General features: G+C 39.7%; 2 protein-coding genes and 1 long non-coding RNA gene across 3 annotated transcripts; all 3 read right to left on the reverse strand.

Annotated features, from left to right (window-relative positions):
- Positions 1-3,318: 3,318 nt before the first annotated feature.
- IFNAR2 (interferon alpha and beta receptor subunit 2) lies at positions 3,319-24,676 on the reverse strand. Its single transcript, XM_053454539.1, has 15 exons — positions 24,634-24,676; positions 23,930-24,033; positions 21,330-21,459; positions 20,684-20,856; positions 20,017-20,192; positions 18,607-18,790; positions 17,788-17,918; positions 16,818-17,450; positions 10,911-10,947; positions 7,753-7,876; positions 6,876-7,036; positions 6,491-6,657; positions 5,562-5,733; positions 4,898-5,028; positions 3,319-4,073 (listed from the first exon to the last, which is right to left on the reverse strand). Exons 2-15 carry the CDS (start codon positions 23,976-23,978, stop codon positions 3,420-3,422), a joined length of 2,922 nt encoding a protein of 973 aa, XP_053310514.1. The 5' UTR covers positions 23,979-24,033; positions 24,634-24,676; the 3' UTR covers positions 3,319-3,419.
- Positions 24,677-24,680: 4 nt separating this feature from the next.
- Positions 24,681-29,330, reverse strand: LOC128474327 (uncharacterized). The gene is made up of 3 exons (XR_008346340.1): positions 29,277-29,330; positions 24,800-25,018; positions 24,681-24,750 (listed from the first exon to the last, which is right to left on the reverse strand). It is a non-coding gene; the product is annotated as an uncharacterized LOC128474327 (long non-coding RNA).
- A 34,106-nt stretch (positions 29,331-63,436) lies between these two features.
- On the reverse strand, positions 63,437-64,729 carry OLIG1 (oligodendrocyte transcription factor 1). The gene has a single exon (XM_053456682.1). The coding sequence runs from the start codon at positions 64,698-64,700 to the stop codon at positions 64,005-64,007; it is 696 nt and encodes a 231-aa protein (XP_053312657.1). The 5' UTR covers positions 64,701-64,729; the 3' UTR covers positions 63,437-64,004.
- Between the last annotated feature and the right edge of the window lie 7,360 nt (positions 64,730-72,089).

Below are 72,089 nucleotides of genomic sequence, written 5' to 3' on the forward strand. Positions count from 1 at the left end.
GGCTAAAGGGAGGAGGACTGGTCAGGGAAGCAAGTAAGGCCGAGTGACCCATTGCCCACTCCCAATAACCTACATAGTATCACACAACTCACACTCACATTATCACCCCCTCACCTCAACACACCCTTACTTACTTACCTTATCAGAATTACTTTTACGATGCCTCGCGAGGAAGCCACATACGGCGAAACGCAGAGAGGAATTTATGGACTTTTTAAATACCATTTAATGTTATATTTTGTACCTATTAATATTGTGTGTGTATATATGTGTATACACACATATATATATATATATATATATATATAAAGATTTTTAGGGCTAGTCCCATAATAAATATATTGTCATAATATTGGCAACTTACTGAAGGCTGGTCCCTTATAAAGGGAATGTGGGCACTTCTGGTGGGGATATATACCCCCGGGAACTACTCTCCCTCTTTACTTCGTGGTACGAGTTCATCCGGACCCTTGAAGGAAGAAAAAGATAGACCTTCAAGAGGAACTGCAGGTCCCCTTACTCAGGCACATTTTGGGTGTGCATCTAATTACTTACTGTACATCACTGGAATATACTATACTATTTGGGTTTTTTCCTTTGTCTCTAGTCCATCTGGATTCACAAAGAAATTGAAAATAAGCTTGAAAAATCATGGTTTTATTGTGAGTGCAATGATTTATACTATTGTTGAGAAATATTGCAACAGTCTACACTATCATTATTTTTCTTTCACTTGATCTTATATGAGCGCCCCCAAGTGGTAGTATTCTGATATTGTTCAGCATTTGGAAAGTGAAGTATACTTTATTATTATTTGTCACTATCTTTTTTCGGAAGTATTTTTGTTTTTTCACATCTTATATCATTCCACGTATATGTCCCATCACTAACATTTGGCATTTGAATATCACTTTGATTTCCTGGGGTTCTCATTACACATACAGTTACTTACCTTATGGCAGTTTAAATACTACGCGAGCAGCCATGCTTTTAAAATGAGGTCATGTAACGTTGTGACCACACTGTGACCAGAATGTAGGCCAGTCCAAGTTGCATCATCCCTGAAGAATTTGGAGCAGCTTAGGAGGCAAATTCCTCCTTACACAGGTTTGGGGACTTTTGTCCCCACCATCCATAAAGTATCCAAACAATCCCAAGTAATGCAGTGAACAGGAGAAAGATGTGACTATGAAAACAGAACATACAAGAGAAGACATATCGTGATACTGCAAAAGATTCCTACTTTATTGACCCTAATAGTTGAACTTACTTAGACATATAAAGTGTAAGCATAACACTAAGTGGTAATTGTGATGCACAAACGTTATATTAATTGGTAAGAAAACTTAAATAGGGGGGAAAAAAAAAAATTTGATACTGAAAAGAATCAGGGGAAGGTAAAACATTAGGGTAAAGTGCAGAAGCTTCTCTCTCCAGATCAAAAAAACAAATTACCCTACCTACCACCCGTTTGGTTCTTGTGGGACTCTCGATGGGAATGCAGCCCCCTGTAGCAAGAACGGTGGGATTGCACCACGCGTTAAAGTGTGACGCAGTGTTTTCTATAGGGTATCCAGGTACGTTTTAAGAAGCATCTTGGCGTGCCTTTTATTAATGCTCCAGTATGTCTATATGGTTGATCAAAGACCGTTTTGATTGGATGTATTGTTCCATGTGTACCGTATGCCATATGCTACTTCTCCCAAATGTAGGAATTGCAGCACTGAGGATAAAAAGGTCTTCTCAAATACTGTTCTTTTATGGATATGATTTATGCATTTTGGATTAAGCTTCGCAAGTTTGGTTTTACTTTTAATGTTGATCTGGGCCCAAAGAAAAACTCGCATATAGTGGCTTTAGGATGCCCATCAAAATACAACACCTACAGTTATTACAGTTTTATTTGTATAAAATAAACATTTAATACGGTTATAAAAACATTTCACACGAACAAAAAAAGTAATAATGAAAAGTTTAGATCAAACAATGACCAAAAGTTAGCACGGTAAGGTTCATCATGGGATTTTGTGGCTTCAGGTCCTCCCATTTTTTGAAATATCACAATCAGAAAATATAATCGCTATGCCGGTTAAATTCAATGTTTCTAGATATTGCTTGTTAAATAAAGCAAGAGACTATGGTTTGCAGAAATTTTCCATAGGAAAAAAAAAAATTAAAAATAACAAAAAAGTCAAGTGGTCTTTGTAGAGCATTGTGATCGATTTTTACAAGGCTTTACTTTTCAAAGGAAAAGTAATTCGGTAAGTTCCACATATATAAACGAACAGAACTTTTTTTTGCAATTCTTTTGGACATGCACATTAAAATTCTGGATTGTTAGACCTTTGTGGTTTCTCACAGTAAAAAATGTAATTGCTTTTAACACCCTAATGACAAGACTGTTTCTTACTCGTAGTACACTTTGGGACAAAGGCTCTTTATCATTTTTCAATGTTGCTGTTTCGCTGCAATTTTCTTCTCATTTCGTGTGCACACACACACACACATTTACTGTATTTTAATCATATTATCTAATATGATAATATGGTGACTCACTTTTAATGGAGAAATATTTTACTCATCTGCAAAAACCAGTGAAAAAACCTGCTAAATACATTCTACCATTTGTCCTGAGTTTAGAAATACCCAAGTAGCGTATTGTTATTTCAAAACCATTTTTTCCCGAAATCTGGTCATTCTGCCTCATGTGGTATTTCGGGTATCTTTGAAACCGGCCAATGCAATTTACTCCCTCAAACCATATAATTTTTGAAAACTAGATAGCCCAGGGTATTCCAAATGCTGGTATTTTAACCCTTTCCAAGCACTAATTCTACCATCAGCCTTTGTCAAACTTCATGGTAGTAATTTTTTTTGTGTTTTTATTTCACACACACACACACATTGTACTTCAGGTGTGAATTTACCGCTCCTGGTATATGTCACACAACACCCCTATATGTGTTCAGTAACATCTCCTGAGTACAGTGATACCCCCCCATGCATGGGTTTGCAAGGTAAAAGACCTCGTTTGTGAGGTGCTCATTTTTGGCATTTAGACATCTGGTCAGTCTGTGCCCAAATATATGTATATATATATTATATATATACACACACACATACATACATCTCACACATATACATATTACCACTTAAAAAAAAATAAAAAAATATATATTTTACTAATTACATTGTGTTTAGTGAGCTGGGCCTACATTGACCTACATGGTTGTATACAGTACCTCCATTCAACCTGCAGGGGGAGCTCGATAGACCCTCTGAACACATTGATCTGACATATATATTTTTTTTCCCGGGGAGGGCTTTCCTCCCATGATCCACGGTCAGCCTCACTCGGGAGGCTTTCGTGGATCCTGCAAAGCCGCAGCAATGCAGGTATTAACAGCATTGTGAAGGGGTTAAGTCGTAAAACCGCATCTCCTCATGTAATGAGAAACAAAATGTTCATCTGATTCACCGTTATCGGAATTAACATCTTCCTCTGATGCACAGTAGTCCTCAGATTCAGGTATTGTTTGTGCATCATGCCCATTAGCAAACAACCCGAGCTCAGCCTCTCCCGTACGCACTCCAGCCCCACGAAGGATCAATAAAGGTTCTCTGTCAGTGTCCGGATGTGCTTTTTGCACATCCATCCAGAGACTCTCCGGGTCTCCTACCAAAACAGAATTTAAATTGACGTTAAATGTCTCCCTGTCGCGTGATGGGAGGTTTAAGTTTGCGTCTGTCTCAGCAGCTGGCACATGTATTCTTAAAGGCCAGCTTTCTTCAGCATCCTGGACTGGTGCAAGCTCCTTAAGGATTGCTACTCCCGTTGAAGAGCTGGAGTCTTGGCCACTAGATTCTACTGATAAAGGTTCTTCTGAAGTGAGAGGAGCACTTTGATCACTATCAAGGACCTTTTTCCTATTACAATAACCACGATCACAGTCTTCATAGCCGCTCTCACGGGCCTCCTCGGTTTTCTGCTTTACAACCACAGGCACCACACATGCTTGGTGACAAGCTTCTGTATTTTCGTAAAATATGCTCTCCGACTTTGTTAAATGTTTCTATAATTGAAGAAATAAAAGTTATTGTTAAGAGTCTGCTTCATTTGAAATGATAATTCAAAGCATGGAGGTTCTAGTAGAATGTTACTCTACAGTTTTATATAGTTCACAAAGTTTCTTAAATACCTAAAACATGGGTTGACAGATGGATCTACAGGCAAGACAAAAAAACAAACAAACAAACAAAAAATGTAGGAGCCAGTCAACCCCCCAACATGTTTTTGTTTATAAAATGTTATTTGACAGTTTATAACCCCTTGACAATTATAAAGTTCCGGTCATATCTCCCTTTTCCCTTCTTAGGTGATGTAACACCATCATATGCCACCCTAATATATCATCATTGTTATGCAATAAAAAACATGTTACTAATTTTTAATAAAGTATTGATGAATACCAACACACCCAGACGCTCTAACACAACCACTCAAATATACCAAGACACAAACTAGGCATCTATAAATTGCTTAATGGGTCCTGGAAAAAAAATACTTATTGTGGTGGTTGGTCTAGTTAAAGTGTGAGCCGTTTTTAAAAGGTTGTCACCCAAATGTAGCCAGCTACAGAAATTGTGCTGTATCCTGACCACCGGCAGTTACCAGATATCCCCTCTAAGCAAGAAAGTATATTTAGAGAACTCTGAGAGCATTCTTGAAATTGTCCCCAATGTCTGCTAATTTTGGCTGAAGCTAGACTGTAGAACCACAAAAACGTGGGCCGTGTAGCTATCCTAGGCAATAAAGTGCACATTGACTCCAGCCAATTCGTCTTTTTTTGTTTTTTTAATCACATATTACCAGGATATTTGCTGAACACATACATACCAAAACTTTGGGGGTGAAGTGCTTTCCAAAGAAAAGGTACCCAGCTTTGTCCAGTGCAATTAGCAACAATACTAATCCAATTAAAGTAATTGAAACAAGAGTGCAAACTATAATTAGATCGACATTGACATCTATAGGGAGAAGCAAAATAATATTATTTAAATTGGGAAAAATAACAAGTCTTACTATAGCTTATAGTAAACCTTTATTGTCAGAAAAAAAAAAAAAAACAAAAAAAAAAAACAAACAAAAAAAAAAACAGGCACAGTGAATATGAAGGTGGTAAATAAACCAGAGCGATGCTTGGCTAGTTGCAAAGAATAAAAACCAACCCCCCACCCGTAAAAACTTACAAGATTCTAGAAATTTGGATAAACAAAACAAAAACACGCGTGAGATTTGTGATTGGCCGTCTAGGCCCACTTTGCCAACCATATACTGCTCTAAACTACCTACCCATTGCACAAAAGATGGAAGTGGGTGGCAAATGTATTTTTTTGGTATTTAATCCACTTGGATAATTTCACAAGAATGGATCAAATGTTTATTTTATTTCCATGTAAATAAGACCTTAAAACCACACGAAATGTGCCCAATTAGAAATGAGAAGATGATTACATTGGTCTTGTAAACAGGGTTTGTCATTAATCATTTGTAGTCTTACCTTTATTAGTGGTGGCACACTTTAATTCAGATGCAATAGGTCCGTTTAAATTATTACTTGTGCTGACACTAACAGACACGCAGTAATTGGTGTTCGGGAGCAAATCTTTAATCACATAAACATAGTTTTCATGAACAGCCTCCTTTGAAAGGTTTATAAACGGCCAAGGACTCTGCCATGGAAAAGAATAAAAAGAAAAAAGAACAGGGTTATGCTTTTGTGATCATTCCCGACAATTGCAGCGTTTCCCTCGGAATGCCACTAATGATGAACATTTAAACCCAACCCCTCCAAAAACAATACACTAATATTGTGCGATATACATACATGATATATATACTGTACAGTCCTCCTGAATCTTGTTGAATTCCTTTATTTACATGAATCATAACTCATCTTTGCCCTCCAGCCCATACACAGGCTGAAGAAAACCCCCAAAACAAATAAGAAACCAACCAAAAAGGGACACTCTAAACAATGCATATACTTTAATGAGTACAATATCCAAGTGTATTAACCAAGAAGCATTTACGAAGTTATTTCATATTTATTATACATTGGTGGGACTTTACTGGACACTAGACTCTTCTTTCAATTGCTTATTATAGCTCCTTTGAGCAACATATAGAGAAACTGCATAAATAATCCATGTATCAGGGCACACCGCTAAAAAGATTCAGAATCCAAATTACGTTAAGAAAATCCACGTTAAAGTCCTACAAGGTGCTTCTTGGACTTATCTGGGGTGATCCTCTGGAGCAGCTGCCATTGTTATACATGGATTAATTCTCTACAATTCTGATATTTTGGCCCAGGCTTATGCAGGAATATCTGAAGTACGGCTTTGAATTTATGATTTAAGTCTGAATTGGGCAAACTGACCAGATGTTCCTGAAATACCATCAGCAGATGCACAAGTACCGGCTTACCTTGCCTGGCTGAACCACCATAATCGTGTAAGTCATTACAGGGTAGACTTCATTGCTCAGCATGGAAACGTTTTGCTCTTTGCCGATGCTTGATACGGGAGGGTTTATTTTGACTTTAATAGATTGGTTACCCCCGATAACACCAACGAGCGGTGGACCCAGCATCGCTAACAAAAACGAGACGGATGAAGATTGGTTATTGTTTAGCAGGAGGAAAAATACACATCGGCATATACCGTCACAATAGCCCCTAAGGGACTATGCATCAGATATACACAGTGTTTTCAGACCCCTGGCTCTGATTCAACATGCGACTGGAGCGATGCATAAAAAATAACCTTATATGCGTAGTAACATTATAAGAGACATATCGGACATGACTTACTGTCTTCAATTGGTGTCAGGTACACTGATTTACTTGAAACATTGGAGTCACAGCTTTGCACGCGCACGGTATAATATTCATGAATACGCGTCAAATATTCTGTCAGGACACAAATCTGGCTTGAAATATTGGAGCATTTATCAACAGGAACCCACTGGGAACTGCAAACAGAACGAATAAAATACTAATCATTAAATAGTAGATCCATTAACGATACTAAAGCATACCGGTTTGGAGTAAGACAATTTAAGCTGTAATTAAAAACTATCCACCACAGGGGGTCTCACGATAGTTTATTCACTAAATTGGAAAGCAAGAATCACTTTTCATTATGACGTTTCTCCAGTGTAAATGGCTAGGCAGGCCCTGTATTATGTATAATTCAATATAAGAAAAGAAATCCCACTAACTATAGCTTGCAAACGAAGCTTTTACGCAGGAGAAGCTCACCGAGATTAGCTCTTCGTAATGAAATGCAGCTCTCCCTTTAGTGAATAAAGCCAATATGTAAATAGATTTGTAAAAAGTATACTTAGAACAGAAGACCTTTAAAATTAAGAAGGGTGAAGTAGACAAGACTTTTGGTGTGGTATAGATGTTCTAAAGCTTTATGCCTTAACTTTTAATCCCAAAATATTACACACCATGTAAATGTAAAATACATATTGCTGTTTGACACAGCAGGGTTTTCAATACTGAAAAGAAGCGTACCCTAAGCTTTATAACATGCTTAATATTAAGTAATTTTTTGAATGCATTATTTTATTTTTTCTTAAATAGGATCTCAATATTCAGCTCTACTACTGCACAACGATCCACGACACATAGTTATTGAATCTGACCACTACGTTGATGCAAGTTTGCGTCATAAACATACTTTCCGCAAAAATAGCAGCAGTAGAATACAGAAGCGCAGGTATTGTTGTTCTCCCAGGTGAGGACATGTTGAAAATTTTTAGAGACCAGCTGGACGTTCCATGGAGGTGGTGGAGCGGATGAAGCTGAAAATAAAAAAAAAATATAAAAAAAATTATAAAATTATATATATATATATATATATACATATATACATATATACATACATACACACACACACACACACACACACACACACACACCATTACATAAGTTATGGTGGGTAAAAGGTGATGGAAACCCTTCCATTTAAATTTAAGGGGTAGTAGACGGCTTGTTTTTCCCTCAGAAACCTCATGATGCTGCCACAACCACAAGGAATTCTGGGTAGGCGCATGCAAATAAGGTTAACAATTATCAGCATTGCCTCTATATTCACTTTATATATGCATCCCTTAAAAGTAATTGCCCGCTGTACATGAGTGGTGATCTGGCTATTGCACCTCTTCCTGAGTTTTGAATCATGGAACTAGTGATTTGAAGTCCTTTAATCATAATAAATTATGAATTAAGAATTTATTAAATGCATAATCAAGTTATTTCCTCACTATAGTGTTTAATGTATTCACACCTCCTTACTCAGCCATTTTATCTGTGGTTTGTTCTTTATTAGTGAGCAGCTCTCCCAGATATTTGTTCATTCCAATAGCACCTCAAGAGCTATATATTTAAAAAAAAAAATCAAAAACCATAAAATCAATTCAGCATAAGGAAAGCATGTCTCACGCGTTTTGCCGCAAGGCTTAAAACCATAGACAATGCTAACAGGATTACGTTCAACATTATAAGGTGCGACATATCAACTAGACAAGAAACACCTGTATCAGCTAATAAAACTGCAGCTCTCGTGGGGTCTGCAGTGGTCGGTGACTATTAAAAGTGGTCCAAGGAAGGAAAAGCGGTGAATCGGCGACAGGGTCATGGGTGGCCAAGGCTCATTGATGCAAGTGGGGGACAAAGGCCAGCCCGTGTGGTCAGACAAGCTACTGTAGCTCAAATCGCTGAAGAAGATAATACTGGTTCTGATAGAAAGCTGTCAGAACACACAGCGCAGTTTGTTGCCCACGCTGCCCCATGTCCACTGCCGAAAGCACCTACAATGGGCACGTGGGCGTGAGAACTGGACCAAAGAGCGATGAAAGAAGGCGGCTGGTCTGATTAATCCAGTTTTCTTTTACATCACGCGGATGGCTTACCTGGAGAACACACGGCACCCGAATACATTCATGGGGGCCGCACCTCACAACTTACAAGACTTAAATGATCTGCTGCTAACGACTTGGTGCCGAATACCACAGCACAGCTTCAGAGGTCTAGTGGAGGCCATGCTTTGACGCCTCAGGGCTGTTTTGGGGGCCAAAGGGGGACCTACACTATATTAGGCAGGTGGTCATAATGTTATGGCTGATTGGTATATCTGATATTTTTTTTGCTTGCCAGTGTTATGTAAGCCAGTAAAAATATTACATAACACAATGTGATACAGTCTTGTATTTGAACATACAATTTGCTTAGAACATGTTCCTAATGTATCTGTATATAAAAACACACGATTGATGCATAATTATTAGGATATAAATACATGATTGATACAAATACATGCACATATTCTCTGAAATCAGTCATAAAAATCGTTGGATAACGTCTGCGTCTCCTAACGAGGAGTTAATCATTGTGTTCATTTTGTATTTAAGATGGTCTGAAGCTGATACAGGCGTTACCCGTCTAGCTGGGCATCCTGTTCGGGTTGCCTATGGCTAAGCCTAGAGGTGAAGAGTGTGAGATATGCTTTCCTTTTGGTTTATTGGTTTTTATTGATTTTTGAATAAAGATGGATATTTATTTCTTCCCATCTTCTGTGAATTTGTCATGCCATATAAAAGCCCCCCCATGAGCCATACTCATCAATTAAGGCCGCTGGTAACATACGCGGGTGGAGTAAAAAACATATGGATATACAAATCCTACCTGTTAGAGTCAGATGAAGAACGGGAACAAGCACCAAAATGCCCAACCATGACATGGTGTTTGAAAGTCACACAAAGCAAAGCATCTCCCCTGTAACAGCAACACATAGTTAAATTTACACAATGCATATACTGGCCCAATATATATTGCTATTATCAGGGTTATAAGCTGCAGTCTCACAAGCCTTCATATACAAAATTAAATATATTATTTCCCCATCAGTTATAAATTGGTTCCAATGGCCTTGCAGTGTAGCAACCTGTGGAATTAAGATTTGTAGAATCGATTGAAGCCAATTAGGAAAGACTCGCTGAAACAGCCGTTATCATCAAAGCGTCTTTGTTCTCAATATAGAGAGAAAAAAAAAATTCTTTACATGATTTAAAGCAAACGAGATGGCTCCGACTACACTCGCTTTCCAGCCTAAAATATCTGACAATGCATAAAAACGTATAGAACACAGAAAAATAGAATGCAGCAAACCAGTCACGCCTTAAAACATATATAAATATATAGACAAAGACTAATCTCAGTAAGTCCACTGGCAGCTGAAAAGATTAAAAAACACGGGCAACTTTGGCTGCACAAAAAGGCTAAAAAAAATAAATATTTTTTTATTATTTATAGGTACCCAAGTACATCGCTTTTTTCCAATTGTTTATTTGCATAACTCTAGATCAGGGGTGTCCAACCTACGGCCCTCCAGCTGCTGCAGGACTACATCTCTCATAATGCTCTTTCAGCTTAGGTGCAGGCTGAGGAGTATGGGAGATGTAGTCCTGCAGCAGCTGGAGGGCCGCAGGTTGGACACCCCTGATCTAGAGTTATGCTAATAAACAATTGGAAAAAAGCGATGTACTTGGGTACCTATAAATAAAATAGCTGAAGTGCAAAAGTGACAACAATGATGACCTCGTGACTGGTTAACAAAAGGTGAGCGGAAAAAAAAAAAGTGACAATATGTGAACACACAAGTGGAATCACAATATAATAAAATCTCACACCATAAGTCCAGTAAAATGTCCAAAAAACACCACAACAACCTAGTGCAATATGTCTGTGCAAATAAGAAGTCGTCCCCCCCAATTCTCACAATTGAGGCTCCTAACATAGGAGAATGAAAACATATGAAAATAGCCTAGAGTGACATACTTGCCGCTACAAGCGCGATGCGGTACCAATATTCCCACTGAGGACAGAAGAAAAATAACGTTATTCATCCATCCATAAACAGCAGGGGTAAAACGCAGCACTGAACCTCAAAACCGGAAAATGCCGTTTTCCAGCCTTCGCGTGCACTAAAGCTGGCCTCGAACTACCGCGTACGACCTCTCCCGTTGCTCCGTAAGGTGGCCCAGAAAGTCCAAAAAACCTTTCGTCTCTTAGACTCGATCAGGGGAAACGACAGATGTATACGTTTTATCCACCACGGACAACAGTCAACACGTCTCCAGCTGTAGTCAACTTATCTCCCGTGTGCACATTTGGGTGAGCTGGGTCGTTACGCCTTCACGTAATGTTCTCAAAGGAACATCGTATAGTGGGTCCACCAATAATTTACATTCTGAATACCACGTCTAAAGATGTTTTATTGAGATGTTCCATCTTATTGTTCAGTTGGTGCTAAACGACAGAGACCTCATCGTATGTCACAGGTGAATGCCATCTGCTACTGTTGTGGCGATACCCGTGCTACCCAATTCAGCACAAAATCACAGCAGGACATACTTCTTCATTACCAACGTATTGCATAACAACATGTTCCTCAAACGAGTATCTGTCACGCTGCTTATATCCACCATGTCAACAGGTGCGATGCAAGAAACAAAAATACTTATCACAAGTTGTATCGAACAATTTTTCCCCAGAATATGCTGTCAAGGCCCAGGCAGAGTCCAGACCATGAACCAAATGTTTAAAACATTACTAGAGATATCTGGATGGCCGAGCGCCTCAGAAAATAAACATCAAACTCTGAGATCTTACAAACCCAAAACCCAAAAACGGTAGAACTGAAATTAACAAAAATGCAACTCGAATGATCCATGAACATCCTGAATTGTATTGATTTCATGAATGCTTTTAATTAACACCACCGTTGGTTAACAGCTCTTGAAGAGACAGTGTCACCAAAAACAAAGTATTAAAGCATTCCTTAAAATATTAAATAAAATAATGGAAAGAACTCTAACTGAAATTAACGGAGCCGACTCCATCCATCCATTTGCAAGGCAAACACCACAAAAATATAAAAGGGACCTCCGCAATATCATACGTATTAATGGACTGTCCCTTTATTATTATTATTATTATTATCCTTTATTTATATAGCGCCAACAGTTTACGCAGTGCTTAATACAATCCATAAATTCAAGGGGTATGACAAGACAAGAATTGACAGACTAAGACAAACCGATACATTTGGTGAAGAATTACAAAACGCTGATCTGTTACTTGGTCCTTACACCGTCAGAACATTAAAACCAAGTTACATTTTACATTAATAAGCATCTCCTACGTGTCCATTTTCTCCCGGAATGCTTATTTATTAAAAACAAAACATAAAATGTAGCTGGTTATGTATCTAGTCCACAGCAGACGGGTTCAAAGACGTCAAACCCACATCCGAGAACATTAAACAATACAGGTTTTTACCTATTGTTTCCACATAAATAAATAAATAATAATAAAAAATAAAGAAGAATTTCCGTCTACATCCACATCGGTTTTTGATGCCCGCTGCGTTGGATTCCTGAGCCCCAGGGACAAGAAATCACATCGAGAGAAAGAAAAATAAAAACGTAAAAAAACAAAAAAAAAAAAACCCACACACCAAGAAACCTCAAAAGCCTACACAACCCAAAAATTTCTGAAAAACACGGAGCTAGCTTAACAAACAAACTAATGGTTATTCAGTCACATGAGCTCCTATTCCTAAAAGCAGCTGCAAGTTCCCCATTCTTTACATAGAGCGTAAACTCTACAGGACGAAGCTTTACTGGGGGCGCAGGCCAAAAGTGGGCTAAGCACAAGCAAAATAAGAATCACGATCACATGTTCTAAAAACGGTAAAAATACAAAAACTCAATACAAATAAATAATTCATATGTATGTAGATTGCACCATACATAAGGTAAAGAGTGCTCGGCTCACAAGCTTACAATCTAGAGGTCATCGCACAGCAGGGTAGGCATACCCATAAGAAGGGGGTAAATGCAATAATACAAGTTTACACAAGTAGCCCAGCCTTTCTGCTCCACTGCTTTTGAGGGCTGCAGCTCCCACCATCCTCATATTTTGGCCAAGTAGGATGGGAGTTATGGTCCACAAAAGCCCATGGGTTCATTTTTTGTTTATTTAACAACACAAAAAGATATTGTTTTATCTGGGGATTTCAGAATACAAGGGGGGGGGTGATGACATCACAATCAGGCAATCATAATGTTAGCGGGGATCAGGTTTTTATTAGCATGTCAGCTAATCTCACCACAGATCATAAAACAAATCCAACAGCTGATCACTAAGGGGACCACGCTTCAAAGTACCAACTCATGGTTGGCATCATGGGTCATTTTGCCAACCACATAAGTGTAGCAATTGAATGGCGCGTGTCAGAAACGGTCTTGTCTGGAGACTGGAACAGCATCATTGGATGACCAGGAAGAACCAAACACGACTCGGACCGTACAAATTTATATGGGGGGAACCTGCACCAGTTCTGCCCTACTAGGGCAACCTTTACCGGCTCTACTTGTTGCTCCAGCAATGCGACCGCAAGTCTGACTGATGTCCCTGTAAGTTTTCTAGGAACAAATGTAAAAATAGTAACCGAACGAGGCCGTGCAACAAAGTTTAAGAGCAGGCTTCCCAGACACCAAGGTGAACGTTCCACCAAAGCAAGCTGGGCTGAACTAAAATATTACAAATACTTAAATATATTTCCAGCCATCAGCACCGAATTTAGAGAGGATCGGAACTATTCGCTCATCTAGTCTGCCCACTTCTCCCCATAGACTCAGAATCAGTCGTTGGTCTCGTCTTAGATTCAGAAGCCTTATGCCTGTCCCATGCATACTTAAATTCACTGACTGTGTTAAGCTCTGCCAATGCTGCTGGGTGGCTGCTCCACTCATGCACCACACTCTCACTAAAGCACATACTTTAACTGAATAAAGCAGGAAGCTGATGTCTAAATATTGCTTTATTCTTTAATCACAGTGTAACATATGCCACATAATAAAACATTCATTAAACGCTACAACCGACACATCATTTGTATGAATGACTAGGCAAGGAAGCACGACTTTTCCTGCAGGCTGGCTGGGGATGATGAAAGTGATTGCGCGACAAACACTGCCTACTCCCATGGCTTGTTTTTTTCTCTCTCTCTTCAATAAATAACAGCTTTAAGAAAAAATGCAAATAAAAACAAAACAAAACCGCAGTCGCCATAGAGAGCGCTAGAAAGAACACTTAACGCCACAAGCGCATGCAACCCGCACACCTACCTGGGACAGGGAGACTGCTCCGGCCCGGGCCAGCGAATTGCATGCCACTCCGCAGGCTGATAGACAGTCCCCCGACTCTCATTGGTTAGGCAAACGTGACAGACACTGGGATCTACCAATGGCACTCTCGTGAGAGTCTGTTATTCGGCTATTTAGGTTTCCGAGATATCACGTGTCTGACTGCTTCCGGCGTGACTAATGTTATGAATATGTGAGAACCAGGGCTTTCGGTCTCGCTCTCTTTACCTCACGATGAGGGAGATTCCATAGCGCCAAATCCAGACAAGATGAACTGTAACCCTCGCTGAATATTAGGGAAGATGGAGGGCTTCATTCGCTGAAGTGAAGTATTAGCTGCCTCCTAAATAGGTTAATGCCAGCTATGGGCAATCCCAATGCATATAGAGATAAACTACGTTAAACAAATAGAATTTGACGTTACATAAGAGCCCTTTACATCATCTAGTCTGCCCGTTTTTTCCCTCCTGTAGGCGCTGAAACTTTAACCGGTCCCTGGTATATTCTTCAGCTTTAGATTTGAGTGCAACTCGCCCGAGAGCACCCATTTTGGTGAAAACCTAATAGTTTTATTATTAATGAACTGACATGAAAAAGATATGATTTCTTTGTAGTTTTATTAACCCCCTAGAACATGTGTAATGCTTGATGATGCAAACACGTTAACCCCTTCAGTACTGAGAATGGGTTATAAACTATTTTTGCCATTTTAACCATACTGTTTGTTAAATCAAGATTCTCCTTTCGTGTTTAAACAGAATTTGATGTCAGATACCCATTCTGCTCATCTAGTCTGTCCATTTTTTGTTTCATGTTTTTAATGCCCATTTTAATATCTGATGTACATGTAGCTTGATGAACCCACACGTGTTAGACATAATTAACTATAATTATTAATAATAATATGCAAAAGGTCTGTTACTTTTGCGTAGGATTACTTGTACATAGTAGGTGCCACTGCTGAACAATGATCCAATTGATGTTATGCAGCATCCACTTATTACAGTAATACCCCACAAACATATTTTTTATATTCTGGAGAGCCACATCCATCCCTTAAATATAACTGATAGCCAGTGAAAATATTTTTTTACTTGTACGTGTCCTTAAAAAATGGTCCATATGGCTCTGTAGCGAGGCACAGCAAAGTTAACAAAGCAAAATTCCAAGCCAGTTAATGCATGTAAAAGAAGCACGCTGCTGGATCAGAAAGAAGGTCGTATTAGATCATAACATTTTATGTCAATCGATGCATCTCATGGAAAAAAAAACAGATTTTGTGCAAAAATGGCTACATCGAATATGGTGGTATTGAATCCATAAACGCATCACCAAAGAGGAGGCCTTCAGGGTCCCGACCTGTTTGGCCATGTAGGCTGTCACCACGAAACGGCTGTCCATGAGCGGGGATCTGGCTATTGCACCTCTTACCTTAGTTTTGTCTAAAGGCTGTCTTGTACATCAGGCAATTACTTTCAAGGGATCCATGTATAAAGTGGATATAGAGGGGAAAAGGTGATAATTATTTACCTTATTTGCATGTGTCTACCCAGAATCCCTTGTGGTTGTGGCAGCACCATGAAATTTCTGAGGGAAAAACAAGCCTTCTGGCTTGTCTGGTGTCTGTAGATGAGTGTTTAATAATGCTTCTACTACCCCCTTCATTTTAGTGGAAGGGTTTTCCATCACCTTTACCCACCATAACTTATGTAATGGTGTGTACACACACACACACTCACACTTCAATGAATAGAAATATAGCTAGAAAGTAAGTATCCGGAATAAGCAGAATATGTACATAAATAATATAGTACTGAAAAGAATATAGATAATATTTTGATAATATAGAATACAGTATCTCACAAAAGTGAGTACACCCCTCACATTTTTGTAAATATTTTATTATATCTTTTCATGTGACAACACTGAAGAAATGACACCCTGATACAATTTAAAGTAGTGAGTGTACAGCCTGTATAACGGTGTAAATGTACTGCCCCCTCAAAATAACTCAACACACAGCCATTAATGTCTAAACCTTGGCAACAAAAGTGAGTACACACAGACAAGTGACTTCCAATATCTATTGCAAGATTATTAATAAATACATAAAGAGAACTGGACCCAAGGCACAACCCTGAGGCACCCCACTTACCACTGTTATTCAGTTTGAGAATTTACCATTAAGAACAACTCTTTGCACCCTGTCACTAATTTCCTGCCATTCTGCCAATTTCCTAATCCAAACGCAGGCATTTTCTCCAAGACCAATTTGTCCTAGCTTATACAACTTGTATGGATACACTAACTAGGAGAGGAGAATATTACCCCTAAGCACGAGCACCGCAAAAGGGTTGAAACAGCCTTGGTTACGAAGGGTATTAAAATAAAAAAACAGCCTGGTCCTTAATAATGAAGCAACCACATGACCAGTATGTATATTCTCCACATAAGGGACGACCTTGGTTTCTGCTACCCCCAAAGTTACTTCTGGCTCAAAGTCATGATAATATCATCTCTTCAAATATTCTATAGTGCAAGGGTCCTCTGAGTATCGAGCACCATTATTATCTGAAGGAATCGCCTCCAAGCTGTGTTCCTTCAACACCTGAGTTCTTGGTATCTCCAGTTTTAAAATATTAACAAAGAGCCTAGGTTCATATACGGTAGGTGGATCTTCAGAACCATTTAAAGCTGCATTAGTCTCTCTGGATTTCTCTTGAGATAAATCTTTGGAACCTATCCAGAGGTTTTCAAGATCCCCTACTAATACGGAATGGAGATCAATATTAACCCTTTCTTCCCTGCAACATGAAATATGGGGGTTGATGTTCAACTTAACAGGTGAAAAATGATTCATTTCATCACAGCCTAAGACAGGTAGGGGTTCTCTTGATGCTCCGGTGTTGGATGGAAATCCACAGTTTGGACCACTACTTTCAGCTAATGGAGGTGTTCCAGAAGGATCTGAATCACTGTTTTCTTGGCCACTTCTGTCGCCTTGGTCGTTATCCAGCATCCTTCTTGGACTATAATTTGGGCAACGGTATTCACGTTCTATTCCGTGGTCTTGGTTCTCGGTTAATGATTCCTCAGTTGCTACAGCTGCAGCGTAATGAAGTACAGGGTTTTCATAAAATACACTCTCTGATTTTGGAGTCAATGTCTTTAAATAAAAGGAAAGAAAATGTTTATCAGTAAAATTTTTATTGATAACATCTGAACAATTCTTAAGATGATCTAGATTGTTAAAGTGACAGCGAACGTGTACTCAATATGTATATTTTTTGTATTCATTATTAATTCCACTCTCTGTATGTCATATCTAAATCTAACTCTGATAATCCTAATGGTAAGAAAAAGTCACCATCACTTTCACCAGAAGTGTATGATTTGAACTTGTTTTTCACATCAATGCTACCATTTTTAAAGTCTATTTTTTTGTAAATCAGTTACTGTAAAAATATTATGCAATAATTTGTTAAAACAAACAACGCTCTTACCAGAACACTGGGGAGCATGTTCTTTCTGAAGCAAATGTATCCAGTAATATTCAGTCCAATTAACGATAAAAATCCAATTAAAATAACAAATACACTAATGGCGGAAATAGTGGCATTGGTTACATTCCAACCTGCAGTTATAGACGAGATATTAGTTTACTTCATATAATAACACGATTACGTGGTAGACAGTTTTTAAATCAACACATTTGAAACTGTAGTAGGATTGTTCAAAACAGTGTGTATATATATATATATATATATATATATATATATATATATATATATATATATATTATTTAAATAGCTCTGTAGATCTGTAAATCTACAGTAGAGCAGTTTTTGTCACTCTAACTTTTGGGACCAACTCTCGACAGGGACATATGCCCAGTTCTCGGGACTCAGGGCTGTTGGCAACTATGACTTTCTTGCTGCATTACAAATAGATAAACAGAACACTTACATGTACAAAAAACAAGAACTGTCTGCGCTTCTCACCCTAATAAAGTTGGCAACAAATATATAAACATAATATAAATGAGAGGTTTTGGTTATATAAATTGGCCAAAGCATAATTAAGATCACCCTGTCATCTTGCCCTGCTATCCATTTAAACAGAATGATTATCCTAGGCATAGCCATTCCTGAGAGACTCTGGGTCTCTGCGAGGAAACTCTGCGTTGCAGGAGAGCATTGTTGTTGCATGCCCCCCCCAACTTTCCCTTCATAGAAGAAGTTGCATGTCCTGCAACAACAGCGGGACATCCAAGCTGCATCCTGGAAGGGAGGCCTCCAGGAAACCAGAGAGTTCATTCCTACCTTTTCCGTGATCTGATTTGGTGGTGGCACATTTCCAGGCAGACTGTATCGGCATGTTTAAGTTACTACTCGCACTTACAGTAACAGCTACACAATACTTGGTGCTTGGAAGCAAATGTTTAACCACAGTAGTAAAGTTCTCATGACTTGCCACTTGTGCCAGGTTTGGGTATGGCTGTGTGTCCTGTGAAATACAATCCACTGTAATTAGACAACATTAACAGGGCATTTTCAGGATAAATCTTGTATTATAATGTTGTGCAGCATCTTGGTGTAATATAGTTATGAGAATATATTTTCTATGTTTTATATGTATATATATATATATAATTTCATATTTTACTTAGGTCAAAGGTTTATCCTTAAACCACATGGACTGTACATCTTATGCATGCTAATCTTGTTTTTGTTGACACTTAACAGTATATGACATCCCAGCAAGTTCTGCCCATGTTACATAGGTGTCTGTATGCCCTCATATCATGCCCGGCTTCTGTTCCATTAGCACATGCTCAATACCCTCAGTGCCAATCGTGTATACTGACGATCCAGAGAATCAGGACAAGGGTAGTCAGGATATACACTATACGGACAAAAGTATTGGGACATCTGACCATTAAACCAACAGGGACTTTGGTGACATTACATTCTGCATTGTCCAAAATGTCTTGGTATATCCCTTTCAGCATACAAAGACGTTTTGGACAATGCTTGCAACTTTGTGGGAACAGTTTGGGGAAGGCCCTTTTCTACTCCGTCATGACTGTGCCCTAGTGCACAAAGCAAGGCCCATAAAGACGTGGCTGGATGAATTTGGGGTGGAAGAATGTCCCAGCCCGCACAACCCCATCCAACACCTTTGGGATGAACTGGAATAGAGACTGCGAGCCGGGCGTCTCGTCCAACATCAGTGGCTGACCTCACAAATGCTCTACTGGATGAATGATCAAATATTCCCACAAAAACTCTCCATAATCTTGTGGAAAGCCTTCCCAGTAGAGTGTAAGCTGTTATAGCTGCAAAAGGGGGGGCAAACTTCATATTAATGTCTATGTATTTAGAATGTAATGTCATCAAAGTCCCTGTTGGTGTAATGGTCAGGTGTCCCAATACTTTTGTCCATATAGTGAATGTTCAGCTGTCAGGATTGCTATGAGACTGTTGGAAATTATATATTGCCTAATGAAATAACTGTTTGTCCCTTCTTCATAGGATACACAGAAGCTTTTTAGGCAAAGCCAAGTTTAAAGATGTAAATATTTCCATAATTTTAATATAAAATATGACTAATTTCATACATCAACTCACGCTACAATTTGGTGTTTTATGTATCCACATATAAACAGGGTTTACTTATGCAACAAATAAAATTATCCTGCACAGAATAATTTAATGGAAAACTCAGCTTACCTGATCCGGCTGCATCACTGAAATTGTGTAGATGAGCAGAGGATACACTTCTTCATGCAGAATGGGAATAGTGAGCTTTGTGTCTTTACTCTTAAGGTGTGATTTGGGAGGGTTTATAGTAACACGAACACACTTGTCACATCCAACAAGACTGACTATTGGTGGACCCAGTGATGCTGAGGAAAGATAAACTAAGTTATATTAAATACAAACATTCTATTATTTTGGTCTGTATAGCGTGTTACAACACAGCCCCCTTTATCTTTTGACTCAGTAAATCCAAGTTAATATGTGATGCACTACTTGTTTTGTCCTGTTTACTCATTGAGTAATACCGAGGAATATGATGGCGCTATATCAATCAATAAATAATAATAATAATGTATTAAATCTTTGTTGGTGTGGGAGCTATTGGCAATGCTGGTAGGGGATTAAAGCTAAATTTTGTTATTGATGTAAAATCCCTATATGTCCTACACAGAGTGACTGAAAATTTGAACGCAGACAAGCGTCTGACAGCTAGTGTTGTGTCCGGAGAGGAGAGGTGCTGCCGGATAGTGTTGTGCACAAGGTTACAAAGAAACATAGAATTTCTTCAGTTCATAATCATTGATGCACTGCAATGTCATACGTCATAATCTGCATGCACGTGGTTATCGTTACTTACTGTCACGAATTGGAATCAGCCACTTAGAAGATGACACATTTGATACGTCATTATGTATAAAGCTTTGCACGATGGCTCCATAATACACCTTAGGCTCTGAGAAATAGTCCGAAAGATCACACCACAGGTTGGTAATATTGGAGCATTCATCAACAGGAATCCACCGTACGCTTCTGCAGACAGAGAGCGAGACATTATACTCTTTGGAACTAATATTATAGATATCAAAATTGTGAATGATTGCTGCAACAGTATTATATACCTTGAATGGAATGGCCATCATATATATTCCTTGGCACCTATTTTTCAATTTGAAGACATCCCCGCCCCACCCCCACCTCTGGCCACACCCTCCAGATCTGCACACCTGAAATGTTGGAGCATAGGCTTTTGTTGAATGAGTCTGTTGTATATTTTAGGTCACTATGGCCCATTTATCTTCCCCCTCAAGCCTAATAGTTGCTTACCTGCTGCCGCAGCCAGGCTTCACCCTCTCTTGGTTTCCATGTTGAAAAGAGAGGGAGCCCCAGCTTAGTAGATTTAAGCTGTTACCAGGTGTTTCCCCCACGAAGCAATATGTTTAGTTTATGCATGTGATCATGCTATTTAATTGCTCCAGGCATGTTAAGACCAGGTATATGGTTACCTCTTGAGACGGTAGTATACGTTGTAATATCTGACAGTCTCATTATTAATGCTGTCCTCCCAGGTCAGGATGTGTTGAAAATTTTTCGAAACCAGCTGGACATTCCGTGGAGGCGGAAGAATCGATGAAACTGCACATAATAAAAAAATAAATTTCTCATAAATGCATACATTAAAATAATCAGCAGAGGGTCAGAGGCTTAGATGTAATGTAAGGAAGATTTACTTAACTGAGAGGGTGGTAGAGAAATGGAACAGCTACACAGCAGAGGTGGTAGATGCAAATACCTTATGGGAATTTTAGCCGGATGAACCGAATGATTCATATTTGCAGTCAAATTACTTTTTATATGTAAATCTTAATCAGTGACCCCCTCGCAGGACTGATTTTGACCAGGGTCGCTATTAACTTGACAGCCCTGTTACTTTTAGGGTTCTGTTCTGCAATTCTGCACTTTAAAAGGGCAGTTTAATGTCCCAGGCAGCCTCACCAACAAAAATGAACATTAAGGTACTTTGTAAGTGTGGGTTAAATCTCTTGACGGCAATGCGAGAGAAGGGAAATGAGATAATCAGATATTGAGCTGGTGAGTGTGGGCTCCCCTATAATAGTGGCCACTGGTCAACTGATGTCCCTGGCTGGATTGAGAATTACTCTGTTACTTCATTATTAATCATTGCAAATATTTTGGATCCAATGCAATGCTTGCCGAGAGAAAACAACTTTTTCCTAATATATCCAAATTGTTCTACGGCTCCTTTCTCTCAAGGTTATCCATCAGAGCATAACTGCTACTACATTCCAAGCAAATCTAGAGATAACGTCACACTCTAGAAATGTAAAAGCCCCATTTAGGCAGGAAAACAGGCAGAAATTAAACAGTCATGCAGAAGGTAGCCCCGCATGGACAAATGGTGAAACAGCCACTCATCCCTCTCCATTGCTATATTCATTACATTACATTTATTTATATAGCGCCAGCAGATTCCATAGCGCTGCTACAACAGCAAAGTAAAATAAATTGAAATCATAAACAACCACAAACTGGTACAGAAGGAGAAGAGGGCCCCTTACAATCTAGTCACTGGCCTTTCCTATATAACACTGGGACACTCCAGCATGGGATGTCACGAGTGGCTCCCCATTTAATAAGTGGATGGCATTGTGTCATGCTAAACTCCATGTAATGTATGTGGCAGTGTGACATTACAGAATGCTCAGTATACAGAACGCCCTGCCCCCCTCCCCCCACTTTGCATGCATAATGCTGACTGCCTGCGCATGCAAAGCTTCCAGTAGTCCCCATGAACAGGACACTGGCTGGGATAGTCTATGAGGCTAGTTGTCGGGACTGTTCTGGCAAATGTAGGATATTCCCTTAAAAAAATGTCTAAAAGTATGTGATATTGTATCAGTGGCTCCTAGAATCTTGGAGAGACGCTTAAAACACGTTTTAGATGGGATCACAGAGGTTAATCGCACTTCCCTATTTGCACGCGCATTTTCACTTCCTTTTTTGTGAACATTTTGTTGCATAGAGGAAACACGGTGGGTGTAGAATATAAGCGGAGCCGCAATGCCATATCAGCATGTTAAGCAGCCGTTTAGGGCCCCCGTTGTTCTAATGGGTCCCCCTTTACAAAGGTTCCTCATAACAGAGTCTTCTTTTAATACCTTTTTTTATTTAACCCTTTCAGTCGCAGGGGTTTTTGGCAATTTTGCCATTTTTGCGGTATGCCGGTTCAGTGATAATTCACGCTGCGAATAATGTATTCTTTGTATTACTTGAAATTGTTTTGCCTTTGGCCCAAAGCACCTACAGTGTATCCACCCCTGTATTTTATAAATTTGCAGGAAACTTGTAAACATCTATACATACTTGCCAAGACCTGCCTCCTGCAAGACAGTCCCGACATGGAGGCCATGTTCCACCCACTCATATATTCCTCATGTGTCTCAGATAATCAGGGTAAAAATGTGAGTAGTAGTGGAGAAAGGGGCAAATACATGCGCACTCGCAAGGAGGTCAACATGGAAATTTAAGGGACCACAGAGCTATCATGCATTAAGGTGCATATGATGGCTGGAGTGCCCTGTAAACGATAGCCCAGCTCCACCTATATGCATCTATACATTGCCCCTTCTAGCATATACGCTATATATGTGTGTCTTGGTTCTCACCACTTAAGCTCATGTCTAAGAAATTGTATAAGGCAAAGGAGGAGGACTGGAATAGCTTCTATGTACGCGGAGGGAACCAAGGTTGGAAAGCGATTGGGATAGTGGAAGATGGGGTAGAGAATGAACCCAGTAATGCAGAATCAGTGCACGGGGTGTCCTTGTAAATGAGCTTTTCTCTGTACATCTCCAGCTAACCAAACACCTGTTTGCTGAAAGATTTTACAAAACACATAATAACAAAGTGTTTCTTTGTTATTATGTAAATCATCTATGTCTGCGTTTACCACTAACTAAATGCATAACCATAGAGGGGATTCGTTTGGCTGCCTTAGAATGCTTCCAGTGCATCACACAATTTCTTTAATAAAATGATCTTGGCTTTTTCATGAAAACGGCATTAAAATAAACAAAGAAATTACCTCTCAGTATTAAATGGCAAACTGTAATGAAAGCAATTGACCTTGACATGGTACCTGAAGGTCATCAAGGGCAAAGCACCTTGTCTGTAGTTTCCCGATCAAGCCTGCAGAGAATAAGATGAGCATTACGTTACGACAAACAGGTGCCGCATAACAGTACCCTGCATTACGGATAAGTCTGCAATTCCGAATACAGCCACTGGAGGCAGCCAGACTTTAGCCAGCATCAGACCTTTTCATCATAGATTTTATGCCCATCCCATGCATGTTTCACTTTCCTCCCTACAATTCCGCTGGGAGGGTGTCAAATTTATGTACCACCCTCTCAGTAAAAATATCCCTACGTTATATGTAATCCTCTGATTTAGATTATGACCTCTAGCACTTTTGCACCTGTGCTTTGTTAAATCCATTTAAAGGTTTCTATCACATCCCATCTCTCTTGTTTTCTCCAAGCTATACATATTGAGATCTTCCCTGATAATTTCCATCTTGTAAACCATTCACCAGTTTAGCCCCCCCCCACACACTCCTCTGAACTCTCCAAACTATCAATATCGAGTCTCGGGAACTATAGACAAAACTATAGGTGAGGTCAACCTGACATCAGAACCACCTCCCTCTTTCCGCTATTAATGCCTCTAGCTATACAACCCAGCACCCTGCTTGCTTTTTCAGACAGTTGCCTTTCATTGCCAGCTTACCTTGGAGTCCTCGGTCTTGTCAATGGTGACTTGTTAATTAAGTGTTTAAAGAACACTCCAAAGCTCTTTTAATAACCGGGTGTATCCCTTTGGTTCTCATGGATGCATCCTTCTTTACTTTGGAGAGTTTAAACAGAACTTCTTCCTCTGTAAACACACGTTTGACATGTTACTTTTGTTATGTACCGGACAGAGAGAGCTGTATTTGAAGATCTGTTATTGTCAGCGGCTGGCACGATCCACAGCCGAGGGCTTCGCATGCGGATGAAATTAATGTAAAATAGCTGGTTGGGTTGGAAAAATCGACTGAAGTTTGGTCATCTATGCAACCAAGGGAAGGACACGATTCGGCTGTTCATGGTTTCTCCCTGCTTTCAGACTAGTCCTGTTGAAAGAAACCGTACTTGCTACGTCTAAAAAAAAGATTAAAGGAACGTGGAAATTAAACAAATACGTTTACACAATGATCAGAACTCATGCAAATTTCCTTTCAACTAAGAGGGCTGCACAGAATATTTTATGCGGAAAAAATCAATTTCCTTTATTTAAATATTCAAAGAATAGTCATTTAATTAATGCAATAGACAAAAGGAAGTCACCAAGGGTTCTTTCTGTCTAGCTTTTCATGTAGCTTTCTGCAACCTTTCAAGATAGAAAAGCTTCTGGTATAACACCTTTAGGCTTCCTGCAAACCATAAGCTTGTAGGAATAAAAGCCGGGAACCCAAAAGCTAGGAACCCAAAAGTAGATACAATATCACAAAACATTTTAATATTATTAATGTTTTTTTTTTCGCATATTTTTCACAATTTTAGCCCAGGTTGCTTTTTAATTTACTTATTTCAATAAAGGTTAGCTTTTAACTAGGAGAGATTATTAACATTTTTGTGATTATCTTTGAAAATATAAGAAGAGGAAACGTCATTTTTCTGTTTTTTTTTTAAAAAAAATATTTTTTACATAATTTTAGTCTTTCATAGGGTTTTGGATAATTTATTTGTGTCGAGCCACTGGTGTCTGTAGTCTGGTGATGCTGAGGACCAGGTTTTAAACCCCTGCCCCCCCCACGCAAAGCTACCACCCATAATAGGGAGAGCTTTGGGGAGCCTACCCTGGAAGTTCCCAGGTATGTTAGTAAGGCACCAAATCCTCATGATTGTGGCCTAAATCTGTCTTAATCCTTAAAATTTTAGGAAAGGACACAATTAATACAAAGGCTCAAATAAGCTAAGGCAGCATTTATCAAGAAAAGTATAAACCAGCACGGCACACAAAAAGAAAACAAAGCCGTGCGTTACATTTCACTTACATTAAATATAGCCCTCTTCCAGCATTAGGTGGTAATACTGTAGCTACTCGAATAACAAAACCTCTGTTCTGGGTTTGCAGAATAATGAATCTTAATACAACCGAAAGCAATCTTTTGTTCTGAGAAGTATCGACCACTTCCTGACCACTTTGCTGTCCTGTGCATTCGCAGAATGTCTATGAACAAAAGATAGATGGTACACTGATAGAAAATTATTACATAGATAGCATTTGAACAGAGGGTTTCCAGATTCTAACGAGACGCATGTCTGGTGCCACAGCTTAAGTAACCTAATATATCAAATATATTAGCGTCTCTAATATACACTGGCATTCTAGGTTAGATCTTCAAAGGTCCCAAATTTGTAGAGAGAGTCCCAAAAACCAGGCCTGAGTTTTTGAGTAATAAAAGAGGAATTAGCCTCCCATTAGAGACGTTGAAGGCTAATACAGTACAGGAATTTAAATATGTATAGGATAGGTATATGGCTCCTGAATCTAAGAAAAGGCCAACATTAGGCAGAAATAAGTAGACCAGATGGGCTGAATAGTTGTATTAGTTACTTGTTTTCATGCTGAATTTTACCGTTTCGTCCATTTGTCCAAATAACGAACATTGGACAAACAAAGTTAAAAAAATGCACAATTCGAGAATATTTGTTCATTTGTTCGTCGCCGTGGCCGCCATTTTAACTAAACTAAGAAGAGGCGAATCTTTTAATCGCTATCTTAATTCAACTTCTTCTACGTGTTGATGTCTTGTTTCCATGGCAACCCCGACAGATGAATGGAATTCCGAAATAGAAAATGTTTTTCATCTGAGAAGAAGACGTCACCTAAGTGACGTCAACTGCTGCAAATTCTATATTTCTATATTATGCATTTATAAAATATTCCACAAGGGGGCGCTAAGCCACCATAATAAAATATTTCACTAACGCTGGGTTAATCAGAGAGAAATTCACCAGTCAAGACTTTTAAACTGTCTCACTATCTATCTAACTATATATGTGCGTAAATATTGGGGTTATACGAAGAGTTTCTCTGGATTTAACCTAATATCAGGCATTACAAAATCTAACCAGACCTGCTTACCGAAAATACTTTGTCAATAATCAAAACTATCAAACACTGCTGATAAACTGGTTGGAAGTTCTTAAGATACAGTGAATGGTGTGCAGGATAAAAACTAGAGAAGATTAAGGGATCTTAATATGTATAGATGGAAGGAAAAGTGAGAAAGAGGCAATGTGATATAAACATTTAAATACTTAAAGGGATTAAACAAAGTACAGGGGGCGTTTATCTCAAAGAAAAATGAAACATTAGATTCTAAAATAATCTAAAACCAGAGGGTCAGGATGAAATCCTGGGAGTGGGAAGAGATTATGATGGTAGAAGAGAGGAGCAGGTTAGGCGTTAGGGGTTTATTTGGATAGGAGGGTAGAATTATAAGGGGGTGCAAAGATGTTAAAGGCTCTGTAGGTCAAGGTCAGGAGTTTGAATTTGCTTCTGGAGGATATGGGAAGCCAATGGAATGATTGGAACAGTGGAGCAGCCCATGAGGAACGGTGACAGAGAAAGGTCGGTGGAGCTGCAGTGTTGGAGCAGTGAAAGGCGGGAGAGGGGGAGACCAGTTAATATGGAGTTGCAATAATCCAGGCGGGATATCAGAAGGGGATGTACTCATATTTTGTGGGAAATAAGTTTTTTGTGTGAGAAATTTGGGAGATGTTTTTGAGGTGAAGGCAGCAGGATTTAGTGAGGGACTGGATTTAAGGGATGAAGGAGTGAGTCAAGTGGGACAGCAAGGCAATGAACTTGGTCTTGGGATTACCATAAAATCAGTCTTAAAGATGTTAAGCTTCAGGTAACGCAATGCCATCCATGATACAATTCCAGAAAGACAGTCAGTGAGGTGAGTTTGAAGAGAGGGTGAAGGGTCGAGAGAAAGAGTTATAGATTAGGGTGTCATCTGGATTTAGGTGGTATTGGAAGCAAAAGGAAGATATGAGTTGTCCAAGTGAAGACTTATAGACGGAGAACAGTTAAAGACCTGAGGAAATTTTCTAGTATTTTCGCTTCTTTTACTTTAACCAAACATTTGATATCCCCGCAAGTCCCCACATATGGTAATGAGCCTACATTTGATATTCTACGCTCCATGTAAAAAAAATATATAAAGATTTATCCAATCACCTCGTCTATATATAATCATAGAGAAGTTCTGAGCGCCTTTTTCGTAGCTCCTTACCGTAAAAAAACATTATAAGATTATACAAATGCAAATGCATTTTTATATAATGATATTATCCTACTTAAAATGTATGCTTAACAGAAACATTATTACTGGCGAAAAACTGTAATAGCGTTAAATCTCTGCATTCGCTATTGTGGGTTGAGATGCACTCTCTTATGAGACATATATTTGAAATGTACTCAATAACTGTTATTTAACAGCATAAACAAGCCGCACACAGAGACTGCTAATAGCAAACGTCTTTGCCACTTTTGAAACAGAAGATCGGCTTGTCATAATAAACAGCAATTTCAGCAGTGCGTTCGTCACCTGGGACCTCTGTCTGCCGTCCTTAGCTCTGCCGGGTGCCAACTGGGACCAATCATGTTACCGACAATTATTCTTAGTACACGTAACTTAAATGAACAGGGTGTTTTTCTCTCCAAAACCATGTGCTAATTCACGGCTCCGTATATTCCCCCACGTGTTGAAGGTGCCTTGCTACCCAGAGCCTCATTGGAGTTAAGAACATCATAGAACGTAAATCCAGTACTGATTGTAACAACGAGACGGTAGCAAGGCTGCCCCAAGCATTTGTGGGGCTTAGGAAGATAAATATTTCGGGGTCCCCTGTAAATCTCAGGGTAAACAGTGGTCTCAAGATGAACAAAAGTCTTTAAAGGGACGAAACACCCAACTATTTTTTATATTACATTGGCAGCTGTTTATTAGCCATTTGTATGTGTTTTAGCTCTGTTATCTTAGCCTTATCTACTTGACAAAAACTTCTTATCACACTGCCTGCAGTAAATAATAAAATCTGACCCATTGGACACTCTGAGTAATCAAAGTCATGGAGGAACAGACTTCATTAGCATTGCCATAAAGAAACAGCCTAGTGTGGTGTTTAAGCAGGGAAAGTCAGCCAAAATATCACATGGCTGACAGCAATGGCGGCCTCCAGGTCTGCAAATGATGGGAGTATACTGACCATCTCCCTGCTACCACTGCTTTATTAAGAACACTTTACCTGCCCTCATCCTTATTGCCTTATTAATACAACTACAAAAAACTGATGTAAGGGACTACTACCTACCTACAGACGCTAGCACCCTGTTGGCAGACTAGCTTTCATGTTCCTCTACTTCATGGCGGTTCTTCTGTGTGACACTAAAAAAACTACATAAAGCGGAAACTAGAAGTAAAGATTCTTATCCTGTATGAACATGTTCCTAGTAATGCACACATTGCTGCTGGTATTGACTAGTGGAGACAAAGTTGCCCCTCCTTGAGGAGAAGGAATGTCCTGAAGAATTGTACACCCGCCAACATTGAGTTATGTATAAAGAGTAGCTGTGATGCAAAGTGGGTGCAATCACCTTGACAACCAATAGAATGTACCTAATTGGTCTATTTGTACCCCTTTTATTACATTTATACATAACCCCTGAATGATTCCTTACCTCTTGACTCATTTCCCAAATAACCGCCTACTAGATTGTAAGCTTCCAAGACCAGGGACCCGATAATGTTGTATTCGCCACCTTACTGTAATAGTCGTATGGAATGTGCTTTTTGTTTTGTAATTCAAATGTAGCAATAATAATAATAATAATTCCTACACCGAGCAAGAAATCTCCACGGTTATACATACTTGTGTATTAGGCACCGGCAAAGTAATGCATTACCTTAGGCAATGGCCTCCCATACTGTGCGTAATATTTTATGTATTAATCTGCTGTAAGTAGTTCAGTTATATTTTTGGAGAACTGGGCAGACCTTGCAGTCAGGTATAGCAGAGCTGCACCTCAGTGATGAGGGGGCTTCTATACTGGGGGAGAAGACCGCTGCTGAAGGGGAAATAACCGAGGACTGGATTGTGCCCGAACTTCGGTGACCTGGAGTTTTCCAGTGGCGACCCGGAGAAGTTCCTAGGTATTTTGGTGTCATGGAAATGTTGTCAGACGATTCTCGTGACTTGGCAGTCAATTTAAATGGTTATACACTTTTTAAAGAATGACAGATTGGAAAGGCGGAGGGGCCATGTCCTTAATCTGTTTGAAACTCCTGAGTGTTAAATACATCGTCCTTCTGGTAGTCACTCTGTTGATTTCCATTCTTGCTTTTCTTGTAAAAGGATAAACTCCCCTAAAACAAGGATTTTTATTAATCTTTGATTAAAACCTTCTTTCAATATGACTTCAGAAGACCAGAACTTTTAAGTTCCACTGTCTTTGAAACATTTCTAAAATATATTGAAAAAGTAACATTCAAATCAGCTTCCAAAGTACAGCTTTAGTATTTGGTGAGATAGTTGAGGTCAGCATGGTTTTGTAAAAAGCCCTTTTCTACCTATTATAGGTATTACCGGTATATCATCTCTCACTGAAGTCTGAAATTTTTTCTCCAAGCCCTGGAGAACATTAAAAAGTTAATCACTATGCAACAGGGCATTTCTAATTATAAAGTGACACCTTCATGTGCAGAAACACTTCCATAGTTCATCAATTCAACAAAAAAAACAACTAATAAGATGAATGAGAAAATCTATACTTTATTTCAAAAGTTAAAAAGGAGGTATATTCGTGCTACTGTCTTACTCAACAGAAAAGGATAGAGGTCGTTTGCCATTTGAAACGCCACGCTCATCCCAGCTTCGCCATGATAAATCACCCCCCGAAATTCCACTTTAAAGACAGTAGTTGCCCAGTTACCGGCCTCCTCTACCAGTGCCCTAATCTATGCTGAGCGGTCGGAAGATGACAGAGGTGATCCATTTCTGCCCACCATCCACACCTACGGAGACCATTCATCTCCTGGTGCCAGACAATCTAAACCAACTGGCAACATTCCGTCTGGCAAAATATTGTCTACATGACAAAGGGGACAAGTGTTCCTTAATTGTGAAAAGACACAAGCAAACAAGGATCACGCTGTGCTGTTTCACGGTGAGCGCTACCCAGATGCGTGTAGAGTCTGTGATGGAGGGAGAAGAAGGATTTATTTACAAGTGTTAGGTAGCTGACAGACCACAGGCGGATTGTCACGGTCTGTACCGCTACCTACCGAAAGGATCTGTGTGGGAAGAATTAAACTGTGCATGAATACTGATCCCCCAAGAGCATGCCTGTCAGCTCAATTTCACCAGCACGTAGATACATAAATAAGGGCATACACCTGTATTATCAGTCATATAATGAATATACAGTATTTCCTTTTAGTGCCATCAGTATCCATTGCTAAAAAATAAAAAATGCGGCCGTCTGCTGGATATACACGCCAGCACGCACGCTATAGCCTGTGGCTATACATTAACGGTGAGTAACCTGCCCTGACCCAATACATTTGCCTGGTTTGCCAGATGCCCAGCACAGGCTTGCTGTCAATAATACACGTATGTTTTTTTTACCCTTATCAGGGTTCACCGTATGTTAGTGAACCCAGTCCATGTGACGCTTGAATAATGATGCAAACATCGCTTTTTCACGTAAGATTCTAGAAGACTGTTTGACTCGGACCAAGGACGATGAACGGGGAGCGGACGGTGAGGCCGGTGCATTATAGTACTGGTTTTAGACATGTCTGGGGCTTGAGTGCATTTTATTTTGCTTGCTGTACGATCGTTAAGGTTATAGATCTAGGCCCCTGGGAATCAGCGTAGCTAAATGGACAGGGAGCATGTATGTGTGTGGGTTAGTGCATGCTCAGGGCATGTCCGTGTTTTGATTGGGGTATGTTAATTGAGGGGTGGGAGACCCTAGGTGATATAAGGTGCCCTATGGGTGACCCCGGTCACTGTCCTTTTTATAGACACGGCCAACAGTCTTACCTGCTTCCCACCCTCCCTCCCTATTTTTTGTGTTCTAACTTTCTTTCTTTTGTCACAGCTGGCGGTTTGTGTGTCCTTGCCGGTCTGGTTTTGGTAAGTGATGGAGTTTGGATGCTGGTAATGGAAGGCTCAATCCTCCCCTAACCTCTGGTGTTTTATTGGATGTGCCCACCGAGCTTGTTGGACGGCTGGTGGTTAGCATTGGTGGTGGGACAGCGAAAGGTAGCTGTCAATTTGGTTTGGACGAGGGGGGAGGTGAGTACCTGTGGTCTGGATTGTGCAGTGTGAGAGGCCGGCAAGGACAAGGTTAATTCGGTTCCTGTGTTGGTTATGTTTTGAATATGTTACGGTAATGTGTTATGTATATTTGTATATTTGTATTTATTACCGTATTTGCTCGATTATAAGACGACCCTGATTATAAGACGACCCCCCAAATCTTAATATTAATTTAGGAAAAAAAGAAAAAGCCTGAATATAAGACGACCCTATAGGAAAAAAGTTTTACCAGTAAATGTTAATTCATTTAAACACTTTTTTTAATAAAAGGTATGCTTGAGAAAAATATTTTGGTTTTATTTCCTTCTATTTTCCAACCTGCCCCCCAGTTATGCACATCTGCCCCAGAAGTGCCTTATACCCCCTATATGCCACTGTGCCCCATGATATGCCTTTTAACCCTCTAAATGCCACAGTGCCCCATGATATGCCTTTTAACCCTATATGCCACTGTGCCCCATGATATGCCTTTTAACCCTATATGCCTTTTAACCCTATCTGGCACTTAGAGGATTAAAAGGCATATTATGGGGAAGAGTGGCATATAGGGAGGTTTAAGGCATTTCAGGAGGCAGAGTGGCATTAAAGGGGTTAAAAGGCATTTCAAAGAGCACTCTGCCTCCAGAAATGCCTTACACCCCCCATTTAACACTCCCCCTCCCTCCTCCAAACTTACCGGTGCTTCTGAGTTGGGGGGGGCGCATAACACAGGAGGGTCCAGGTCCCCTGCATCTGAGCCCCAGGTGCTTAGTCCGGACAGCATGTAGAGCTCGACGCGAATCGCGTAGAGCTCTACACTCTGCCCGGACTAAGCACCGGGGACTCAGAAGCACCGGTAAGTTGGAGGGGGCATAACACAGGAGGATGCAGGTCCCCTGCATCCTCCTGTGTTATGCCCCCCCCCTCCAGCTTACCGGTGCTTCTGAGTCCCCAGTGCTTAGTCCGGGCAGCGTGTAGAGCTCTACACGATTGTATCGTGTAGAGCTCTACACGCAGCCCGGACTAAGCACCGGGGACTCAGATGCACCGGTAAGTTGGGTCGGGGGTTAACACAGGAGGATCCAGGTCCCCTGCATCTGGGTCCCCAGTGCTTAGTCCGGGAAGCGTGTAGAGCTCTACGTGATTGTATCGCGTAGAGCTCTACACGCAGCCCGGACTAAGCACCGGGGACTCAGAAGCACCGGTAAGTGGGGGGGAGGGGGTTAACACAGGAGGATCCAGGTCCTCTGCATCGCTGCGGGGGATCTGGATCTTAGTCTCATAATCAGACCTATTTCAGGTCTGATTATAAGACGACCCTGATTATAAGACGAGGGGTATTTTTCAGAGCATTTGCTCTGGAAAAAACCTCGTCTTATAATCGAGCAAATACGGTATTTATCGATTATTGTATATTATTCTTATTGGTTTATGGTGTTTTGGGCCAACACAGTGTTTTATGGTTTTATGATAAAATTGTGCTGTGGCCTGCTTTATCCAATTTCGGTCTCCGTGTCGTTATTTGGTGGGTTACACTGGTATTGGGTTACAATGCACGATACACACTACCTACATACATGTGTGTCCTGCTAATGACTTGGTGAGGGTAGCTCTAAAGAAGTATTTGGCTGCCCGTCACAGCAATCACATTTCCAGAATTTTTAGAAACTAATGTACATACAAACATAACATTCACAATGGCTCCAGGCTGAAAGTTAGGTGGGGAAGAAAGAAAATGAATAATTTAAATAATATACTACACGTTTCTAATGTATATATAAATTTGCTCTGTATAATATATATATATATATATATATATATATATATAAATATATATATATACATAGATTGATTCAGATGGGAATAAGGTTTACATGACAGAGCCTTTCAGCTATTTTACGCTCTCAAATTGGCTATTGCTGCCATATAACTAAATCAGGAATTTAGCCAAAAGTATGTTCGTTGCTAAAATACTCTCAGAAAATTGGCAGCAAGCTGCGGCTAATGCTAAATTCCGGGTTACTTTTTTTTTTTTTTTTTTTTAACTAATTGAAGCAATAGATAATGGTAGCAAAAATCAACCTAGGGTTAAATCAGTTGGGCTAGTTAGTTTTGCTCAGTGGATGATTTCATTTTCATGACTTTTAAATTAATTAATAGCTCCTAAGAGTCCAGGTTTAGGAGAGTCATTGATGTCTTTCCTAAAAGTTCAGGACATTTGGTGTGTATGACTCTAAAAATTGTTAAATCAGTTTGCATTATTAATATTATTATTATTTATTATTATTATTATTTAAAGAGTGGAAGCAAATTACCAAGCACTATTACAATGAAGAAAGAGTACGGCAATTCTTCATTGTAAAATTACAACATATAAAATTAACAAACACGTCAGATATACTGGTACAGAACGCTTTTCTCTTTTTAAACAGTTCTAGTTTTTGCATGATATAATGTTTTCAGGTAGCTGCATATTCATTATTTGTATGTGTTCCAGCAAAGTTTTTTTTTTTGCTTAATCTACTCGACAAACACCCTGACTCCTTATCACACTGCATTTGCAAAACAATTGAATAGCTCAGTCTTAATCACTCAAAACAGCCACTCAACGAAAGTCTGCAGAAGACCAGGCTATGTTAGCATTCCCATAAAGAGTCATCTCAGTGTGGGATCCGAGCCGGGAAAGCCACCCAAAATATCACATGACTGACAGCAATGGCCGCCTCCAGGTCTGGAGGTAGTTTATTGGGAAAAAACTAGAAGTGCAAATTTATTCCATGGGACTTCATCCCTTTAAGTGGATCACCATATTTCCAAAATGTACTCCCATACGTTTTCAAGATCTTAGGAGTCCCTTCTGAGCTTATCGTATGCCTTGTTCCCCCGCCTAGAGGTATCCTAAACTTCTAAAGGCATTAAAAAGTCAACAATGTCGTGTTTTAAGATCGAAATGCAGGTTTTGCACTTATATAATATAATTAGAATTATACTTGCGTTCTTAAATTTTTTCCGCTCCCCCACGCACTACAAGGGGGAAGAATGATTGCGTGTGTTTTCTGTCTAGTAGAATGTTTGGGGTGGGCAATAGAACATTGCATTGGAGGGGCAGATTATGTTTCTATTGTAATGGAGACGTGTCTGTGTTTATCTTGCTGTACAGTGTAGGATGTGGCTGGGGTTTTTTTCCTCGTTCTTTGACGCCTGCTGATTGATTGACTGGCAGACCCCGCTGCTACGTGGGGATGACAGCGACAATCCAGCCAAGGACAAGAGTGGTGGCGGGGAGGACAATCTCCGACTGTCCCCCGCGGTGTTTCAGGGGCAGGGGGCTTGCTGGCTCTGCAATCCACTGGCCCATATCCAGAAGCCCCTTCCTGCCTGGTTTGTGTAGAAATGCTGCCTGTGACACACTGCCCTAAGCTCTGGCATTTGTTAATTAAGGCACGCCGCCTGCATTGGCCCATCTGTTCCAAGTGCTTAAAGTTTAAGCAAATTTTGTTGTATTCAAGATAAGAAAAGTACCCGTCTTAACTAAATTAAGTAAACTGATCAGGTAGGTAAAATAAGATGAAGACCCATTTCTTTAAGGGTTCCTAAGTATCCATAATTTAAAGATACAGTTTTGATATCCGTTTGATGCATACATTAAAATACGTTTATTTGCACAGTCTTTCTTTTAAGACTGTCTGTCGTAGTGGCACGGCTGTCTTTAATACAGGGCAAAAGAGGCAGCCGTCCAGTGGCCAGGCTTAGTTTAGGGGCCCCGCAGCAGAAGTCCCTTGGGCCCTTTCAACAAGGGTCCAGAGGTGAAGGCCTGCGGGGAGTGGGGGGGGGCAATAGAGTTTAGGATATGAGATCATATCACAAAGCCTGGCATCAGGTGGTGCACAGACCTTGAACACTTATGGCTGGGTTGGGTGGCCCGGAATGATTTAATACAGCCCTGCTTAGGCTTGCTAGGCTTGCGTGATGGCAGCGTGGGCAGGAGGACCGCTGGGTTCATTGTTTAATCCACTCACCAAGGGGAATGCAATTATTCTCCAGCATGAACATAGTCATCCAAAGCTCCTGACTGGCCGAGTTTATTCAATTAATCCGTAACCAGTAGCCTCTAGGTGGTAGGAAATAAAAGAGCATTTACCATGGAGACCCATGAGATCTCTGTCAGACCGGGAAGACATTGTTTTCTTCCTTCATCCCCAATTGTTGAATAAGGATGGAGATGGTATGGATAGAAACAACTCCGGAAACCTTCAATATTTGGGTTCAGGGAGGAACCGATGCAGAACCGAGACAGCTTATGAACTAAAGTGATCAATGTATGCCCATAGGAGGTATACCCAGTGTTTGTACTGTATGTACTACTCAACAGGTTAGGGGAAAACTATCAATAATTAGCATATATCAAATTTCTGACTTGAGGGGTTTTACACTACTGGGGATAAAGCAGTCCGACATTTTAAACAGAGTAGCAAATCACGTACAGCTTTTGTGAATAAACCTTTTTTAGTGCTAGATGGATACGCGAACCATGTTCCACAGCTCACCGCTTGGACGGTAAATAATCCTATGTAAAGCAGTATAGGTATTAAAAACTCCTTCCTCGTGCTTCGCGTGATTATTCTTCCCCATAAAGTTATCTCTGCCCTGTTGTTAAGTTGCTGATTGTCGCATATTTCCCAAGTGCCCCGTGACTGCCCCAGTGTCCCTCTTTTGCACGCAGTAAGGATCATGGGCCAGTTAGGGAGATCAGATGAAGCTTTTTAAATTATAGCGATGGTCCAGATTTTAGAACATTCAGCTACAGTAATCATTTTTAAATCAAAAGGACTTTAGTATCTTTTTTGCTGCGTCCTTTTAGAGGAATCTGTATGGAATGTTTGCAATGTGCCCAAATGATTTGTTTTTTATGTTTTTAATACGGCATTTTACCTATTATATTTTTTGTGTATTTTAAGTCTGTTGTAATTTCCATAAAGCTACTTTTGCCTTTGACGTCTACATATCTAATTAACCATTTATATTTAAACCTAATTTAAAATATTTAATCCAGGAATTAGATATGATCTATGCCTTAGCGGGGATTTTTATGATTTTAAAAAATAATCTAAATTAGGTTGTAATATCTAAAGGTCAGTAATAAATATTGCCCTGTAGGGAGAAAAATTTGTATCTTGCAAAATGGATTTTTTGGGGTTTTATTTATTATTATTATTATTTACAGCGCTAGGGAATTTGATGGCGCTATATAAAGCAATAAATAATAATAATTATTAATAATAATATTAATATTTTGAACTCTTACAATGTAATGTAAGTAAGAAAAATAAGAATGTAAAGCTTTCTGCCTCTTTTTTCCCCCCAAAACCTTTCTGTTATAATTCGGTAAAATATTGAAAACCAAGGTCTTATGCAAGGCGCCATATGAAAGCCAGTGATGGAATATTAAGGTTTGGCTTGCTACAGCCTGGCCAGAAGGCTGCTATTGGGCTTAGTATAAACAGAGGCAGCTGGTCACCCAGCATGGAACGGCCGACCTAAGAATCGCGGCAGATGCAGCTTCAGCTGCCATGGGGTACGCAGCATCAGCCTCCAAGCCCTAGGTCACTCACCGACCCATTTCAACTGTGACAGTACAGTGTCAAACTGCCATTCTCCTTCTGAAATCCGCTTCCCAGTTTTGCTGGCCGGAGGGATGCAACAACACAAACCTTACAATTTAGGGATTACAGATGTACTATTGTTTCGGTATAAGGAGGGCATGCTTCCTTGTTTTTAAACCCGGACGGAGTTAATCCTCCCCTCTCCGCCCTTGTGAAGCACCCGCTCTTTTTTAAAAAAAAAAGAATAACCGTAAAAGTCTGTGTTTAAGCAAATTAAAGCCGTGTCTGTGTTGTTCAGAAATAAAACACACCGCTGGCAGCTTTGGTTCTGGCTAAGGCTCAGCGCAGAGATTCTGGCGGGGAGAATGCGTGCAATTAGTTACAAATCATTAGCCGCGTCGGCTCCCGTTTCATTAAGTAGTTAACAACTTGCTGCTTTTGCACAGTGCTAAATAGCTACGGCGATTGCCGACGGTCTGTTATTTGGGTGCGTGTCGCATTTTTCATTTGCCTAAATAGCGGCATCGCCTACAAACGCAGTGGGGTCTGGTGAATGATGTTAATTGGCAGCAAACAATTAAAATGTCCTATTGTGGCTCCTTTGAAAAAATAACATAAATAAAAAAGTGATTTTTTTGGTGGATGTATCATTATATATATATATATATATTACATTTTTACACAGAGACAATAAAAATACTGGAGGCCACATTTACTGACCCCTGTAGGGGTTAAATTCACCTGTTATACGCTGGTCAGAGTGATCACACAGAAAAAAAGGAAGAAATCGGGTAATAGCCTGTCCATAAAAATCACCAGACGATTCATGCAGATTTTGCACAGTCGTCAGCAGCGTAAATGGACCAGTTGGGAGATCTTCCTTGAAACCATCTACGGACCACTAAGCAGAACCCCAGGGAGCTTCATTGCCCAAAAAAATTGCCCCTGGTTTAAAGACTTTTTGTAAAATGTATTTATTTAGTTAAACGTTAGCCTTACGGAAGCTAAGATTTGTGTCAGATTGTGCCAAGAGGTGGACTGGCATTAGACTATCATCCTAAGCCTAGTCGGCCCAGGGCAGAATGCGTCGCTGGGGGTAATTCCATACATGAATACATAGATTGACTGATGAGCCCTGATACAGTCATTTATTTCTGGATACTCGTGTGCGACAGTACACCCAGAGGAGGGCTGACAGCATTCAGCTCGGGGCACGCTCTGCTAAATGGCCCAGTGCTACTTGTATGCTTTATGTTTGTTTGCACATAAACTAACCGGGGTGTCAGGAGTAGTATGCACAGCACTCACACCGTTACTGGATCTTTTTGTGGACATTCTAGATGGGTTTATTCACTAAGGGCAGAGTTTGCTGGAGACTTGTCCTTTTAAGCATCTCACTTCACTACTCATTATGAAGCCAACACTGGCAAGTTCCTCTTGGGTCAAGGGGTATGCTAGCCCTGTATAATGTATAGTTTAATGTCTAAGGAGTGAGAAATCTTACTAATCTAACTATACATTATACAGGGCAGTCCAAGCTCCTCCTGCAGTAGAAGCTCATTGGGGTTGGACCTTCAATGTATAGTGAAGTCAACCGTTCTATGTACTTTCCTGTCAAAAACTCCTTTAGTGAATAAACCCTAAAAAGGCTTTATGTACTGGGTCATAAATAATCGCAGGAGGGAAAAAAAGCCCTCCATGAAATGCATTACATTATAAATAACACACAGTAGCCCCCTACATATAAATTCTTCGGTGTGGAAATGTAAATAATAATCTAAACAATCTATAATAGTGATACAAATTGGATCTATATATTTGTTATCAATTTGGCCAACACACTGTAAAGATCGAATTTCATGCTGTTATTATTTTGGATATAGGAGGCTTGGAACAGCATTGCACAGCAGAACATAGCAGACAAAGCCACACCATAAAGGTGAAATAAGCCCCTGCCTTGGGCAATTAGCTAGTAGCATTTCCAATAATGGCGTATTCTGGCATAGTTGGGCAAGTACAGGGGCGCCATGGCCCCCTGTGACACAAAAGTTGGAGCCAGCGTCCTGGAGCTCTACTGCTCAATGGCCCGGGTAGAACGGAGATCACAAATCTCTCCGACCAGCCCATCAATATTATGGAGGGCATATCCTCCATGGTTTACTTCTGTCCAGTGCAACATGTTCCTAAAAGATGGAGGGCCAGCTTATGAGGTTCACATCACATCCCTGCTCTCAGAAGAAGCATGGCGGTGCAGAGGGGGCGGCTGGTGGCACAGGCCCTGGCTTAGGCCTAGTGCAGCACCAAAGAATAATACCGCACTGCCTGCATTACCCAAAAAAATGTCCAGAGACAGAAACCCTCATGGAGCGAGTTACTAATTTAAAATCAATTACAAGGAAACGGTGGAATGCTCTGATAACTCTTCTACATAGAGTGTCACCAAATACCACAACGTTTCTATAGAGTTGAGCAGCGGACAGCAGCCCTCACTGCAGCGGCATAGGTGCTTCAGCTATAAGCCTACATTAATTGTACGATTCACATTTTTAATTAAACCAATTCAGCAAATCTCCAACGTTCTACGTTAAAACTGCTTCCCGTGGCGTGGCCTTGCTTTGCCGACGCCGCGTTTGAGTGGTGATAATGACTAAGAGGAAACATTGTGTTGGGCTTCTCCAGTAATAGGTGACATTATTGCAAACACCAAGGTATTATCACATAATGTTAGCACAAGGTGCCTTTCCACTCCAAACATCTGGTCCCAGGATGGATTGTTACAGTTGCCATCTCTCCGCACACAGCTGTTCCCTAGGACATTGTGAGCTTTGCACCGCACATGCTGCTCGAGATCTGTTCTCAAGTTGCTCCGGCGAGCCGCTCGTACGATGACAATTAGCAGCAGTTAGTGTGCAGATGAGGCGTGCGGGTGGCAGGTGTTGTGGATGGGACTCAATTAACCGGCATGCACAAAATCCTCCGTTAATGAGGCTGTGCCTTCTTCAGCGAGCGAGGGAGGCAAGTGCCACCGGCACCTAAAGGGGCTTTGAAACCCCGATCATCTCAAATCAGTCAACAGGTAGCTTGATCGCGCATGAGGGCATTACAATGCAAGAAGACAGAAAGCTAATACACCACTTTATTCTCAGCATGCCCTTGATATACACAGACACTAATGAGCTTAGAAACCAGGGTAAATACAATTAATAACACAATAATTCAGCAGTAATAATGTGGGCGCAAACAAAAAAAACCGCACTATTATAAATCCTAAAGTAATCAAATGTATTTATATACCATCATTGCTTTTACACTCGTCTTGGTTTTAAATAATTATGAGTAAAATATAATGAAAACATTAATTAAACAAGAATTATTTGGACAAGAAAAAAAAGGAGAACTTTAATTAATGAATTGCAGAGACCATCTCGGCTTTTATTTTTACCGTCATGATGATTTCGAAATAATTCTAAATTATTTTTTATGAATACGACGTTGTAAAATAAACCGGTGCGAGCGCTCAAAGAGCATAACATTTTTTAGTGGAGAGAATCTTGAAAAATCCACCCCAATATGTATATATATATTGTAATAATAGTATTAATTACATTTTTTTTACATTTAATTATTAAAAATGTTTAAAATTCTCGATACAACCTAAATAATTAGGTTTTTCAGGGTCTGGGGGTGTGAGCGGTGCATTGCTTGCTCTGTTTGGTCCTGAAAGTGTTAAGAAGCTTGTATGTTATTTATACCTCTATAAAGTGAATGCGGATTGTAAAAGTGTTTAATGAGTTGATGGTGCATCGGTACATGTTGTATGTGAGCTGTGACCTTTACAGTATACTGTGTAGTTACCCCCACACGTTATATACATACAACATGGAATTGTATTTAGCGAGGCTCCGTTTCGCTCTGCTAATTAGACACTGAATCAAAGTTAATTTGGTGTGAAACATTTCTTGACTTAATGACATTTATGGGCAATTAAGCATGTTGACGGAAAGAATACACAATTGCGTTTACTCCCAAAGCCTTACACAGCCACCTTCCCTCTTTTTTCCATTGAAGGTGTCGTACCCTCCGGAGGATATGTCTGGCAGTAACACCGAGATATTCTGGGAGAGGGTAACTTGTAAGCACGAGATAAGCAAACACCTGCATAACACATAACCAGCTTCCCTGCCAGCACCCTGCTTCTACGTACATCTAGCTGGGATTCATTGATCAGACTCCTAAAGAATGGGATGTAAAATTACACAGCATTCCTTTAGCTCTGTAAGATGCATAGCTGCCGACAGTCCTGAAGTTGTGCTAATGTCCCTTTTGCTGCTCCTGCTCTTGGCATTAAGTGTGCAACTGTTGGTTAGTACAAAGTTATTGTGAGCAAATGTTGTACCAAATGCCCAACGCCACGGGCGTAGGAACCGGGGGGGACAGATTCCCCCCAGGAAATCATGCGGGGGGGACCGATAATAGAGCAATCCCCCCCAGTGCCCTCGGTGCACAGCTGCCCGATCAGCAGCTGCAGCGTGCAGGACTGGTTGGGGATTTCCCTAACCAGTCCAACACTTACCGGTGTGCTGTCTGTCACTGAGTGCCGGGCGATGGGATATGACGTTTATATCCCAGCCCCGGCGCTCAGCAGAAACAGCTCTGCGCAGCTGCACTGCACTAGAGCGGCAAACCACCAGAAGGGGAGGAGGAAGAGCAAGCAGAAAGCAGAAGAGAAGAAGAGAAAGGTAAGAGATGTGCAAAACGAGGGGGGGGGGGTCTGATGTGCAAAACGAGGGGGGGGGGTCTGATGTGCAAAACGAGGGGGGGGGGTCTGATGTGCAAAACGAGGGGGGGGGGTCTGATGTGCAAAACGAGGGGGGGGGGGTCTGATGTGCAAAACGAGGGGGGGGGGGTCTGATGTGCAAAACGAGGGGGGGGTCTGATGTGCAAAACGAGGGGGGGGGTCTGATGTGCAAAACGAGGGGGGGGGTCTGATGTGCAAAACGAGGGGGGGGGTCTGATGTGCAAAACGAGGGGGGGTCTGATGTGCAAAACGAGGGGGGGTCTGATGTGCAAAACGAGGGGGGGTCTGATGTGCAAAACAGTGTATATGTGTATGGGCAGTGTATATGTGTATGGGCAGTGTATATGTGTATGGGCAGTGTATATGTGTATGGGCAGTGTATATGTGTATGGGCAGTGTATATGTGTACGGGCAGTGTATATGTGTACGTGTGTATGGGCAGTGTATATGTGTATGGGCAGTGTATATGTGTACGTGTGTGTGGGCAGTGTATATGTGTATGGGCAGTGTATATGTGTACGTGTGTACGTGTGTATGGGCAGTGTATATGTGTACGTGTGTGTGGACAGTGTATATGTGTATGGGCAGTGTATATGTGTACGTGTGTATGGGCAGTGTATATGTGTGTGGACAGTGTATATGTGTATGGGCAGTGTATATGTGTACGTGTGTATGGGCAGTGTATATGTGTATGGGCAGTGTATATGTGTACGTGTGTATGGGCAGTGTATATGTGTACGTGTGTGTGGACAGTGTATATGTGTATGGGCAGTGTATATGTGTACGTGTGTGTGGACAGTGTATATGTGTATGGGCAGTGTATATGTGTACGTGTGTGTGGACAGTGTATATGTGTATGGGCAGTGTATATGTGTACGTGTGTATGGGCAGTGTATATGTGTATGGGCAGTGTATATGTGTACGTGTGTGTGGGCAGTGTATATGTGTATGGGCAGTGTACGTGTGTATGGGCAGTGTATATGTGTATGTGTGTGTATGGGCAGTGTATATGTGTATGTGTGTGTATGGGCAGTGTATATGTGTACGTGTGTATGGGCAGTGTATATGTGTATGTGTGTATGGGCAGTGTATGTGTGTATGGGCAGTGTATATGTATACGTGTGTATGGGCAGTGTATATGTGTAAGTCTGTATAGGCAGTGTATATGTGTACGTGTGTATGGGCAGTGTATATGTGTACGTCTGTATGGGCAGTGTATATGTGTATGTGTGTATGGGCAGTGTATATGTGTACGTGTGTATGGGCAGTGTATATGTGTACGTGTGTATGGGCAGTGTATATGTGTACGTCTGTATGGGCAGTGTATATGTGTGTGTATATAAGGAGTGTATTTGTCTTATAGTGTATACGTCTGTGTAAGTATGTGCAAAGGCAGTGTATATTTATGGGGAGGCGTGTGTGTGTGTGAGCAGTTTATGTATGTTTGGGCAGGCGTGTATAAGGGTAGTGCATATGTGTGAGTACTGGCAAGTGTGTATGTGCAGGCAATTGCAGTGTATGTGTGTGTTTTTGTGGGCAGGCATGCGTAAGGGCAGTGCATATGTGTGTATGGATAGTGTATATGTGTGTATGGATAGTGTATATGTGTGTATGGATAGTGTATATGTGTGTATGAGCAGGCATGTCGTACTTAAAGGGAAGATTATGATTCCCTGTAACACATGTTTAACTCAGGGGCACCTAGGGTTAAATCCAGGCCTATTTCTGTTTAAAATGAGTGTGTGTCACTGTATGTAGCATTTGGACACTTGGTCTAGGGCATCACTAATACAAAGCGCCACGTGTTAGTAAGTGAAGGATGTGTTTGAATGCGTGTCTGGGTGTGATAGTGTATGTTTGTGGGTATGTTATTGTGCACATCTGTTTTTATGGGTATGATAGTATGTTTCCAGGTGTGTTATGGTGGGCATGTGTCTAGGTATATTAGGGTGGGAATGTTTTGGGGTGTATTATTGTGTGCGTGTGTATGTTATTCAAGTGTTTAAGTGTATGGATATGTTCCTGTGTGCATGACGTGTTAGGAGTCTTAGATGGATCCTTCAATACATCATAGTAGTCTCTGTGGCCGTGTCCAGTGGGGTCCATCTGTGGTTGTAAGATTTTTCTGTTTCTGTGGGAATTTTCTCCCATTCATCCAGTAGAACGTTTTATGAGCTGTAGGTGATATACCTTTTTGGACAGCACTATGCTTCTAACTTTGTGGGAACGGTTTTGGGGAAGGTCCTTTTCTATTCCATCATGACTGCCCCAGTGTACAAAACAAGGCCCATAAAGGCATGGCTGCAAAAATTCCCCACAGAAACTCTCCAAAATCTTGTGGAAATCGTTCCCAGATGAGTGAAAGCCGTTATAGCTGCAAAGGGGGACCAACTTCATATTAATGTCTATGTATTTATAATGTGATGTCATAAAGTCCCTGTTGGTGAAATGGTCAGGTATACCCTACCAGAAAAAATGCTATCCCCCCCAGATTTTTAGGGGTTCCTACGCCCATGCCCAACGCACATCATACCTAAAGTATGGTATATGGTAAATTATAGAAAGACTCGGCTGGCCAGGCGTAGGCAGACAGTGGGAGAGTATGAGTATGTTTAGCGCATGCTAAAGGGTGCAGCATGCGGAGAAGTAAGGAGAGCTGCCATTACTCCATTTCTCCTCCTGTTGTCCTTTAGGCCACTTTTTTCCCCGATGGATAATCTGACGTTGTAATGATTCTGAGACGAGATAAAACGAAGGACTGCTCATTCTCCTGGCAATGAAGGATTAAATTGACAGTTACCAACAGCCTGACAAAATGCCGTGCCCCCCATAAGCGGGCATTGTTTGCGTCCTATGTCTACACCATGTGGTGGTGTAGTCAGCCAGCCGCCAAACTGCTGGAAGAGACATGAGTCCGTCAGTCGGGACTGTCTCAACCAAACTGAGGCAGTTGGCAGCTGTGTACGTTTAAGTATGCCTCCTTCCATGTTAAAAGGTGCTCAATAATTTAAATTGGGATCTACGCTACACTTGCTTTCTAAAGATAATGTATAATTTTACTATGTGGCAGATTTCTACCGATAAAACATTTTGCAATAAATATGTACTGCCACCTAAACCTAAAGTTGGACTGTAACCCTTGTACCGATGGATAAGAAACTGTATTCTCAGCATGTTTACATTAACACATATGTTCTTAGTTGTGGAAAGATATACACGTAGTTACCTACCGTGATGTAGAGTTTTCTTAAAATACTGACTGCTTTTACAGTTTTGATAACCAAACATAATGATTTAATATGTTGTGGATAAAAAGGTTATTATGCCCCAAAATAAATATTTCACACTTAATTTAATAAACTTTTTTTGTTAATTGCAAGGTGTTTTTAGTAGTCTTTAGAAAACCATGTTCACTTTGTGGCATTTGCAGATATGGCCAGCAGGTGGCGCTGTTTGTTGAGAGAAATCAATCAATGAGCAATTCCATTAATGTCATCTTATTTTACCATTAGATAAATAACAGGACAGGGTCAGATTGAAATGGTTAATGTTAAGGCAGGAATCTTGACATAGACGTATGGCTCCCGAATCTAAGACCAGACTAAAGACTGACGGTTCAAATGGTTCTTATCTGCCGTTAACGTCTATGTTTTTATAATACATAATCCTATTTAGCCTACAGACCTTTACCTGTTTGTATAAACTTGGTTAAACATTAAAACATACTACAGTTAGTAGCCGCAGATAATTTTACTTACCCGTCATTGGTAGACGTTATAATTTAATTAATGTTTTAATAGCTTGTGATATATTATTAATATTTCAAATGCTCACCAAGTGAAAATAGATTATCCGTTATAACAGATATTCAGATATACATCACAGGAAAGCATCTTTTTACATTTTTTTGGAAGAAATGATACGCAGGAACCGGGACAGTTTATTTTCAATACAAAATACTGTTACTTATGTCCAGTAGGGTTGAATAGAACCACACATTATATTAAATGATGGGGTAAACTGCTAGATCAGGCAAGTAAATCCTATTTGGGACAAGAATTATGGACAAGGTCTTCTGAACTTCTATAATCTGATAATTTAGCTTTCAACTGGTTCCACCTTTAGTCCCCATAATGATCTTGAATTCTCAGGTTCTACTGATACCCAACTATGATAACATATATAGCCATGAATGTGCCACTGGGCTGCTGCTGCCTCTTCTTCTTCTTCGAAACCCAGAAACAGATTATTAACATTATATTTTTGGCCAAAGTACTAAAAATAATGGACGGATAAATTCGAACATTTCTACAGGTTCCATTTTATTTTCACTAAATCTAAATTTATTTTAAATGAAATTACAGAGTCATGTGTGTTGGCTAGACGCCGCCAATCAGCTTGCGTGTTTCGGAAGCAAACGTCCAGTTTTTTTTCCCACTTTTGATATTTGTAGTTTGACTTCTTTCACAGGGTTTATCCATTATTATGACTTTTTTAAGAAGAAGCGGACCTTGCCAAGAATAACGCGCCTAACCAAGAAACAATATACAAAGAACGAAACGAATGCGAACATCGGAACTGGCATTGGAGAGAAAGGACTGCTTGTCTTGGACGTATCAGAGTTTAAAAAGCCGGCTGCAGGTGCCGGTCCGTCAGTAAAACTTTGTTTAAAGGGACGCTTGCAGGTGGCGGCTCGGAAAATAAATGCTCATTTCCTGGGATCCAGTTGGAGCCATAGATCACTGCCAATATAACACAGAATGCCACTGTTACTTTCCGAGTAAATAAAAAGATGGTTCAGCACTGCAGTCACATTTTGGACGGTTTGCCGCGTAAGACAAAAAGCCTTGCTATAAAATCTCATTTAAATAGTACTATCTCACTTGTGCGTTCTGCGACCGGATTCAATTGTGCTGGTGATCCCTATGCAGAATGATATCATTGCCTTAAAGGAAAGCTTTTTTTGTAGGGGTCACTTTCATTTGTGCTGCGGGTATAATCATTTTTTTTTCCAGCCCGGACAATGTTTTACTGTGATGCTATGGGCCAGATGGCTGGACCATTTTGCCATCCAGAGGCTAACAGGGCTTTCATTGTGGGCTAATAAACAGATTGCATTGTGTTTCTCCTGAAACTTCAGCCTACATCACTTTGCAAAGATTAAGAATACAATTTTCACAGCTTGGTGAGATATGCAAAGCAATCCCTTTATGAACAATAAATGGTCTTGTGAGGTTTTTTGTACGGGTGGGTTTGAAAGATTTTCTGTTGTTTTTTCTTTATTTATGTATGAACTGAGCCCACTTTATATTTTACAAAAAAAAAAAAAAAAAAAAAAGGTTGCCTATCCCATTGAGCTCACAATCTATTTTCATTCAATAAGAAGGGGTGGTTATCAGGCTTTTTCCCAAGGAATCAAACATTTAAATTAAGGAAGTGGACTATATTCACCCGTCACAAAGACCAGGGACTTTCCTTACAAAGTAAATCACTGAAACATAATAGAAAATCTAGCCATGGCAGCCATTGGGGAATATAATCTGCGTGGATAAATATTACAGAATTTAAACGTACCGTATTTAAAAGTGATATTCAAATAGCAAATATTCAAATTTTTAAGCAATCCTCAGGAACATAAAGAGAAATACTAATTTTATTTATTAATTTCTCATTATTAATTACTAGATGCCTGTTATGACCTAATATATATATATATACCATATATATATTATATATTGTATTTACTGATTCTGTATTGTATTGGGGTTTTTTACTTACTTGGATAATATGACCCTAAAAGAATAATGAATTATTAGCTAAAGCGTGTATTGAGTCAGATAATGTATTTTTCACCTTCCTATACAGTTATGTCATACATTACAGATGAGCCCTTTATTTTCTGGGGCTTTATTGGGATCCCCCCCGGAAAATGTACTCAAGTGAAGGAAGTACCTCTTGAGTTGAACTTCTTAAACAAGTGAAGTAGGGTGTTTCTCTGCATGGAATATCAGAAAAATCAAAGCTACGTCACAAAGTACTCCAACCAGAACAGGTATTGGTATGTAATTCTTCCCTGTGGGGCCTATCCACCAAAATCGTGAGCGTAGGGTTTCTAGCACCCCAGGCTAACTGTTTCTGTCACCAATACTCCTCCATACATTGTTTTCCAAGACAAATCGTCATAGTGGTGCCCCTATCAATTCAAACCCCTATGCAGCCACCTAGTTGCCTATGTAGTATGGATAGCCCAGCGGAAACTCGTCCGTTAAACAAAAGATAAAAGACTTACATTTTTACTCTTCTTGTTGCCCTCAGTTTTGTCGGTGAAGCTGCTCACTAGACAGTGTCACTTAAGATGGTTAATTTGATTTATTGAGAGTTTCATCAGTTGTGGGTCGACTTAAGTCAAGCTGATTTTGTGCAGCTGAAGCAAACGTTCAACTCTAGCAACTGTCTCAAATTACTTTTGTCCCCATTGAAACGTAAAGGAAGTTAAGAGTCGGATCTGTTTGAAATACAACCGATTAGCAATTGAGTTGACTCTAATGGATCCATTTAAAACAAACTCTGACATGATGGCCATCAACCTGACAGCTCAGTCTAACCTTACTGTTGGAGAAGAAGTCCAACAGAGACTCTGAGTGCCTAATTTTGCCAAGCTTTGAATTTTGTGAATATGACCCATAATGGTCTGAGTAAAATAATTAAAAGTCAGTACAAGTTTGTAAAATGTTATTATAACCAATATAGGAGAATTATCTATACGGAATGTGTGTGAAACTATAACACCCTTTTCTGTTGTGTTTGTGAACTGATACAGGGATTTCAGGCTTTCCAGAAGATTCAACCACAGCTTTTACTCAGAATTCCAAAGGTCAGCTCAGCCTCCCAAAAAACAAAAACCCAGCGTCAAATACAATGTATTGCCTTTCAGTATACAATGTATTACGCTACTACTTCACTATTATCATACACTTTACGTTGATGGTGCTTTATGTTGTACTAATCAGAGGACTCTTTAGGACCCCAACATGGACATATTTGTCCAGGAGAGGCCCATGTCACTGAAACAGAACCCCCTGACATCTTATTATCTAATTACTGATGTTCTAGAAAATATTAATAAATGCACATGCACTATTAACAAGATATAAAATAATGTCTATATATATAATATATATAATCATGCAATTTTTAATTTTTTTTCACCCATGTAAACATTTTAAACTTTTATAGGAGGCTAAGGTTTTTTATGCTTATGCTTTTTTGTTTTTGTTTTTTTGTTAAGAGGTATTTTTTTTTCCATAGCTCACACCTCTGGAATGGAAAGGGTTAACCAGGTGTACTTCTTTCAGATGCTCATATAGATTTGTATTATATATCCTTAAATGAGAAATATCTTTCTTTTACTGTTATTTCTTCTTACATTCCATGCTTTTCGGAGCCAACCTTGACAGGCAAGGAGAAAGCCGCTGACAGTTTGGTTGTGTTCCAGACCTTCTCAGAGATCCTGCCTGCCAAGCCCTTGACAGTATGCAAATATATGCAAATTTCAGAGCACCTGCCTAAAGTGACCATCCCCAATTGTGTTCTACCTCCGTTGCGATCGTGGCTTTCAAATGATGTGTCTTTCTGTCAGCTTATTATGCATTTGTCAGCAAAATGCTGGACTCTCTAAAAACTGCTCTTTTTGTCCTTATGAGCCACACAAGCTAATGCCAGGGATAGAGAGAATATAGGGATGGCTATGTTCCAGCCCTTGTGAATCCTTCACCGTGCCTTTGGACTTCTGCTCCGGTAGCAGAACTTGTGGGAATGCGTCTGCGTCAAGGAAGACCTTCTATGTCCCCGACTGCAAACACAGAATATCGCTATGGGTCATAACCGATATCGGTCTCATACACATGGAAACACGAAACGCTGGGAATTAAAGGGTTATTTATCTATCAGAAAAGTGTGGAGTTCATAAAACTTCAATATGCTGTTAGGGGGTGACCTGACAGCCGTATGTTTAAATTGTAACCTATGCATTTGCTTGGTGTGCCAGACGGCACACACTCACCTTTATTGGGCGAGCGGTGAGGCTGCCCTGAGTGCACAAAGCAGGGGACGGAGCGCCAGTCTTCAGGGCTGCACCGAGGCCGTCCCCAACCAGCCCTGGCTATCGGTCAGCCTGCTACCCAGACTAGTGTTCATCGTGCTCTCTGGGAGTGAAATTTTATTCTGCCCCTGGCGTCAGTAACTCTGGGAGTGAAATTTTATTCTGCCCCGGGCGACTTACTCTGGTTACATCATCAGGCCAGTGCCAGGGTCCTCCATCGCCAATCCAGCTCTGCCTTCACCACATTTGCTGGGGAGCTGTTCCAGTTCTCTACCACCCTCTCAATAAAGTAAAACTTTCAATTACATCTAACGCATATATGGAACATGATTTTATTCAGTGTTTTTATTCAATGTTTATAGCATCCTTAATTTAAAAATTATGTGCAATAAATAATGATTATGAATAGTGAAGATTATAGTGTGCTCTGGATACTTGTTTTTGTTGTTTTTCTGTGTATTGATTACTCCACAAGGGTTTGTGTGGATAGCACGTTGTACCAGTGTCCTTGTTTTTAAAATGGATTTCTCAGATAGAAGTGTCAGTCTCTTTGAAAACAATGGAATCTGTCTCTTTAGTTCTTCATTTTTCAACCAAATTGGCCTCTGTTTGCCCTCAAACTTTTCCCCTCGGTTGCAGAGCAAAAGGTTTGTCCTCCATGTTTGTCTTTTACCTCCTTAACTCATCCACCCGTACGATTATTCATAGAAGGTTTGATGGGGGTCATTTATCTGAGAAGCAACACAGAAGCTGAACCAGCGATAGTTCAGCCAAAGGACCACCGGTCAGCTATCTGGATGTTGTAGTTCATCCTCCACTAGGTCTTAAAAGGTACGCTTTGGGCAAACGTCCAGTCAACCCCTTTCAGGTTTCTGTACTTTCTGTATATTATTCATTAGAAGCTATTAAAAGTAGAGTCATTGCTTATTGTTTAAAGGAATCTTTGTCTTGCATCTAATGGGTTAACCCTCACACTCTTCATATATTTTCCTAGATTCTATTGCAGTTGCTCTTCCTAATTAAAGCCATAGGCTGCAATAGGTCTGTCGCAACTCCACACATACGTGCCATAGGGGTCCAAATCTCCTGCTCCCCTTCACTAGATCACCACTGATTCCCAACAACCCTCCCACCAGGGCAGGTATAGGAACCAAGGTTGTATGTGTAAGGATAGGCAAAAAAATATTCATACATGTACAGTGGTGTAACAAAAAAACACAAGGGCCCCCCTGTGTGACTTACAGTGGGTGCCACCAAGCCGCCCTCCATGTTTCTCCGTTAAAGTGATGCTTAAGGTTACCTGGCGTCACGTGACCCCACACGCTTACAGTGAACATGTATCTGGCTCTGTATTTTACAGCCCAAAACAATGACATACTACGGTCACCTTCAGTACTGATTTTCAGCAGGCTCACACCAAAAATGTGGTTCCCTTTAGAGATAACCTGGCAAGGGATGGAGTTGAAGAGCATCAGGGCCTTTTCCTGTAAAGTATGGATGAACAGCCCACAGTATATGCAGGTAACTGAAACCAAAACATGTACAGCATCCATTATTCTCTCTAATCCAGTGGTTTTCAACACTAGAACAACAGAACCTAACGGTTAGGTAAGAACCTTTCGGCCCATCTAGTCGGTCTTTGGTCTCGTCTTAGATCGAAGGTAGCCATTTGCCTTTTTTTTTGGTAAGGATACACATAATACTTGGCTTATTTGTATCTCTTGAGACCGGAGTTTAAAAAGCACTGTTCTGAATCGTCCTTAATTGCAATGTCCCTGCTCTTGAAGTGGATTGCACATGTATGAAGAGGATTGTGGATGCAAGTTGCGAGCTACCATGCAGCCATATTTGTACTGTTATCCTCCATGCTGCTGACGGCGGAGATTATGGCTGAAACGTTGACTAAATACATTTTCCAATATACATTTGCTGGAAAACTATGCTAGCTATAGTCTGTAGGATACGTTTCTAGCTCTGTACAGGGGATTGTTGTTTAATTCAGTTTAACACTAATTCTTTTGCTGCAAAAATGTAAGTAAGTACCGCTGCTCGATATCACAAGTAAAATGCTCACAGTACAATAAATCACTGGCATAAAATAAGTTGTCTTTAATTATCTCTATAATCTCCTGGTTCCATCAAGTCAGTGCAGGCATCTTAAAAGAAAGGCATTATTAATGTCTAAGTTTTAAATTCCACCCGGGGTCCAGCTGGCATCACTGTACGGGACCCCCAGCTGCAGCTCTCCCTCTCTCATACATCTGAATGGAGCTCACAATTTGCTTCATAAATTAGTTTGGCTACTTTTTTTTTTCTTTATAGATTTAAGAGCCCAAGGTAGGAGCGTCAAAGCAGCTTTCCCGTCCTTTCTCTGCTGTGTCCAGGGTTGTGGTCACTCAAGCAGCAATAACTTTGAAAAAATGACCCATCTACACCCAAACAATAACAGAATTCCCCTTTTTATGTTTGCTACGCCCACTGCTTTCTCTTCTTTGCAAGACTCCCCACGTAGATGCAACTGTTCGGCCAGCCTCCCTCCGAACAACTTAATTAAGCACAAGAAAAAAAAAGTGTCGGTTTCTGCCATCCTCACAAAAACAGAACCGTGGGGGTAAAAAAAGTGTATCCTTCGTTAACCTACGTTCCTGAACTGGTTATCTGGAGAAGACATTTGCTATCGAGGAATATTATCAGATGGAATTCTCTGTATTCGTGGATCCAGCACACGGTGGTTTGAGACCCTTACAAAACATTGTTACATTTAGTTAAGAAACTCTTAGCTTCCGTGGTCATATGGGTCAACCACCTAGGGCGTAGAGCGTTTGCCAACAGGAATATACCCTTGATGCCATCCTAAACATTCTAAGGTTCTCATGGGTGATTTTTTAAAAGAAGATTTACCAGTTTACCTGATAGTGGGATCGGGATGACACTAAGCTTTTGCTCACGGATGTCCCATACACATGTTGGGGATCACACGCGTATCCTAACAGTGTTGCAGAAAAAGACACCAATAACCTTCATCAAGCCAATGTGTCTCAGACAGTATCCAAGTGCACAAATATGGAATGTTGGAACGTTGTTTTCAAAGCCTTCATCTCTATACATTTGTAGCTACAAGGCATACATGGAAATGCTGCAGTGCAAATAACATATTAGGTAATGAGCAATTAAACGAGACTTTAATTAATGTTTGATCTATTCATTTGCGAGCAATTTGTCAAGGCATGCCAACCATAAACCTAGAGTGATTACGGACATAGTACAATTTAAATATGGATAAATAACATCACGTTTTGTTATGACATCAACACAGCCAGCAGGAAGCTTGATGCTCTAGATTCTCCTAGTAGTATAAAAAGCTGTTGCCTTCTCTAGTTTTCAGGACTTCATAAGTTGCATGCTTTTTGCCATAGACTGCCATAGACAGACCGTATGCGTTCTCTCAGTCACGGGGTGTCTTCCTTCTGCTGTCTCTCAGTCAAAGACTGCATCCTTGCTGTCAGTCTCAAACTGTCTGTCAATCGTAGGCTGTGTTCTGTCACTCACAGGCTCCATGTCTTTAAGGCGATTGCCCAATGTAGTTTTCACCCAAGTTTTTAAACAATACGTAATTCTTTTCACTATTATGGCTGTATACCAGTGCAACCAATGCTCACTTCATGTTCATCTGATAATCGTCTTGCATCTTAGTTGGTTTCATTGAGAGTGGGACAAAGGTCTTGGGGTACCATAAATACACTACCGTTCAAACATTTAGGGTCACTTAGAAATGTCCTTGTTTTTGGAAGAAAAGTACATTTTGTCCATTAAAAATCACTTGAAATGGATCAGGAATCCAGCGCAGACAGTGTTAATGTTGTACATTTTTTTAAAAGGTTGTCTTCATAGGCTTACAGAGGCCCTTTATCACTCCTATGGTCCAATGGCGCTTTGGCAATTATTTTACAGCTAGAAATGTAACAAACTTTTTCATCTTTTACAATCTACTACAGATGTATAATGTATGATACAAAATGAATTGTTAATCAATAAAGTTCTGTGGAAGTTATATATAAATTATAAAAGACATTGATTTGGGGATTCATATTGATTTCCATAGTGTTGGTTTACATAGTATTTTATCCTGGAGAAGACCGTCCACTGTACACCGCTACTGAATTACACATTCTCCAGACTCAGCGTCAAAAGGTGGGAGGCATCTTAACAACAACAGGGCTGATAGATGGTTCTTGTTCCATCAAATTTATGGCCTAGTACATCCTCTGGAAGACTTCCCACGTTGAATTGTTGAACATCACTGACCCTGATACCCAACACAAAGAGGGTGGGAGCTAACACAGATGTCTGTGGTAACTGTGGACGGTGCAGAGCTCCAGAAGAAGAGCTTGTGTCACCTCCATTGGAGGTTGCTAGCGAGCAGGGGTCAGCGTGAGGCCTAGGGCAGTTTGAGGAGCTCCTGTGTTTTTTTTTTTCATGAAGTTTGTTTTTCGATTAGTGCAAGTCGTGACCAGGCCGTCCCACCCGAATAACAATTAGACAGAGTCCCAGAACCAATGTGGAGCGCAGGATGGAGAGGGTCTTCGGCATATGGACCCACGTCTTGGGAAATAAAGAACCTTCTAAAACCCAGGTGGTTCAACTTCAGGCATCTGGGGTCAAAGACGTTTTTGTCAAGGATGTGACAAACGGAGAACAGACGGCAGTATCAAGACGTCATTAACATGCGACATGAAAGCAGTAGCCTGCATATTGTCATGCAAACCTAACAGGCTCAACAGAATAATAGAATTTCTTGTTGTCCTTGATGTGTCCCTTACATCTAAGGCCATTGAAGCTTCTTGCGTTTGGATAACGACTCAAACGCCTGTAAATGTGAAATCTTTCAGTTACGTTCCAATATTTGCATACCAGTACCATCAATTGGGTTATAATAACATCTATTGTTCCGCTGCCGATTTGGTTAATTCCGAGAGCGTGCGCTAAAAGCTCTTTGGAACCGGGGCGAAAGGCGCTATACAAATACTGGCTATTATTACATTATTATTATTTCTGGATCACTTTCATTTTATTTATTATTATTTACTCAAGATTGCAAGCTTGTGAGCCGGGCTCTCTCCACCGAATGTATCGGTTTGTCTTAGTCTGTCAATTCTCGTCTTGTCAGACCCCTTGAATTTATGTATTGTATTAAGCGCTGTGTAAACTGTTGGCGCTATATAAATAAAAGATAATAATAATATTTTTTTCTATAAGACCCAGGTACAAACAACTATATTACACATTTTACAACATGGTTTTATGAAGAACGCCCATCACAAAACCATACCAAGCATAATATAATTGTTTGGCGGCAACATACACTTTGCTTATATTGCATTGCTACATAAAAGTAAAGGACACTGTGTAAGCTAATTCAAGGGGACCATAAAATCCAGTGGCCATGTGTATGACCAGTTGTTCTCAAAGAGTATAAGTTTCAGGAAAAGCAACACCTTCAAGAAACAAAGTACTCTGCTATATAGGTAAACGTTCCCTAGATATTTCTTATTATTCAATACCCAAGTGCAAAAAGTGGGAGTTCATGGAGGTTTTTAACTGCTGATAGGGGCTTTTGTAAATGTCTAAGTCTAAATTCACATCATACTGCCTTATGGCAAACAATAGAATGGCTTGGTCCGTATCACCTAGAGGGACCCTCTCGCTAATGAAAGTCTGTGATGGAAAGGAGTTTGCAGGTCTTGACATTGCCATAAAGAATCAGCTCAGCGTGGTGTTTGGAAATATCAGATAACTTCCTACAAGATGACATCTAGATCCGCAGAGTTTATCAGAAAAAGTTAAAGAAACCTGATTACTGGATACAAAATTGTATTTAAAAGAAATATATATATTTTTATGACATTTATGAGTTTTAAGAAATCCTAGCTATTTACTTTTTATATAATTACTGAATACTTTATCATCCAGACCCTGAGAGCACGAAGGTGAGATGGATCTTCTCATGGTAAATACATAAGGAGGGTTTGCTGATACTCATGCATTTTATATCTTATCTATAAACAGAATTGCCCAGAGTCAGGTTATTCATTAGGCACACTGGGCATATGTGAGGGACCTCTAAAGTCAGGAGTTCCGATGCTTTACTAGAAAATCCAGCTGCCGCATCGCCCATGGCTGTAGCCAGGAGGTGGGCACTTGGCAGAATCCCATAACATGGTTTCATGTGACTCCTAGTGGGGGCAAAAGGCTTCATGTCCAGTAACATTGGGGGTCTTAATGTGGCATCGGGACTACAGGTTTCATTTATACACTGAACTAGTGTATAGTGATCCTTCTTAAAGCCTTACTCTAAGGCTTTAAGAATGATGATGATACCCACTGTACCCAAAACTCAGATGGCTTTATCTCCATGAAAAACAGATGTACGACAAACAGATGTAGCCCCACACATGGTACTCAACAAACTACCCTCTTTCCATGTGAACTGTTATCCACATAAAACATGGCACAAGATGTTCTACTCAGAAAATAAATTGTTCTCTAAGCCGTGGACCTCCTTATAAGCATCTTCCCAAGCAACAGCTGATATTGTCTTGTGACCTTTCACATTGGCACTTCAACCTATTGTCCGGTGAAATTGGTCTTCCTCGTCTTGAAGTGAGAGGATCCTGATTGTGACTCTGTTCTTATTCCTTGAACTGCAAGTGTTGAGGATGTCACAGACAGAGTCCTTTCCACTTGAAAATTAAGGACGAGATGAAAGTAAAGCAGATAGATTAGGACCGAGCTCCACCTACCAATCTCATTTGGGTCCTCAAGTGTCGTGTAGCAGTCATTATTCTGGGTAAAATAAGGGGTTTTAGAAAAGTTTTGATCTGGTGCACAGTTTAACCCGACTTTGTCATGATGTTTGGCATCTTCAACATAATAAGACTTTTTTATTGATCAGCAAACATAAAACTGAGTTTCAATTATCTGCCTTAAGTAACTCCTTTCACTGAGCTGGACCTCATCATGTTCCAAGATGGATTACTCATTAATTTGCATAGGAATTGAAAGCTTTTTTTTTTTTAATTTGATTTATTAATGAAACAGATTACAGCATTCTAACCAGTTGAGTTGGTGTTTACAGGAGCTTTTAGGTATTGTATCAGTAGATACCGGTACTTCTCCTATAAATGTTAATTGAAAATATATGTTGTTTACAATGGATATTGGGCTCCTTTTGGAACCTTCAGCATTTGATGATTTAAAAAGTTATTAGGTAATTATAGATTTAATTAAAAGAGCAACATTATATCTTTTGTGGAACAAGGAAACTTCGGCCAACATTTCCATCTATATAGGACCTGTCATCATCGTGTACTGCGCCTAGGCTATACAAGATTGAACGCTTTACACCAAAGATGAATTAACAATAGTACTGCTATGAAGACAACATGCGCACATTTAAAGGAGAAGAATAGTATAATATAATAATAATAGTATCCAGACATTTTAGATACAAATGGCTCTATGCCTCTAAATCTAACAGATCTTCAGACATACATCAAGGTACTAGGAAAAAAGTGAACTTAGTTGGGTATTTTTTTTATTTTTTTTTACATAAAATATGTTTTTGAGATAAATCAGATTTTGTTACTCAATAGCTATTAATACAGTGTGATTTTATTTATATTTACAGCATAAATAATATATTGTATTCTGAACAGCCATACTGTTTTATATAAGAGAGTTAAAACATGGCAGAACTGTATATTTTTCAGGATTTATTTATAACTTCAGGTTGTCTAAAGGGAAGGGAGCATGGAGAAACATTGTAGGCTAGAAACATAATAATGAGAGGACAACATGATGTATGTTAGCCATTGTGTGTACCTATCGAGCCTACAACCCACAACAACTTTAAAGAACTCTTAATTTTATTTTTATTTTAAAAATGGATCTTTTAATCAATTAATATCGCAGCACCAATTACCACTGTTTTTCTGGATTTACATTTAATAATGGAACACAGAGCTATAGCATGTGCCTAACGGACATTTCCCTAACAGTCTCTATTCTCGGGACAATTCTTCCTGGATATCTTATTACAGCTCTCCCCTCCTTGCCCAAGAATTCTTCAAAAAGTACAGTTTTTTTATGAACAAATGTCCCCCCCTCCTTTTTTTAACCAAGCAGCAATTTGAGGACAAATATAGTTAATGTTTTTTAAAAAAAAGTCAGAGAACCGAAAATTGTTCCGAGAACTTTATCCTATTGTGTCTCAGGGAGAACCGTCCCAGCTATATGTAAATGTATGCGGTGGTCTATGTGGCTCTGTCCACTTTGAAGTCGCCATCTCCATTTAATTCTTCTTTTGTGATGAAATCAGGCCATTACGTTTAATCTCACTTAATAGTGAGAAACGCTCTTTGTTGTGTTCTATAGACAACATATTCTGCCCTTCACATATACAGCTTGGTATTCACACTTAACTATTAATCCGCAATGCCTGGTAATTGCTTCATCTCTCTTCAATTCAGTAGAGAATTGATTGCTAACATTAATGTGCTGTTTTGCCTTCGCCGCGTCTTTGGCTCAGTGAACCCTATCAAGCCGTCCACATTTTCTGGGCATGTGGGTGTATTGTAAGATGTTAAATTAAATTCCTTGCTGACCCCCTAAACACCAAGCTCTAATAGCTATGTGAGTTAGATGATTAAGGAGCCTGCTTTTACCACTCAAAAAAACCCGACATTAGCTAAATAAGACTGCATTTTTTAGTCTCCGGCGAGATGAGTGTGGATTTCCAGTGGCTTTGGCTGCACACAGATGTTCTTTGCTGCACCACGGTCAATGATTTTATCCGTTTCGCATCACACCCTCAACCTGCCCAGGTTAATTTACTTACAATCTGGCTTTGAATTTTTTACATTTTTTTTTTTTAATTTGTTAATAAAGCTTTTTTTTGCCTTTCCAACTTAGTCTATAAAAGTAAACCGTTATATTTTAATTAATATTAAGTAAATTATTTTTTTTAATTGCCAGGCTGTTGTCATTAAAAATGGACAACTTAATATAATATTAATAAAAGAAAAAAAATACAAATTCTCTAAAAATATTTTTTTATGGCTGTGGAAAAATTAAAAAAAATCTCAAGATATCCGTGGAGACTTAATGATCCCATTTTAAAATTCTGTATCAATGAATGTGAATTATGATTAATTGCATTATTTTTAGGGCTTTGATCTGTTCGTAGTAATGGATTTGAAAAGCACCCTAACTTTGTTGCTTCTACTTATAACCAAATAAAGAGGAAAAGAAACTTCAATCAACACAAAGGAAATGGTTGTTTAAAATAACCGCGGTTAAGATGTGGAAGTCTATAAAATCTATAACTTCCGAATGTAGTTGAAAATTTCAAGAAAGGGCCTTTTTTATTATTGAATACTGTCTGATCGGTTCAGTTGATGGACTTTTTTCTTTTTGGAACCATCTCTCACTGTGGGAATTGGTGATCACGCAGGGCGGGGCCTACGGTGAATGAAGGACCAATCATAGCGCTGTTGCTGGATTATGACTGGATGGAACGCATATTTTGGTCGTATGATATGAGCAGCAAGGGAGATGGGGAGACGTTTGATAGGAGGACCCAGCTGGGGGGGCGGGGCATAAAACGGTCCCTAAATATGATCATGCATGGAGCTTGCCCAAAACAGCCAGGTTCCTTCATTAGAACGTTGATAGATGTTTAACACAAGGTTTAGTGTTTGGTAATGGGGAATACCAAGGATACTTTGAGTCAAGTAATAAGTCAAGATTAGCTCTCCTCTGTGGGAGGAATGGAGAATCGTGTACCATGGGGGTAAAGAACAAGTGATGTCCATGCAGGGCAATTGACTAGGGTGCTCCAAAATGAGGTGTAGTAGATTGTATATCCGTTCAGTGGCTGACAGGCAGCTTTCCTTTGCTCTTATTATCTGTACCCTCGCTACATAAAATTAAACGGATCAGAAAAGTGAAATGAGTATAAAACTCATTATTTCTTATTCCGACTTTTTCGTGTGCCCCTAGACAGCCTGGCCAGTGGCGGCACCACTGAATAATTTACTCCAATTTGTCCCAGAGTCAGCCATGTATATTTAAATAACAAAAGGAGATGTTATGCCTTGTGTGGCTTTAGCTGCTTGGTGCCACGGAAAAGCTTTTGCAGTGGCTGTTTCCACCTGTGTCGTTGCTACGGGATACCGTATATCTGTGGCCATTGTTAGCACGCGTATTGATCACTCTTTACTATATCATAAAACGAGACACAATGTAACTTTAGACAATAGAAACTTGTAAATAATTATCTATTGGCTGGACAGCGCTAGGAACCCGGTACAGCGGGAGAAAGGAATTCTCGGAGGACAGTAAGGCGTTCATTCCTGCACACCCTGGTTTAGAGCAAAACTCTGGTATTAATGACCACCGGCTGAAGTAAATCGCTCATATTAAGGTCCCCATTTTAAGAGAAGCAGAATGACAGCTGGATCCATTATTATGAACCTTTACGCTGTAAAGTAGTAAAAAGTGGAACACGAGAAGGGAATAAATACTTTATTACAGAATATTTATTCAAACCGCATTTCAACAAAAGAAACATACAATTTGATGTCAGAAAAAAGCCATTCAGCACCATGCAGTCTGCCTGTTTTTACTGATATAAAGACTGAAACCTTAATCAGTCATTGGTCTTGTCTTAGTTTCAGGATAACTTTATGTCTATGTCATGCATGCTTAAATTCCCTCACTGTTTTAGCCTCTACCACTTCTACTGGAAGTCTGTTCCACGTATCTACCATCCTCTCAGTAAAAGTAAAACTCCTTCCATTACATCTAAACCTCTGACCCTCTAGTTTTGTAAGTATGGCCTCTTGTTCTAACATTTTACCTCCTTTGAAATAAATTAACCCCTCCACTATTAAATCCCTAATGTCTTACTCTAACACCCCCACACTCACTCATACACACACTTTTTCTCTGACTCCCCCTATCTTCCCTTCTCTCATGCGCCACTAACCCTAGGCTCACCTCTGACACTCTAACACCATAAGCTGACAGACACTTATTCTAACACCATATGCTGGCAAACACACTGATGCTAACACCATACACTAGCAGACGCACATACATGCTAGCACCATGTGCTCACACACGCTAGCAGTATACACTAAACACACTCTAACGTCATATGTTGACACTCACGCTAAAGCCATTCAGACACAAACATAATTCCCTTATTCATGCATATGCTAACACCATACACTAACACACACTCTAACACCATATAGTAATGCACACAGACTCACTCTTACCCTGTACACTTATATGCTCACTATAACACGATACACTCACACACTTTACAACACTACCTCACTCACTGCAACACTATACACATAAATACCGGTACACCCTATCTCTCTCTCCCTCTACTCCTGTACTTCTCCCACCATCTCTGCACCTCAGGTAGCTCTCCCATCCTATCCTTCCCTCCTCCTTCTTCCTCGTGTAGAGCCCTGTCTTCAGTGCAGCATAAAGTCCGTGTACTACAGCTGGGTCACGTAATGCTGGATACCTCAGTTGCTGGGCACCACCGTTACCTGCCTTGACCCGCCCCTGCTGAAGGTTATATATAAACAATGATTATGGTGCAAAGTATGTAAAGTGGTCTTTTTTTCATTGCAACCACTGGACTTTTTTTTTTTAGTTAAAACCACCATTAAAATATTGCACCAGAATATTTTTTTTAGATATAGGCAGATGATTTCTTATAGATCTGCTCGTTCTCCCAAATAACAGTATTAAGCGAAGTGTAAAAATATCATATCGTAAAAATACGACAACCAGACCTAGTCAGTATGAAATATGTCTTCAACTTTTTTCGAATTACCTCTATTTAGAAAGAATCCTAGTTCCCTTAGTACCTTGTGGTATTAAATATTTTTTTAAATGTGTCTCTTCCTGGTAAAATATTCCTGACTAGCCAGTTTTATAACAAATTAATTTCACAACTCTTTCTAAAACTTGGCATAATCTTGAATATTTAGCCTTTGTTGTATTTTTGGGGGGAACAATCTTAATAAAAAAAAAGATGTACAAATAAAACAAATGTATTTGTAGGAGTGTCGGTAGCTTTATTCCTCTGGTTATTACGGCCAAACAGTCGCTAGTTAGCGATAGGACTGAGAGACTTATAGATAGTAATGTTTATCTGATTCTTTAAACAAATAGACAAAGACAAAATTGACAGACAAAATAGGATTAATTATTCTTTGAAGATTTTATTTCTCTACAAATAGCCAAGTCACCAGATTTTAAAGGCAACACAACTCATGAAGAATTGATAAGCTGCATTGACATTTTGTGCCCTAATGATCCAATTATTAACTATTATTAACTTATAGTTTAATCATGGTTCAGCATAAAACAATTAGGCTTTATGTTAACAATCCCCTAAGGCTGAAGATATATTATATAGAAAAAATGACCATATGTTGCATATATATATATGTATATATATATACATATATATACATACATACATACACACACACACACACAGTAATTTTTCCCCAATGATGTAATTATAAAAGTACTGTTCTTGATCATGGGTCCGCATAAAACAATTATTAACAAGGCTGAATATATATTATATAGCCTAATAAACTAGATTACTGAACAGTTATTTCCACAGGATTACAGAATGACATATCCTAGACATAAAACACCAACAAGAGATCTTAAACACTTCTTCAGGTTTATTCGGAATGGAGTTAAATCTTTGTTTTGTAATTCTTCTGAAATATATTTTATTAAGCATTCCGACGTTCAAATGGTTAAGAAATGTTCAGTCAATTGTGTTAAAAAAGTTACATAAGAGTTGTAAAAATCTTGCCCCATTTACACTATTTTATAGTACATCTAATCTATCTATCTGACAGATATAGTGAAGGTTAGGTAGCATAATAATTGATTTTTATATCGGTGAAAAGATATTTAACAATTAAATGTCCAATTAGGAGCCGTCTGCACTGTACAACCAAAAAACATGGGAAACGGGATAAAAAAACATGCTTTTTGTGCCTTTGAATGCCAGTCTGTTAGGGGTTCTGTGTTGGCAGCACTTCCATCGTATAATCTCCAGCCAGTCTGTGTTTTTAGGGAATGCTTCGGAGCGTCCGTTAAATGTTTAAACCGGTTGTATGGAGTTATTTGGATAACTGGACAGATTTAATGCTAAGGCTGTTGGGGATAAAGTGGGCGAACCTACAGAGGGTGCAGGGGCAGAGACTGGCACCACCTGGCAAGTTAAAAGCCGAGCACTGGGGCTCTTCCAAGGCCAGCGAGGGGTATTTGTTAGCGCGCTGGGGGTCTGGGTTATTGCTAGGTCCTGGTGTCATAAAGACAGAACTCGGTGCTGCAAACAGCGGCAATCCAGCTAGAAGCAATTTAGGCCCAGGGCCACTCATGTCCCCGATAATCCTCCTTAATTCTTGAAGCGAGCTGCCAAGTAAGAGTATATAGTTCCTGGCCAGCAGGAGCGTGGCGATCTTGGAGAGTTTCCTCCCCGGCGTGCTTTGGCAATGATTCGCTGAATATGGCATGATGACTTCTCTCAAGGCATCCATTGCTAGATTGAGATCCTGCATCCTTTTCCGTTCTCGGCTGTTGATCTTTTTCCTTAGTAGTTGCTGTTCTTCCTTCAGCTCGCCGCTGTGCCTTCCGCATCCGTACATGTTCACGGAGGACATAAGTTTGTCTTTGGTGTCACTGGTGGGTGAAGCAGAAGAAGTAGGATGTCTGCAAGAGGGTGAATGTTCTTGCACACGTTGGCCACCCACCAGATCTATCTGACAATGTCTCATCATCTTCTCTCTGTCCTCTATGAACCTGCAGATCTGCATAGTATTCTCGTGGGTTCTCGGGGTGCTGTTCCTTCTCATTTACGGAGAATTTTAAAAAACCATCATTGTGGGAAAATACGATAGAAAAAAAAATTCTCCGAAAAGGAGCAGGATGATATTTTCACATTTGTCTGGCTTTTTGTTCACTCTTTTGCAGTTGATAAACTGGTGGAAGAGGCGGCCCATTCCAGAGTCGATCCCAAGGATTACATTTCATTGGCTAAAAAAAGTCCCGCAGGTCCTGATTTCCAAATAGATGCTGAATAGGATCCCCCCCCCCGACAGACGGACGCTTTGTACACAGCATTCTAATAACAGGTTTTAACCGTTTTGTTTCCAGCGCATCCGAAAGACTGAAACGTCAAAGTGAACTTATAATATACAACAAGTAGAAATCATACAAACATCCGACTTAGTCTTCCCATGTGTCTCAGATTTATGAGCCATGTGCCTATACCATGCATGTTTAACTTCCCTCACTGTATAAACCTCTACCACTTCTGCTGGAAGGTTGTACCACTTATGTACCACCCTCTCAGTGTGAAAATACCGTCTTACATTAAAACTAGATAGGTTAGACTTATGTTGTGGAATCATAGATGTTCTCCTCATTTACAATATGCAAATGTTTCTGTAACATCCCCACTCCTCATTCTTGTAATATTTCCTGATAAATCATACTCATAAGGTTAACAAAGCTTTGTGTGATATTGCAAGAAACCCATTTTCGTCTTATTTTTTTTGTACTCAGGTATGTTTGATTAACCCTAGGGCTGTGATTTTTTTATTCATGAATTAGGACATATCTTAAGCAATTCTTATAAACTGTTCACACAATATTAACCCAAAGCCTTCTGGCATGCTAAAGGTTAATACCAGATTAAGAAAATAATTTTCTTCGATGTCTGAATAACAATGTTATTGTTGTGGCCTGTGGAAGCTAGGAAATACTCAAAAAGTGTCCTTCTACTTATTATTAATAATTAATTAGTATTATTATTGTAGATAAATAATTAATAATAATTAATAGTATTATTATTGTAAAGAAATAATAATTAATTATGAATTAGTATTATTCAGGCTGTTCCCCGGCTGAAATCTGTATCCACAGGACACAAAGGGCTTACACTTATTAAAAGAGAACAATTTACTTGGGAACTGGTGGTTAATTTAGAACACAATGGCGACTGTTCTGGGTATTTTTAAAGGGGGAGGACAAAATTTTGGCAGCTCGTCCTAACGTTTTAGTCAACCTGAAAAGAAGCGAGTGTCTTTGCCTACTGGACGTTTCAGTTCTACGCTCATAAAATGGTTCCTTTCATGAAGACACATGGCCAAGGCCGTTCAAAGACACAAGGGGAAAGGGTAACAAAAGTGCCTCTGAAGTCATTTCCATGCCCGGTATCTGGCCATCCGGTGGCACATATCCCAAATGAATGGGCAAAGAGCGAAAACGGAAAATAAACCATAAAGGAACAAACAGGGCAGATACACTGGCGGGCAGCGATGAATGAGAGAAAGGGGCAAATACGTGGACATCCTTCTGGGAAGACCTTTATTTTCTTTTTCCAGCAGGAGCCGGAGAATGATCTATACACAAAGTATAAAGGTAATAAATGTGTCTTATTGAGTTAGTGCTGGCAAGTCCCTGGGACACCTGCTACAGGAAAGAGGGTGCTTTGTGAGCCGGGTATCTGTTGCTCTTACAATGACGAATGCTCTTTGGATGTTAAGCAGGCAGGAACATTTTATCAAAAGGGCAAAATGAGAATTTGCCAAGGGCCCACCGTCAATGAGGGCCCTGATGTCAGAAGGTATTCTAAGGAGGATGAATAGACAACTGTATGAGATGATAACAACGTGTCCCGTCGTTCATATGACCACCAAATACCTGGACCTAGTTGGTGGGACAGAAGCTTCCTCAGAACCTTCCATGTTTCATGGAAATCCTATAGTAAAGGTTCCCTGACCAGCGTGTTTTAGCTAAATTAAAACCAAGTAAAACTTCTCCCCAGCTAGATTACATGGAATTCTGGGAGCAAATTTGATTTCCCTTATGTTTGCTAAGACCTAAACCTTAAAAAAAAAAAAAAATACAAAACAATTTTAAAAATGTTATCATACACGGCTTTTATAACATATTATCAAACTAATAAATGTAATATGTCTGTCAACAAAATAAAAAAAATTATCAATTATCAGTTTTCATCAATTCATTATTTTTTTTTATTCTAGTAAACAAAAAATTATCAGTTCAAGATTTACATCAATTTATTGCATTCTCTTAACACACAACATATATATATATATATATAAGTTAAATTGTAGTAGAGAAGAACTACACCAGCCAGATTTCAAGGGAAAATCTCACCGTCTGTTCTGCTGGAGAAATGTCACTCTTGACATCTTGATGTGTCCCTGGAGTGGAGCTGTCGAGTGGATCCCATTCCCCAAGTAGGCGAGTAGGTGATCAATCATAGCAGGGAACACCTGTAAGCAATTAGTAATTATTTACGGTAATCCTGACAAAATCCGATAGCCAAACACAATATGAGCGAAAGCTGATATAATAGATACACAACATTAGGATAAAATCTCGGCCATCGGATAGTACTGGCAGTGTACAATGGCCTTGTAGATACTCACTCCGAGTAGATCAGCCAAGTGGTAGATAACCTCTGTGTTTATTAGCAGCAAACTGGAACGAGCTTTCCTCTCGGACAGTATATTGGATGGCCGGGATGTGCGTACACATACACTATTAAACGAGCTTTAATATGTTATGTTAAGAACGTGGGTCCTTTTATACAGTGCTGAGTCTTACCAGGTTCACTCAAGGTTGATGACCATACTAATACAACGTCTCCATTCTACCCAGCGGTCAGCAGGTGATGTAGCACTATCGCAATGGAGGAACAGTGAAAATTTACAATTTTTTTTCTACTACTAAAGAAGGAGAAGAGGGCCCTGCTTTTGCGAGTTTAGAATATTATATTAATGTATTATAATTTACCAACTTCTTTGATGACTGAGTGGGGAAGGGCCATTTGGTTCCACCTACCCATGCCCGGTTCCATTGGCATTATGCCCCTTTACAGGCATCCCATCCCGTCTACACAGTTATCCTCACCTCTCAAAAGACCTACCTTGTTATTTTGATGTCCTGGTCTATTTTAGAAATACATTTATAGGAGTAACAGTTGAAGGACATCACTGCCTTCCAATGGTCATTGTCTCTGACCACAGAGTCATACCTGGGAACTCTCTTGGTTTGACCCAAAGTCTTCGAGTGAAGCCGTACTTCCCTGGGTCTCAGAGTCAGTTCAGAAGGGGAGCACAGTTTGGATAAGGCTACTCCACACTATGTGCTCTCAACTCTCTGCCCATTTTTCTCCCACTCCCCATTCACTAAAGGCTTGCAGCACCCCTTTGTGACGTTATTCAGCCAAAAGAGGGTCCAGGTAGCCTACGAGGTATACACAGTGGACATGATAATTACTAATGTCACACATAGCTTGGTGCATATTACACACCTGTTCACCAGATACCCAGACAATATAGTATTAACCCTGATTATGGTGGACAGTACCATTTTATGTGTTAGGTAGGTGTATTGTAATTACTTTTTTTTTTTTTAATTACCCCTGTATTCATCAACATACTATCCTACTTAAACAAAACAATACTTTCACTTTCAGCAAAGAAACAGAGCTGTCATTTTATTCACATTAAAAAAATAAAGAAACTTTTCAGAAGCCTTTACAGTCTCTATTGCAACAACCTATCAGCATCTGCTTTCGTGTCACATGACAATTAAGAGTTCCTGACAAAATTAAGAATACAGTCAAATTTAACAATTCCTAAAGGTTTATAACATGAATGATCTTTCTAGTACTGCATGTACAGAAGGTAGAAACGCACATGTAATTCATCTGTTGGAGAATCTATAAACCCCCCCATATCAGATACTGATCATTTCTCAAGAGCCAAAATAATGTATAACTAATTGTGAAGCCTCAGACCTCCTCTCACCCCTCTCCCTCTCTCTCCGTCTCCTTCTCTCTCTGTTTCTGTCCCTCTCTCATTTATTCCGCAGGATCGTAGCTGTCGGAGCCTCCTGGTGGACTGACAGCGTAAGGCTCATCATGTGTGGTGTGGACAGAGGTTCCAACTGGTGATATGTTCAGTATTGTATCGGCAGCGTTGGAAGCTTACCTGCTGGGACAGAATGGGGAATTCTTCTACTGTCGAAGGTGAAGACAAACTATATAAGTCTATGTAGAAAGTAACCATATGTAGCAATTTGTCAAAAACAACGCAATGATTTTATTGGGTCAGCTGGCTGCAAAATAAGAGCAACGTGACAAGAGGAACGTCCTCTGTCTTCTGATGCTTTGACGAGAATCTATGGCTGAAAGGCGAGCTTCTTGTCCCGTAGACCTGTACGGACTGTACTGATGATATGAAAGTATCTATAGGATAAAGATTTCCAGTAACTAAATTTACTCCTTACCGTCTCTGTCGAATGGACGCTCTACCCTGCATAATTTGGAGGTCCTAAATGTGAATGAATCCTGCTATGTTCATCTGGTGAGCTTGGACATAGACCAGGCTCAAATATAGTGAATATAGGGAATTAATGACCATTCTTGGGAATTGACTCTGTTTTAATGTTGGGTACATATCGTTCAGACACTTTCTTTGGTGAACTGGATGCTACAAAATTAGTTATGTAATAGGATACTATCCAAAGATTATTCTGGGAGGTTGGGGGCCCTTGTGGGACATACATGGTCACCCAAAGTGTGCTTTTTTTTGTCAGAGGCTACCTGGCTATTTTAATTGATTAACTTTAATTAATATTGGAACTCAGTGCTCTTTGTAATGGGTTGTACTCAGACCATGGAGGTCTCTTCTTCAGATGTAATGACACGTTACTGAAATTGACACTCCAGGCATCATATGCGCTTTAATGCATATTATAGCTGAGTGATCCCTTTAAATGTATATGGTATCCTCTTTGTGAAAACAAGCAATCCTCCTATATGCAGTTGCCCCTTTCCCCAGCAGCCAGTCAGTGGCGTGCATAGTCAGACCATAGAGGAAGTGGTGTGCAGCAGCTCTGAAGCTGCAGCTTCTACTGAAAGGCAACTGATGATATGTTTTCAGGTTTAAGATAATGCAACTTCTAATATGCTCTAACAAAGTACTTCTAATATGCTTTCTTTGCTTAAAGGGCTGCGTGGAGCGTCTTGAATTTAGTATTAAATGGTTTATTAAATGTATTGTGTGTCAAAAATACTCGTATCCTGGATGTAAAAATAATAATAATAATAAATAAAAAAATAATAATAAAACAGATCAAACAAGCAAAACACATAAACAAAGTATATTCTGACATAAACGGTGCGAAACTCTGATAAAGCCTGACGTTATTAAACCAAGACCTCGTGTTCATTTTCCCAGCAGTGACCGCAGACAGAAAGAGACTGCTTGCTCCTGGCAGGAAGAGACAGGGAATTGTCTTTCTTTAACGTGCAGCATCAGCTCGCAGCATTGTCTAACCCAAAATATAATAGCTATTTAGCACTTGAAAGGACAGATTATACATATTTTAGCTATTATCATCCGGCGTGCTCTCCGCATTCTGACAGTTGCAGGTGACAGCTCTAACAAGTCCCATTAACAAAATCTCCCCTGCAGCAGACAAGAGCTTTATAGGTTGCTAATAAACTGTGACCAATTGGTCAAAGACAGCGTGATTCTGTTCCTGCTGTTTGGGGTCTGCAGGTCCTTGGGAGATCTCGCACTTGCTTTTGCCTTAATTTGAATATAGTTTTCTTTAAATACAAAAAAAAAACCACACATACACTAACGCACACACTAACGCACACACTAACGCATGTGGCAGACTCTGAGGATTGTTACAGTGAAAAAGACATATGTCCCTCACACCAACACAATGAATATCTAATTAAAGCTCCACAATGATGGATATACCCCAGGGTTGCTGCAAACAAGACTGTTATTCTCTCAAGGATACAAAAGAAAAGAGTCCTTTCTGTACATGACATATAATGAGTAAATTCCCCGCGTGTTTATCTATGGATATCTACGTGGCATGTGTATCGTTAACACAGCCAGAGGCTAAGCAAAGCATTTATTGAAGCTACAGGGGTTTTTTTTTTTGTTTTTTTTTTTACAATATAATATATTTCTCATATTTAAGTTTTTTTATTTTAGTTTAAAGGTAAAAAGGAATCATAGGTCGGTGGACTTGCTGAAATTATTTAGCTTTTTGTTTACACAAGCATGTCCCAAATTGGTGATAGTAATAATAATAATAATAATAATGATATTAATAATTACAATGCCATAAATTATTATTATTATGAATACTATGTTTTATTAATAATGTAATTATCAGATTTCAAAAATATCACTCTTTTCAGCAGTACTGTAAGAATGTAATTATTAATATTATTATAACCAATTTAATTATTAATATTATTACCAATTTAATTATTATTTGTTATTAATATTATTAATAATAATAACTATCGTTATAACTGTTCATTTATAGAATGCCATCATATTCTGCATCGCTGTGCAATGGATAAACAGGACATAACAAGTAACATCAAAAAGTAATTCTAGTGCAAAGTTTAAAAAGTAGTCTTTTCACCCTGGCAACAAATATAATCGATTAATATGCATGAAAATTCCATTGGTTGCTATAGCGATCATACCATTTTTTTTTTTTGTAACAGAATCACTTTTTTTTAATAAAAAGAGCAGAGATGGGTTCCGAGCTGAAGTGTGGTGTTCTCTGCCATTGCTGGCAGGACACCACGAAGGCCGTGTGCGTAACGTGGAGAGATTGTGGGCTTTGACAGGATCAGCCCTCTCAGTCATTAGGGAACCGATACGTGTCTGTTGAGCAGGTCATTGAGTATGTGCAGTCTCTTGTGTGAAGACATGCTTAGATGTTATTTTTTCTTTTAGAATAATACCCAGAACATGACATAAAAAAATTAAAATAATAAATTAAAAAAATAAAATAATAATGGAAAAAAAAAACTAAAAAAAACTAAAAAATAAACAAATTATAATAATTATATATATCTATATATATATATATATATATACTTGCTTCAGAATGTGAAGCAGCTGCTCCATTCAGACCTGCCTGGGAGTCTGGATGGGGCTCCAGGTGCGATCGTGGGGTTCATTCACCAAATAAAAATGGAGCGGGAGGGGGTTCTTTTATTTCAGGCTCGGAGGTCATTATTATCGCCGTAACATAGTTACAGAGAAACTGAATTTTAATCGATCAGTATGTTCAGATTACAAAAATATCACTCTTTTCAGCAGTACTGTAATATATTA

The sequence above is a fragment of the Spea bombifrons genome, chromosome 2 (genome assembly GCF_027358695.1).
Source record: "Spea bombifrons isolate aSpeBom1 chromosome 2, aSpeBom1.2.pri, whole genome shotgun sequence".
Lineage (NCBI taxonomy): Eukaryota > Metazoa > Chordata > Amphibia > Anura > Pelobatidae > Spea > Spea bombifrons.

Coding starts and splice junctions, on each gene's coding strand:
- IFNAR2 (XM_053454539.1), bottom strand. CDS start 23,978: ATGTCAAGGTCAATTGCTTTCATTACAGTTTGCCATTTAATACTGAGA. Junction 10,948..16,817: donor ACTCAGAGGACCCTTGCACT/ATAGAATATTTG, acceptor TTCTGTCCTCAG/TGGGAATATTGGTACCGCAT. Junction 7,037..7,752: donor TGCTGCTATTTTTGCGGAAA/GTATGTTTATGA, acceptor TTCTGTTTGCAG/TTCCCAGTGGGTTCCTGTTG.
- OLIG1 (XM_053456682.1), bottom strand. CDS start 64,700: ATGCAGATCTGCAGGTTCATAGAGGACAGAGAGAAGATGATGAGACAT.